At 40.6% G+C, this 72089-nt stretch overlaps 1 long non-coding RNA gene across 1 annotated transcript; it reads left to right on the forward strand.

Moving 5' to 3' along the window:
* Nucleotides 1–18954: 18954 nt before the first annotated feature.
* Nucleotides 18955–34230, forward strand: LOC139075670 (uncharacterized). Its single transcript, XR_011526281.1, has 2 exons — nucleotides 18955–19124; nucleotides 33928–34230. It is a non-coding gene; the product is annotated as an uncharacterized lncRNA (long non-coding RNA).
* Nucleotides 34231–72089: the final 37859 nt, after the last annotated feature.

Here is a 72089-nt window from a genome sequence, read left to right on the forward strand (position 1 = left end):
ACTTGAAAGGGACAGGATATGAAAACGAGAGGGTATAATGGGCTGCTGAGTGGAGAAGGAAGCTCACCATATGCGGGGCCCTGAGGGAAGTGTGGATAAACAGAGGGAGAAGGCGGCCTGTTTCCGGAAGTGAAAGAACGGAGACCTGAGCGAGGGGAAAGGAAGGCAGAGATCCCTTCTGAGGCACTGAGGGAGGCAGGCAACTTTCCACAGATACCCAAACATTCATGAGCCACATGTGGAAAGAAAGATAAGCTGTGAAAGCGCTTTCTAGCAGAATCCACAAAGGTCACAAGTTTGGAGGGCAGCTTGAGGGAGAAACAAGAATAAAGACATTAAGGATTTGGATTCCTAGAAAAAGGCACAGGGGGTTGTGAAAGTCAACTGGAAATACTGGTAACAGGGAGGCCAATATTAACAGTGTTAGACAGCTGCTCTAGTGGAACATTTCCAAATAAGACTAATCTTTAAAAATACTGTGCAGGAAAGATGCGTTACAGAATTTTAGCTGGAAGCAAAAGAGAAAATAATACTTAAACTCAAAGTGAAAGACAATGACCATAGGGCATGAGGAGTCGGAGGCATTTTAAGTTAGCTTGGCGTGTCCACCTTAACAATTAAGACAGGTGAGGAAGACAATTGTTAAAGGTGGAAGTGCTATCTAACTCAAGAAGAGAAAAATGGGTTTTGTGTCTATTTCAAAGAATGCTGGCACATTGCAATGAAATTATACATCACCCCGGAAAAAAAAACAACTCTAAGTGTAATAAAAATAAGTGGATGACAATCTTTCCAAACTCTCCAAAATAATCTAAATGAATGCAATGGGTGCTCATGATTTTAAAATCATGGTATCACTGTGTACCAGAAAGGCAGACCAATTGGGGCACAGGCACAAATATCCAGAGGCTGAAATCTGTCCCAAGGGTGAGTTAACATTGGAAGAAAAAGACCTTTCTCTGTGCTTACTGATATTTAAAATTTTTAAATCTCAAAGTTGCACTGACATTTTATTTTTGAGGCGGTGGAAGTGAATTAAGCCTAACGCTGCTGGGGATGACTTAGCTCCTCCTCGGCTGTGTGACTTTCCAAAGAAAAAGAGAGAGAGAGAAAGAGAGTGAAAGAGCGAGAAAATCTCTCTATTGGGAGCATCCTTTTCTGCTGAAGGCTCTGAATGAGCATGATATGGGCATCACCTACTTTTATAGGTGAGCATCTGAGTGCACGAAGCGTCCCCAGAGACTCCGCTTCCTTCTCATTAAAGGTCTCATGCTAGGGCCGTCCGCAATACATGTTTGCTTCAGGGCTGGTAAGGAGAGCAGCTTCCTGCCTGTGGAGACATTGCTAGGCTGTTACTCCTGGCATATATTGTGCTGTGATTTTAATTAAAGCATTTGAATGCTGGCAGGTCAGTATTGTTAGAAGGGATGTCTGATTAATTGCTTACTTCTTTGTCACCGCTGTAAATGGGATGTTGTGAGGGGACATGTTAGAATCCAAACAATTCCCCCTAGATTGGATGAGTAAATGGACTTGGGAGCAATCAGTCCCTTTCAATGGGAGTGTGAGACAGGAGAAAAGGCAGAATCTCACCGGTCATCCCATGATCAAACTCGAAGATGTTTATAGGTTAAAAATACTTCCCGGTGATGGATGGTGAGCCAGGGCAACTCTCTATGTGCCATGCCACCATCCCCAAGGTAGAGGGAGAATTCAGCAGGTAAAGAACTCTGCTCTCTGCCAGCCAAATTAATAAATGTGCAAATTAAAAAGGATGTCAGGGCACTAAAGAAACATCTGCTAACCAAAGTAAAAAAGTAATGATGATGATGATAAATAGGGAGAGACAAAAGGGATTTCTGCTTCAGGCAAATTTTCATCCAGCTGCACCCTACAGTAGGGAGCAATCAGAGTTACCCACGAGGTGCTGGCACGGGGGAGACGTTCAGAACATTATCTTTGAGCATCCAGGTCACAGACTTTTAGACTATTAACAAATAGTCTATAGACTATTGAGAAATATATTACCAGACACTGGCAACTGTGCTGGTTCACCCTAATTCAGGGTTTCTGAAATTTGGCGTTCTTGACATCTTGGACCAGATAAGTCTTTGTGGTAGGAGCTGTTTCATGCAATGTAGGTGGTTAAGCAGCATCCCTGGTCTCTATCCACTCTCTGCTCTCCTCCTTCTCAGTCAGTAAAAACAAAAATGTCTCCAGACATTGCCAAATGCCCCATGGGGGCAAAACCGCCCCTGGTTGAGAACCACTGCTCTACTTCAACTTGCTGAAACACAGGAACATGCGCTGACTGACACAAAATATTTACAGTAGCACAGCGACAGAGACGGGCTCGGGCTCCTGGCTCCGGGCCCCAGAAGGGTTTACTTGTAACATTTCTGCATGGTAACAATCAGGGTCGAATTACATCTAGTGAGCCATATGTTACATATAATAGTTGGAATTGATAAACCCTCAGGAAATTAAAAATATTCATATGTCATATATAACCGTTGCAATTGATAGGCCCTCTTAGGAAATTCAAAATATTCACCTTTTAGGAATTCGGGCTCCTGTGCACATTTGTACACACACTTTTCTATTTGCAATGCTTCCTCTTTGCTCTCTTCTGCAGGAAACTTGAAGCAGGAGTGATGTCTTCCTTGGCAATGCGATGAACAGTTTTGGTTTTCATGAAGCAATCCATCAACGACTCTTCACGACTTTAAAAGATGAAAAGAATCTTGTTGCCAAACACGTATAGCATCCTAAGATCTTCCCCATGAACTTCCTGTTTCGAAACAACATAGTAATTACTAATTGTAATTATGTCCCAAATCTCTACAACCAGCTGTCTGTGCTTTTTGTTGTTGTTCATGAAGCAGGTGAAGTCAATACTAATTTTTGGAATTTACACAAGTCACCTGGGAAAATTCTGTGCCGATTATTCACCATGACAGTTTGCTTTACCTACATATTGATTTTTAAAAAGTGAATTTTTCCATATTATATTGTTTATAATGGTACAACTTATAATTGATGTCTAATGATGTGACTGTCACTTAATGAAACTAGAAGAGGACCAAGCAAAGGACAGAGATAGATAAATGTTTGGGATATTATTTTTATTACATTTCCATTGCCCAAATAAGGCCATTATTTATATAAATATGGGCTAAGTCTAGAGTCAAATCTTTCTAACACAATAACTTCTAAAATATAATATAAGTACACTAAAGGAATCTCTCTTTTTCATATAGTTTTCTAACCATTTCCAGTCTATGAAAATGTTCATCATAAAGTGGAATATTAATATGTGAAAAACCATGATGAATGGATACAACAATCAAGTTGCCAGTCCTCCAAGTAGACGACACACTCTTGCACTCATACATGCACACACACACACACAGGCTTGTGTGATTTTCAGTAGAAATCACATTTTAAAAGTTTCAGATGAGACCTTAGAACTAATCAAGACCTCTCTCAAATCAAAGGCTTCCTTCTGCAAATACAGTCCTGACTTCCAAAATATTAAACAGTTGGAAAAACATTATATTTCCTCCATGATAAAATATGATATTTAGCATACCCACTCTGATATGCTTAATTTGAAACCTAATGTGATCCGTTTTGTAACATTCTTTCCTCCTTCTTGGCTTTGGGGTGTGTCTCCCAACACTTTCTCATCTAACTGAACCATCTCAAAGCTTGTTTTATAATCTGATAGAAAAAACAGCAGATGAAAAGGCATGTCAAGGTCCATAATATTTACAGGCTAACCCGTCACTTCAGACCAGTGCAGCAGTCTACAGAAATTTGCTCAAGATTTGAATAAGCAGCCAAACTTCAGGGTACTTGTCCAAATGGAATCTTGCAGTCTATTTTAATTCATCCAGCCTTAACAGAAACCAGACAGTTTCTCCATCTTGGATTACAGAGTAGTGAAGAATGCCAATGTATTTATTAGTAAGATTCTGAGGACCCTTTGTATAGGACGGGGATACTAAAATTATACTCAAATTTTTTTCAATGTACTGTGCATAGATATGTTGAACATTCATCCATGCATATAAATGTACATTCAGTTACACGATCACCAAAATTGGGGAGAAATTACAATTCAGAGCAACTGCTGAGGGGTTCAAAGAGTCACGAAACTTAAAAGCATCTTGAAACATCACCTAGAAAATTTCCCCTCCCATTTCAAAAACCCTTCTTTTTGGAGGGATTCTCTGGAGAGGAAGATGTGTTGGCTTCACGCTGTCCCTGTGACATTGGATGGTCTGCTACCGTTGCGATCTCGGAACTTTCCTCTGACAGCCGTCCCTCGTAAAGAGGCACAGAAACACCAGGTCTCGCACGGCCACTGTTGAATATTTACTGTAAAATAACTGTACAGCCAAAAAGCATTTGCCTGATTGGCTCTGGGCCATTACTGGCCAACCAGAGAGCTAGGCTGTGAGAAGAAAGAGCTGAGAAACAGCTGTACAGATGTGGGTCAGTGACCATATAACCTTCCATTGTGCTGACCGGCCAAGAAAAACATTTTCGTCTGTTGTAATTAAATGATGATGTGAGGTTGAAAGGAAGTTCTGCCGTTCAATAAATGGATCCTAGGTCAGATAAATGCCTTAGGAGAGCTGAGGTACATACCAACCTTAAAGTCTAATTTAATTGACTGAATGTTCTCATGAGAAAAAACAAATACAGACCATGTTATATGAACAAGAAGCACATAGTTCACAGCTAAGTAACAAAAGGAGTAGAGAGAGGGCAAAGTTAGCAGAATGAGGACCATTAAAGGTACGGGTGGGAAGACCGGGAAATGAATGGGTGTGGAGCAGGATCAGGGATATTTTAGAGCACAGGAAAAATAACCCTTTAGCGGAGTTGAATGTTCACACTTTTGCCATGAGTGGCCAGTTGGGTGTGTTGGAAGGAGGCTTAGGGCTGGGTGTGAGAACGCTTGTGTTCCAACTGGGCTCTCACACCAACTATGTGACTTTGACCAAGCTCCTTTATCACTCAGCTCCTACCTGAACGCACTGGACGATGTGAGACTAGTGGCCCTTTCCTTCCTTGTACCGTGTGTGTGTGAGGCTTAGAGCGAACACACAATCATTAGAAACACGCACGTTCTCTCTATAAAAATCCAGCTGTAGAATGGAACCTACATCAAAATGCTATCAGTGGAAATCAGGACTGCAGCGGTGAACACTATCTCATTTTTAAACATTCATTGGCAGGGATATATTATAACCCCTATCTCGATGTGCTTTGCTTGGGTAATGTTGATTTATTAGTACAGTAGGATCCCACTAATTAGCACTAATGACAGGGGAACCCATTGTGGATTAGTGAATTTTGCAAATTAGTGAGTACATGAATAAACAATAAAAATCAGGAGTCCTGCACTGTGAAATGTCCTTTTCCACTTATTTTGACAGGAAGGTATTTAATGTTGATTATTTATGATAATTCTTCCTCATACGTTGCTAATGTTAGATTTTGTTAAAAGGGGCATTTGTGAGGATTAATGGGATAATGCTTATAAAGCAGTTGGGTAAAAAGAGTAATGTAAGTGCAAAGCATTAGAATGATAGTACCTAATGAAGTGGTAGAGATAGAGAAAGGAAACTTCCACATTTAGGCGAGAAGTATGGGAAGCAGCTGGAGGTGTTGGGAGGATTATCAGAACCGTGAGCTTGTGCTTGAGAATTCACAATATTTGAATATTAAATGGCTATAAAAAAAAGCAGATCCCAGCCTGTGTTTGTCACCGAGGGATTCAGGTGATTAAATGTGTTAGGTACTGTGAATGATCTGGTTTTTCAGGTGGCATCTTCTAGCAAGAATAAATGTGCTGAATATATTATTCAGGTTCACACATGGAATCCTGTAGGAACCTTATTTAAAATTTTTTCTATGGGGAATTTTTTTCTGCTCTGGATTTGGATATTTGATATTGGGTATTTGATTATGGAAAACATCTAGAGGATTGGGGACAGTATCAAGAGCTGGGCACTACGTGGAGTGGGTCTCGGGAATGACCGGTCATGAATCCTAAGGAATCATGCTTTAGTGACCATGAGATAGGTACTAAGGTGATAGCTGTGAATAAATACCAAAGCTGAAGAAGAGTTATTCTGCTAATTAAAGAGGTAAGGCATGCAGTTAGAAGTAAAATTTCAGGCTAAATCAGCCTTGAAATAAATAGGTTTTCAAAGTACATGGTGCTAGGTTACAAAATTTTGCATCCCTCTAAGTAAATCCCAATAGACAATAAGAACACGACTGCAGTTGAAGTCTTTCCACACAGTCATTTAATGTAGCTCGACCATGGTCAACTCTCTGCTGGTTTCCCAGGCTCTTTCCTTGGCGTCTTTTAAGTTGTAGTAGCTTATCTGCCAATTAATGATGAAAGTACCATTTCTTAAAGCATGTAAAACTAAGCTGGTCCAAGCAGATCTGAGGGACTCTAGGAGCTTTGAGAGTACAACAGATATCCTCTGTCTCAGCTTCCTATTAGTTCATAAGCTCGTACTTTTCACGTTTACCAGCTAGCAGCCTTGATTTTCCAGAGAAGTAAACAGCAAGATGAAAGTCCCCAGAAATAACCACAGCTGGCCATTATGGAAGGGATGAGAATCAAGGCTGAGAGGTGGGGACAGGAGGAGCTGCTCAGTGTTCTCTACCCTGTTTGTTGGTCTTTGAGCCCTGAAAATACAGTGTTTCCCACAAAACAGGGTGGGCAAGTTAGCATATGCAAATAGACTCATCAAAGTTTATTTTTAAATTGCCCAATTGTGTTTGAAAACAGAGGTTAGGTACCTATCAGTTTGATCTAAATCCTGGTGAAAATACTAAATCCTCTTTTGGTTTTGAGTGTCACATTTTGAAGCGCTTGTCCTTACACAGAATTCCCAAAAACAGGCTGTGAAAGACCTTAGGTTTTCTGCATTCCAAGACTTCTGGTTGCTTGGCATGGATACACCTCCGGTCCAGAAAAGGACGGGCTTGGTTCACTCCGTGGTCTACTTTGACTCTTGAGTGAAAATTTCTTTTAATGATGTGTATAACTCTAGTCTAACTCAGTTTTAACGAGGGCTTTAGTTTTCCAAAATTTTTGCTTCTTTGATCTACAAAAAAAAGTCACTAAATGCGTCAAGATACAAAATAGAATTAATACAATAGAGAAGGTTACTTTCATAGATAGAACCTGGAAATTATGCTTGGGATTTCAGTTCCTTTCTGAACAAACACACACACACACACACACATACACACACACACAACAACCATCATACAAATAAACTAAAGATCCTCCAAAAAAATACCATGAAGAAATCTTATATATGGTTAAAATGTCTTTTCATAAATCACAGTGTTCAGTTAGCAAGAGGATATGGACCTAAGCATTACTGGATCCTAAATACTCATTGCTTATGAGGAGAAAATGTAAATATCAGATGTTTTCAATTATTTTTTCAGCTGCTTTGTCCATAAAGTTTTAAACTATTCTTTTTTTTTTAAACTATGTGTAGTGATTTATAGGGAAATGTGACCCTGAGTCCCCAATCCATTTATATTTAATTCAACAAAGCATCAGCAATGAGCATCCGCTGGATGCTCTTACCTGTTTAACATGCTTTTCCCTCTAGAACTCAGAAAATTAGCAAGAATAAATGGAAATGAAACCCAAAGGGTGTTAGTAAGATCTAATGCTTTATGAATGTTAGATAGCATCAGCAAGTGGCAGAATTAATTTTTCATCCTTAATGTATGTGTTTCTCAGGCCAAGCGTGTTTTCCTAGTAGGTCATTGACTCTCAGTGAATCACTTATAAGCAAGCCATCGCCAAAGAGAAATGTTGCCTCAAAATCCGTTGACATCTTCAAATAAAGCATTAAATTTTACTTATGAGTACTAATGCTATAGGCCCAGTAAAAGAAATGCCACTTCTCCATCCCTCAGGCATTTTTGAAGGAGATTACCTCAGGGCCAATGCTTCTGTTTTGCTGGTATGCCATATTATTGCTCCCTGTGACTTCAACTGGAACCACAGTTTCTCACATCCCAGAAGGAGTCAAGGGTGCTAAAACATATCATATTAAGTGGAAAACATAAAACAACAGGAGAATTTGCATATATAGTATACACACATGCACACATAGCACACACACCACAGGCAGCATCAGATATGGGATGCATTTGCACGTGCCACATGGTGGAAGCTGGATGAAGGGCATGCTGGGAATGTGCAGTGCTGGGAATTCCATCTCTCTCACTGTAACAGCCCACCCAGAACCTTCATCCTTAGCATTTCATGCTTGGTTCCCAAGTATGAGAAACTGTGTATTTCTGAACAATGTTTGAGCTTTCAAAATAGTCCGGTTCCTTCGTTTCAGGTTTACTTCTCTGTACACACCCAAAATGCATTATTATTATGCAGAGCTCTTGGCCTTCTGCAAGCTATCACTGTGAGACTAAATGGTCATTTCACTGGGGAGCCGAAAGCACTTAGTAATAATAATTTCTGCTTAGTTCCAACTTGAATCTTTTGGAATAGGGTAACGTGTTAAGGAATCATTGAATAGGAAGCTTGCGTTTTTGCGGGAGACAGAGAGGGAATGAAGCCATGATCAAATTTTTTTAGATCATGCAATTTCATTGATAAGCACAGACAATGGTGTGGATGTGAAGAAGCTGGACCGTTTGCAGGAACTGAGAGTGCTGGCTGATCACCCGCCTCACCATTTCTCTTCACTTGTGGACAAAAGCATAGACTCATCTCAGGCAGCTCCCTGGTTTTAATTATTCTCCAGGTTGCTGTTGGGAGCTTCGGCAGCTTGGATTCCAGGCCGATAGAAGAGAATGATGGCTTCTCTGTGAGCTACGCAATTTGTAATTATTTTAAAGGTTTTCATCAAATGTTTTCAGATAAAAAGGAAGGAAGTGGAAGGAAGACCTTTCAAATCCTTCAGCTTCTTTCCTGGCTACTTTGAGGAAAAACCACAGAGAGGAGTAGACACGTTATCTTACGGACACTTTATCTTCAAGCTCTCTCTCCCTTCTACACAGTAGTGATAACTGAAGACAGGGTCAAATACGAATTCCTAATATTTAAATTATATTTATGAAAACTAAGTTCATTCAGTTGCTCACTCACTCACATACAAACACACCAAAACAGCACAAGAAGGGAAGTTATTCTCCCGTGTAAGGTTTTTACATTTGTTATCAAAAATAGCATATGTGCAGAAATATCTGTAACTTACACACATGACTAGATGGATTTACTTAAAGAATATGTTTTCAGATCTCTGTAAATTGGACCGTAGTTTAAATGCGCTCAAGAGTTTTTAAAATGTTTCTATACTACACTTTTTTAGGTGAAAATCGCACTGTTGAGTGAATAGTCACTACTTTTATCTTTTTTCTATACCTGAATTTTCACACATTTTGATTTTAAAGCAGGGTCCACGCGGAGACCCTAGAGCAGGCTGTTCCAGAAGCCTGGGAGGGGCGCTGAGAGCATCTGGTTGGCTCCCGTGCTTGCAGAGGCATCTGGGTTGATGTTTCTCAACTTTCTTCTTATACATCTGCAAGGACTGCCTTACCTAGATGCTCATTCCCTTCCCTCTATTGGCAGAATATTTAAGGCGTTTTATCTAGGCTTTGCCCTTCTTGTGTTGCTTAGTCCTGACTCTCTGATTAAATCAAATTTTCTTTAAGGATAGAGATTTTATTTGATCCATACTCCCAAGAGACTCCACCAGATTTGGCAGTCAGTAAGTTATTAAATTAGTGTATTATCGTTGCTTCTTAGTCCCCCCAAAATAGCTTTTTGTTTGAATCTACTAGTTTCTAGGTGATTAGAGGGGATGGTTTGATGAAACCTGATTATTTCATCTTTTCCATTTCATTCTCTTTCAAAATATTTTTTTCTGCTTCTGGAAATGTAGTTCTTTCCTTTGTAACCTTCCAGACTCGTAGACAAAATTTATTCCAACAGAAGAAATAGTGTCGGGGGCTTCACCCGCACGGCCCGGGCTTCTCCTTCCTGCTCCGCTTCTAATTTTCACAGGGCAGATTCCAGCGCTTTCTACGTGCCAGAGACACTGATCAAACCTACGGCTGTGCCACAGCCACAGGCAGCTCTCCGGCCTCAAGGGTTTCATGCCAAAGACAACTGGGAAATGCTCTGTTCTCCTCGGAAAGTTTCTCTTGAGACAACTATTTTTTCCCATCAAATATTTTTGTCCAGTGAAAATCTATCTAGAAGAAAAATTCCCCTCTGATTTCTCTGACAAAGTTCTTTTTCCCTGATGGCATCTGACTAGGGTTACGGGTCCCAGGACTCGGTCTCCCTGTGGACACTTTCTCTACTTTTTGCTGGGAAAATGAGCGAAAGGCAAGTTTCCTGGAACTTTCCAGACGTCCTCATGTGTGACAATAACAATGCACACCATGACTGACTGCTTCCCTGTGCCGACCCGCCTCAGGCTGGTGGCCGGCATCTGCCTGCAGTGCGCCCCCGGGCTCGCTGACATCCGGGTCACAGCCACGCCCTCCCCGAGCTGTGTGAAGGCAGCAGGTCCCAGGATCCCCGAAGTGCAGGCCCACGAATCAGAGAGACCAGCAGCTTAGGGGACCTCTTGCTGTCTGTGGTCCCCACTCCGCCGTGGCCGTGAGTGACAGGAGGCTAACAGGAGTAAAGCCCCCTTAGCTTTCAACAAATCCCGGTTCAGAGGATGGAATTAAATACTTTTCTTTGGGAACCTAAACACAACCTTGATCTCCATGTCTTGAGCAAACAGCTATCACGACAGGTAGTCTGGTCTGGGCATCCAAGGGTCAAAACCCATCCTTTGCGGCCTCTTCTTTCTAGTTTTTGCAACTCCCACAGGTTATCAAGAATTTTATCCCACCTCTTCCTGATTATTGGCAGGATGTGTGGAGAGAGAAAAATAGGCTGCGAGGGGTGGGGCCTTACGACCTCTGGTCTGAGAGTAGGTACTACTGTTACCCTTATTTGATCGAGGAGTAAGGGGAGGCGCAGAGCAGAGGCGACCTTGCCCAGGAATCCGCCGCTCCACACGGCAGGGCTGGGCTGGATCCCGCTCTCTCACCACCGGGATAGGTCCCCTCTCCTCACTGAGAAGTGATCCGTTTGGATTCCTCCAGCATGTGTCACCCGTGTCTAGCGCAGGCCCAGGAACCGCCGATGCCACACAAGTCCCCCAGTGCCTGCTGTTCTCAGGGGACTGCTGGGGACACAACACGAGGCAGACAATTCTCGCTTCAAGGAACTTCAGTCAGATGAGGGGAAAAGATGCAAACACCAGGAACACAGGGCAGGATTCCGTCAGTGCCAAGGAGCGAGATGTCCCAGAGCACTCAGACAATGCAGGGGTGTGGGGGCCTTCGGGAAAACCCTGAACAATGGGTGGGATTTTGAGAGGTGGACCTGGGCTATGGCGTTCCTGAGGGAACAGCAAGGGGGACATGGAGGAGCCAGAAAGCCAGCACTATTTTTTTTCTTCAAAGATTGGCACCTGGGCTAGCATCTTTTGCCAATCTTCTTTTCCGTTTTTTCCCCTCTTCTCCCCAAAGCGCCTGGTGCATAGTTGTATATTCTAGTTGTAGGTCCTCCCGGTTGTGCTCTGTGGGACGCCGCCTCAGCATGGCCTGACAGCGGTGCCATGTCCGCGCCCAGGATCCGAACCAATGAAACCCTGGGTGGCCGCAGCGGAGCTGCAAACTTAACAGCTCGCCCTGGGCCGGCCCAGAAAGTTAGCAGTTTTAAACAGAGCAGCCTGGAGTGGCAGCAGAATTGCTTTTAAACAGAGGAGCAGGCAATGAAACTGGAAAGGTGGACTCAAGTCTGGTCCAGAAGGACCTTCGGAGCCCGGCTGAGACTGAAGATCTGAAGTGAAAGGGGAGGGGAGAAGCGCAGGAGGAGATTTCGAGGTGGCAGTGACAGGATTTGGCAATGCTCTGGATGTGGGGAGCAGCAAATGTGGCTCCCGGGGGCGGGGCTTCAGCGCGAGTAAGGGAGCTTTAACAGCAGGAGTGAGACGCGGGGCGACGGGCGTGGCTGTGAACTTCGGGGCTGTGCCTAGTGGGCTAGCGGACCAGGACCAGGCTGCGGCAGAATGTGGGTGGGGCTTCCTGAGATGGGCGGGGCTGAGAGAGGCCCGTTTGGGCATCACCAGTTCAGAAACAGTGGTTCAAAGTATGACTGAGTCTGTGTTGAAGGAGTCCGGAATAAGCCACGGTGGCATAACTAACTTTGAGCTGAAGGCATGTGAGAATAGGCTTTTTTTTCTTTTCCTTCTTCTTTTTTTTCTGAACTGCCTTATCTGCCTAAAAGCAGAGCCTCCAAAAATAACTCAATTGCCATAAATGCCCTCCCTGAAAGTTTCAAAACCAAGAAAAACTGACTCATCACTGACAGGAAAAGTTGGCAGCACACCTAAAGAGACATTGTCACAAAACTGTCGTATCTCCCATCTCTTCTCCTAAGGGCCATTTATCTTTCCTAAAAGTCGTTTGTCTTCCCATAATGCCTTTTCTACCCTCTTTCCCCTATTAAGAGGTCATCTGTTTTTCCATAAATATTCTTCTCCCTTTCCTCTTCCTCTGTTAAGAGGGTATTTAAGCCCAAGTTCTAACTACCTCCCTGAGTCATATTTTTCTGTGAACTCCCACGTATGTGTGTGAATAAAAATATGTCTTTTCTCTTGCTAATCTGTTTTTGTCAGTTTAATTAGCAGGCCCCCAAAGACTGAACATAAGAGGGTAGAGGAAAAGATTTTTCCCCTGATAGCATCATCACCAAAGGAGAAAGAAGGAGGCTGAGGCTAGAACTTTCAAGAACACTCATAGATAGCTCCTCAGAGGAGAAGAAAGGACAAAACTTAAAAGAGACTGAGATGGAGTGGTCAGAGAATGACAAGGGGTCTGAGGAAGGTCCGGTAACAGAAGGTTTCAAGATACAAGGGCTGGGAGCAGTGACAAATCTTGCAGAAAGTGTGGAGAGGCTAACATGTTATTGTGTATTTCCTGTTTGCTACACAGGACCAGGCTTGTAAAACATGGTGACATTTAATCCCGACTGCAAGCTGGTGCCTGAGAGAAGGCGGTAACCTCATCTTACAGGCTTAGTGACTTCACTGAGGTTGCCCTGCTGTGAGAGAAGGAGCTGAGCTCAGGTCCTAGCTGGTTTGGCATCCACACCCCTGCCATTCTGCTTTTGATGTCTCCTGTTGTCTACTTCTCCAAACTAGGACAATTCTGAAAACTGTGCATTTCTCTTTTGAGTGATTTTTTTGTCCTAAACCAGAGATCAGCAAACCCCAGCCTTTGGGGCATGTCTGGCCCACCGCCCGATTCCATGAATACTGTTTTGCGGGCACTCAGCCCTGCCCACTCTTTGTGTGCCATCTACGGCTGCTTTCACCCTCCACGGCAGAGTTGACTGGCTCTGAAGGAGACACACAAAGACTAACAAGGTATTATTGGCCCTTTACAGAAAAGATTTGCTGGCCCCTGCCTTAAATCACGAGGTTGCACGAAAAATATTACAGATTAGGAATTCTGATTAAGTCTAATGTAAAATCCCCATCTTATAATGAAAATATACTTATGGAGAAAATCAGGTATAGTGCCAACGTGATTTCCATCTACCAGAGAATAATGCCAGCTACTCTACACTGTACTTAATTGGCCTGTTATTTTTTTCAGAGATTTGGAAGAAACGGAATATGACAAATGACAATTTGGTGACAGTGATGAAGCACTACACACCAAGAAAAGAGTCAAATCCGGTAAAATCTTTGCATCTCTCAAGAACATGGGACCTGTGAGTGGGAGTTAGAAAAGATGAGGGGCGTCATACTTCAAAGACAACGAACAATCTCCAAGGACCGTGAGTTCAGCACAAAATAGGGCACTGGCCAATTTGTCCCTTGTCCGTTAGCCAGGACCCCGGGGCCTTCAGGAAGGACATATGTCTCTCTATTCTTCTGCTGCGTCTGGCAGTAGCACGGGCTCCTCAGGCGAGGGGACGTCCCCTGGGCTGGCAGCCTCCCTAGTGTTGGTAGCACAGCAGGCTGTCTGAGGTGCCAGTCCTGCTGGGGCACATCTGTCCCTCTCAATATTCACACTGCTAATGTCTCACTCTAGTGACAAATGCAAATTGGGCTGCTTCGTCCAAACATGTCAGCCTCATTAGCAGGTGCATAGCAATTGGCACAAGACACCAGCCTCTCCGTTTCTTCTGTTCTAACCTCCACCAACTTAGGGGTCCCTCTTCCTTCAGGATTGCTGATCGAGAGCTCGGATTGTGGGAGCAGGCAGGAAAAACACTTTTCCCCTAGTTTTATTGAGAAATAATTGTCATACGCCACTGTATAAGTTTAAGGTGTACAGCATGATGATTTGATTTAACTGTGTTGTGAAATGACTACCACAATAGGTTCATCCAGAGACAATAAAAAGAAACGAAATGTGAAAAGAAGAAAGGAAAAGAAATTTCTCCTTGTGATGAGAACTCCTAGGATTTGCTCTCTGAACGGCTTTCCTGTATATCACACAGCAGCATCAGCTATTGTCACCATGTTGTACATTACAGCCCTAGGATTTATTTATTTTATAACTGGACGTTTTTGCCTTTTGACCACCTTGTCCCAATCTAGCCCCTCCACCCTTCACCTCTGGGAACCACAAATCTGACTTCTTTTTCTATGAGTTTGGTTCTTAGTCTTTTGGTTATTTTTTTTTAGATTCCACGTATGAGTGAGATCATAGTACTTGTCTTTCTTTGTCTTAGTTATTTCACTTAGCATAATGCCTTCAAAACCCACTCATGTTGTCACAAATGGTAGAACTTCCTCATTTTTTATGGGTGCATAATAATCCATTGTGTACATATACCACCAGTTCTTTATCCATCCATCCATCAATGGACGCTTAGGTTGTTTCCAGTCGACTATTATAAATGTGTTTCTATGAACATGGGGGTGCAGATAGCTTTCAAGCTAGTGTTTTTTCTTTGAATATATTCCCGGAAATGGGATTACTGGATCATATGATACTTCTATTTTTTTTATTTTTATTGTTATTATTATTTTTTTGGTGAGGAAGATTTGGCCCTGAGCTAACATCTGTGCCAGTCTTCCTCTATTTTATGTGGGACACTGCCACAGCATGGCTTAACGAGCGGTCTGTAGGTCTGCACCCAGGATCCGAACCCATGAACCCCAGGCCGTTGACGCAGAGTGTACGAATTTAACAACTATACCACTAGGCTGGTCCCTTTCTTGTCTTTTTGAGGTTAGCCATTCTAATAGATGTGAGGTGATATCTCATTGTGGTTTTGATTTGCATTTCCCTAATGACTAGTGATGTTGAGCATCTTTTCATGTACCTGTTGGTCTTTCATATATCTTCTTTGGAGAAATGTTTGTTCAGGACCTCTAACCATTTTTTCATTGGGTTATTTGTTTTTTTTGCTATTGAATTGTATGAGTTCTTTATATATGTGGGATATTAACCGCTTATCAGATATATGGTTTGCAAATATTTTTTCCCATTCCATAGATTGTCCTTTCATTTTGTTGATGGTCCCCTTGCTGCACAGAAGCTTTTTAGTTTGATGTAGTCCCACTTGTTTATTTTTGCTTTTGTTTCTTGTGCTTTAGGTGTCATAGGAAAACACTTTTTTTACATAAGAAAGATCTGTGTTTACGAGGAGTTGTTTACCATGAGTTATTCTGTGTAAAATAAATGGCCCTACTGTGGTCAAAAATTGAGCAAAACCAGACTAGAATACACCTTGATCTTGAAGAAAACTTATAGTACCTGCTGTGCCCCAGGGCGGAATGGTATATAAAATTACTACTTTTTCATCTAGGGATGAGAAGTAAGACAAGGTAGATTTTAATTCTGTTTAAATACATACTTATCGATTTAAAAAAATTTTTTTGGTGAAAAAATTTGATGAACAGTATAATTGATCATCAAAACTTTGCTTTTCCTTTCATTTAATTGTATTGACACTCAAGTAGTTTTTTTTCTTAGATGAGAAATTTAAATGCATAGGATGGTTCTGAGTTCCTTGAACATTTGGTAGTGACATTGTGGTCACTACCTGGAGAAAATCAGGTATAGTACCAACGTGATTTCCATCTACCAGAGAATAATGCCAGCTAGTCTACACTGCACTTAATGGGGTTGTTTTTTTCCCCAGAGATTTGGAAGAAATGAAAGATGACCAGTGTGGAAATTCAGTTAAAGCTGGTACTCTTGTCATTAACAAATGCCCCATATTCTTAGGTTTGAATTCCCTTTGTTGCAACTGAAATCCTTTTAAAGTCTTTTTTGATGCCAATAATGAACTATGAAGGTATTTGCTAACTAGAGATTAAACAAAACATTATTTCATAACAATAACAATTTCTACTTTGCATTTATTTGATTCTCAATATACTTTTTGCAATGCCAAATAAGTCATTTTGACAACTAACATCTCACATGATGACTTAAGCATGTTAAGGAGTGGTATCAATTCTCTGTTCTCTTTTCTGGAAATTTTGTTTGGGGCACAAGAGATGCACCTTTTGAATTTGAGGCCAATATTTTAACTTTCAGATAGGAAGTTAATGTATATCTATTTTCTTGAGTAAGAAAAATTTTGACTTTTTCTCCTCTTAACTTTGTTTTTCAGAAAATAAAAATAACTAAAATTTCCAGAACTTCTGCAATGATACATTCTTGCTCTCCAAAGTTTATACAAAATAATCAATGAGAAAAAAATTAATTTACTAATTGAACATATAATTTTCCTATAGTTTGTTTTATTCTTCGTGATGTCAAATGCTTAGATAAAAATTAAGCAATTTGGGGGCTGGCCCCGTGGCCGAGTGGTTAAGTTCGTGCACTCCGCTGCAGGCGGCCCAGTGTTTCGTTGGTTCGAATCCTGGGCGCGGACATGGCACTGCTTATCAGACCACGCTGAGGCAGCGTCTCACATGCCACAACTAGAAGGACCCACAACGAAGAATATACAACTATGTAATGGGGGGCTTTGGGGAGAAAAAGGGGAAAAAAATAAAATCTTTAAAAAAAATTAAGCAATTTGGTCAGTTGTTGGGATGGCCAAACATATAGGCATTTGACACCAGCAAAAGACATCTGGATTTTCACACTTCCTTTTGTTTTTATGCATATACTTGGTGTTGTATAGTTCAGCCTGTGTGTGCTAAGGGTTTCTTTTCAAAGATTTTAAAAAACCTTCCTCACCTTTTAATTGCAGCACAAATCCAGCCTGGTTATTGTTTAAATATTTTCTCTCTCAAAGGCCGCCTTGCCCCTGAAATCAGGTCACCGTGTTGCCTCTCTTTACGGGAATCAAATTGCCCAGTGGGAACATTCACAGAGCCCCCATGCTGTGTGCCTGTCTCAGGAGGACAAAGCTGAACAGAGAGAGAAGACAGCCGACTGAGAATCAGAGAGAGATGGAGTGCGGGGGGCCTTGGCAGTTCAGAGCCGAAGAACCTCGTCAATAATCTGCGGGAGTCCCAGGGGCCACCCCCGACACCTCGGGCTCCAGGACTCCTCTTCCCGTCACTGCTGTGCTCATTGCCATCTCGTAACAAAAGCGCCAGCGCTTCATCTTTTCTCTTCCTCTTAGTTTCTTAGGGTGACAGCTGATGTGCCGGGCATCCCTCCCTGCCTCATGAGGACACCTGCAGGCTGCCTCAGCCCCTGCCCTTCTCTGCCTTAGACCACATCCCTGTCTGTCACCAAGTGTCCCAGCTCCTGTGCACCGCAGTTTACTTTTCTCCCGGCCATTTCTCCCTAAATACCAAGTTTAAGAAAGAGGCTTTCAGTCCTTTGAAGTGCTAAGTGCCCTCATCTGAATCTCCTGGCTCCTTCAGCCACATCTAACACTTGTCAAAACACAAACATGAAGTGCCACCTGGCTGAGAATGTTCCAGATGTGGCAGACAGTTTCCAGGCATCTGCTTCTGGCCACCACTCCCTCCAGCTGGAGGTCAGCCCACTCTGCAGGAATCCTTGCAGGTGAGGGGGTGTCCAACTATGGGGTTGGCAGTGAGGGTGAGACGGTGGCCTGGGGTACCCTCAGGGATGGCCCCTGGACTCTGCTGACCACTTTCTCTCATCAGTGGACAAAGTTCCTCTCATTTCTTGAAGAGGAAGAGGAGAAAGGAAGAAGGAAATGGGCAGGTGTGTTCTGAGAATTAACTCCTTTTCTATCTGTTTACACAGTCACCTTGCTTAAAGATTCTAAAATTTCCATGTGGAAAACTCTGTGTTCACCTAAGAATCCACAGATCGAATTTATCTGAGTGAATGCAGCATTATTACCACCCCAAGAATTCCTTCAATATCCACAGAAAGTTCTGGGCCAGTTTCATAACTTGAGATCAAATACCTACCTTCTTTTAAACCCTTACTTTTATCTAACTCGATTTCTTGATGTCTGTTAGAAAGAGTTGGGCCCATTTATATGGCCCTTCAAAAGAATTAAATATTTAGTGGGTTACCACATAGAATTAAGTCTCTGGAAAGACCATGGGCATTAAATTATTTCAGGTGCTGCATTCAGAACAAAGCGAGTATTTCAAGATCTGAAAGCTGCAAATGAATTTTTGGTACAAAGACTGAAAAAAATCAGCCATTTGGAGATAGTCTGCTAAACCGTGAGATCTGGAAGAATTTAGGTTGTGCAGAGGTTGTAAACTTGAATGACCTCAGGGAGGTGACCAAAGTGGAAAGTGGCTGGGGACGAGACAATAGGCGATGGTGGTGACGCGGTGGACTGAGTGGTGCAGGCCCTGCCTATGGCAGTCGGATTCAGTTTGTGCGAACAGGTCACAATAGCCAAGGGAGGGGCTCTGCAGGCTGTCTACCTGACAGTGCAACCCACCATTTACAGGCCAACGAACAGGGACCAGGGTCATCCTGTGACGTGCCCAGGATCACCCAGATCATCAATGAGAGCCAGCTAGAACCCGGGCCTTCTGAGTCCAGGCCCAGAGCACTTCCCATCACCACTTCAAGTTGCAACAGGTGGAAAATGGCCATTGAAGGTTTGTGTATGCCCCCCCTACCCCTCTTCTCAAACTCTACGTCATCTGAGCCTCTTACTCTCTCATGTGTAAAATGGGAATAACACTTTTTACCCATTAGGTTGGCACAAGGATTAAGTGAAATAACATGTGTTTAAATAAATCCTCACAATAATTGGAATACAGTAGATAGCAAACTTTCCTCCTCTCCCTCCCTCTTGCCTCTCCTCCCTTCTGCCCGTGCTTCCTGTCTCCTCTCTTCCCATTATCTCTTCCTCTCCTGTCCTCTCCTGTTCTCTCCTCTGCTCTCCTAGTTTCTCTTCACTTTGTCTTACCTGATTTTGGAGCTCTAGAGAGAGCAGAATAGCATCTGAACGTCACAGATATTCACAAATTTAGAGGGAAAGGACTAGTGTGAAGTGACCCATAGTGACTAGGGGACATACCGTAGGCAGCAGAGGCACGCATCCTCCTGTCATTGAGCTACTTCCCTTCAGGGCAGCCTCAAACGGGCTTTCTGGCAATGGTAATAGGTTATCCTGAACACATTCGCAACAAGCCTGGCAGGGTCTGTGGAACAGTCTGCCGACTCCGTGCACAGATGATTAAAGCATTTGTGAACTGAAGACTCAGCCTTGGCCTTGCGAGCACCATGCCCCATGCTGTTGCCGTTTTTCTCATTTCTGATGCTAGGTCTTGCTGTTTGACCCTGGAAGGAAAACAAGCGGAAGACTGTCTGTGGCCGGCTGTGGCAGGCGCAGGGATGCCAGCCCCCGCCTTGGGGAGAGCCCAGCAGAACCGGGGCCAGGGCAGCTCTGATGTGGCACAGCTCTTCCCGCTGTCCTACGCAGCTGCCCTGGAGCACCAAGTGGGGGTGTGGGCAGGCACCCCTGGCTCTCCCAGGGGTGGACCGCCTCTGCAGACTGCTGCTGCTGAGCAGCCTGCTGCATCTGGTGCTTGGTTGTCTGATCCCAGACCTCTCTGGTTTGTTCCTTTATGAGAACATGGTCGTGGGAGCAGTGGGGGCTGTGGTTGGCTGACGCTCGTGTCCTGGAGGGGAAAGCGATGTCACACTGCTTTCTTGTCCATTCTCTCTCCTTTCTGAAAAATGCTAATTTCAACCTCAGTATTATATACTTTTGCCGAAAGTCATGATAAAAATTGTAGGGAACTACTCAAAATAATAATAATTAAAAATATGTATTTATGTAGTGCTTTCATCTGGCAGTGCTTTACAAACCTACGTCAACCAATCTAACACTTCTTTGAGGCAGCTCCTGTCATTTCATGGTTTTCCTTTACATCTCAGGAAACTGACTCGCAGAGGGTTAGGTATGGCCTGCGGTCACATGCCTGACTAATGGTGGAATCCCAGTTGGAACCTGTGTCCTTCGGCTGCAGAACCTTAAGCACAACACTACACTGCCTCCCCAGTGACATCAGAGAAATGGGAGTGTGCGCTTGCTGTGCCCACTGTTTATACTCTGCGGGTCATAGCTGTCCTTATTCCAAAGGCCTCATACCTATGACGAGCTGTGGCATCCTGCCTCTCTGCCTGCCCCAGGTGGCTCTCCTTCCCGTTCTTGCCTCAGAGTCCTTCTCAAGGCAGCACGCCAGTTGCCTCTATAAAACGGTTGCAGTTCTCACCGAGTTGAAACGTATTTCCACTGTTCTCAGAAATTACCATTGCCAAGCTCTGACCTGCTTATTTGAGGGAAGTTTGAAATATTCTTCCTGAACTTGCTGATTAGAACAACTACACTTGACCGCATATGTTGGCAATGGTACTTTTACAAGCGTGTGTGTCTGGGTCTCAGCGTGCATGTATTTTCTCCTGGAGTCTCCAAAGGGGCTTTGCCCTTCAGAAAGTGCCTGCTCCCAGGTCCCTTAGGGTGGCGTCCCTCCAGGAGACTTCATCCTTTCAGCATGTGCTTGTGGAAACATGCACCAGACACCCTGCCAGGTTCCCAGTGATGACGTAGTCCCCAGGTCCCTGAGAAAGTCTCCACTGTGAGCAATCAATATACTGGGATGCCAAATGGGAGGGTGCATCTGAGTTGAGTCAGACCTTGTTCTGGGTTTAATCTGGGGCTATTGGCAGGAAAGAATTCATCACTGGAGCTTTCGATTTGGAGGACTCTTAATATATGAAATTCTGAGTCCCACCATCAAGAAAAGTTTTAATTTGGCCTCACAACCACAGCACCAAATCGATCCTTCCTGACTCCTTTGATGCTCTCGCCTCTCTACTCTTTCTTTTTCTTCTTTTTTTTTCCCCTTGCCATCTGTCACCCCCTTTGCCCAGACTTACCTTTGGTTTTTTTCTATCCCTTCCTTCCAACTTCTTCTCTTTTCCACATAGTTAGAAAGAAAACCACGTGCAGATGGGAAACTCTTTATTTTATTGCTTTTCATGGCTATAAGGTATGTGAATAATTTTATGTTTATTTGCATTTACAAAAATGATGAAGATGGGGCAAGTCTAGGAGAATATTTTGGTAGTGGGAGAGAGACAGGTAAACAGAGTCTGTAGAAATTCTATTTACAAAATAGACATTTTTCAAATTTTAATAAGGGAATACATTTTCTATTCTTAGGTTCAAAGGTAAATAAGGACCAGATGTAGTAATATTTGCCAGTTTTTACATTTATTAAAAGCCAGGATAGACAGGGATAATAGCATAACTCAATATTTATGATGCAGCAGCTTCTACATAAATATTAAAATGAGGCAGTTATCATCAGAACTATTTGTTGTTTATATTTGCTTTCAAATTTTAATGAACACAAATGCTACTTATGTGGTAAAGTTCAATGCCTGAAAAAAATAACTCATTTATCCATTAATGAATCCAGCCATAGAACAGTCATGCAAAAAAGTCATTTTTAACTGAATAATAATTTGAGGAGACGTCAAAAAAAACTTCCCCTTCTGGGAAGATGGAAGAGACATACTTTCATCTATTCCTCTTGCTAATTGCAACTAAAACCTGTGGACGTTGTATGTGAAACAAACAAAAACACTGCAAGGTGGAGAGAAGGCAGACTGGCTAGGGACCCCAGGAACTGAGGAATGACATGTCAGTGAGTTTCCTGGATTTCCTTTTGGCCTCATGTGTCCCAAACTGGATACAAGAATAACCTGGAAACACCAATGGGGGCAGTCCAAAAAAGCCCCAAGAAAAGCCAAAGCACGAGGAAAGGGGTGGCCCAGCCTAACCAAACAGAAACGTTGATACAGTAAATGTTCTACTCCTGACACACAACACAGAAAACCTGTGGGCCCCGCCTCCTGTCAGCAAAGGCTGAAGGTGGGTATCTAGACTTCTGTCCTCACAAGGCTGTAGCAAGATGCCCCAATCCCTCCAGCTCTAATTGCATCAGACAAGGCCAAGGGGCGCTGAAACTTTCATCCCACTGGGTGATAATGAATGTCCCCCTTACATACACACACTTGCTTCTCTGTGGTAATGACCCAACCCCACTGCACGCAATCAGTGGAGACTTCTTGGGGAGCCGTGACCCCACCCAGCAGTAGGCATGTACCCATTCCCTGTTCTCTGGGTTGTTGTCAGAGGAGGCCCGCTGGAGCATTAGGACTTTCACCACCACTCAGCAGTAACACGTCTCTTCCTCCAGCCCTCTTAGATGTCAGTGGAGGACATGTGGGAAGCAGTAAACAGGTGCCTCTGTCCTTCCCAAACAGCCTGGTATCAACAGACGCCTAGGGGAACCGGAACTCCCACCCTTCCCAGCAGTAAAAAGGAGCCCCTTCTCTCCTAGATATTAACGGGGCCAAGTGGGGAACTTGGACTTCCACACCCACCTAGCAGAAATGAGGTTTTGCTCCCCTTCGCTCATCAGAGTAGTGTCAGAGGAGGCTATCCAAATAAAAAAATTTGAATAAGAAGAGTCTTATTATGTTACAATATTAAAAAATTTCCAAGTTTCAGTCTAAGATCACTTGTCATAACAAGTACTAAAAAGATTACAAATTGAAAGAGAAAATAAAATCAACTTTTTCTAATGCAGAGATGATACACATGTTAAAATTATTTGTCCAGGCTTTTGAAACAACCATCATAAAAAACGCTTTAATAAGGAATTCCAAACATGCTTGAAATAAATAAAAAACAGAAAGTCTTAGCAAAAACATAGAAGATGTGAAGGAGAATCAAACAGATATTTTAGAATCAAAAACTATAATAACTGAAATAAAAAAACTCAATGGATGGAGTTTAATAACTTCAACAGCAGATGAAGCGGACAGAGGGAAGAGACTATTGACCTTGAAGATAGATACATAAATATTACTCAAGCTGAAAAACAGAAAATAAACTAGAAAAAAAATCTAGAGTCTCAGGGACATGTGCAACTATAATAAAAGATCTAACATTTGTGTTGTTGAAGTCCCAAAAGAGAAATAGTCAACACTATTAGATTTTGATAAGTTAAATAGATAGTAAAATCTAAAGCAACCACTAAAAATACTTCTGCAAAGCAATATGCTCAAAAACACTACAGATAAATCAAAATGTAATTTTAAAAAATGTTTAAGTAATCCACTGGAAGGCAGGAAAAAGAAGAGAGGAATAAAACAGAGAACAAACAAAAAATGGAAGAGCTAAGCTTTACCATATGAATAAATACATTAAATATAAATGATCTAAATACACAAATTAGAGGCAGAAGTTGGCATACTGAGTAAAACATAACGCAACTTAATATAATAATATATAGAGGTTGAATTATAGGGATGGAAAAGATACACCATGAAAACTTTGATCAAAGGAAAGTATGAATGGATAGAATAATAATCAGCTATGTAGATTTCAGAGTAAAGAAATTTACCAAGGAGAGGGACATTACATAATGATTAAAATAATTAAATATCAATCCACCAAGACCATATAGTAATATTACATGTATATGTACCCAAAAACAGAGCTGCACAATGCACTTGCATAATTACAGTTGAAAACTTCAAAGCCTGCTCTCAGTAATGGATAGGACTAGAAAGAAAATCAGCTATGACGTAGAATAACTCAACAGAGCACTCCATACAACAATAGCAGAACACATATAGTTTTCACGTGCCCATGGCACATGTAAAAGGTAAACTGGCAATAAAACACACCTCAAGAATTTGAAAGAACTAAAATCTTAAGGAAGTCTGTTCTTTGCCCTCAAGGAAATCAAACTAAAAGTCAGTAACAGAAGATAACATAAAAATTTCCCAAGGCCTGGAACCTAACGACACATGTCAAATAATGCACAGATCAAAGAAGAACGCTCAAAGGAAGTTTAAATAACCTGTAGAATTAAAGAAAATTAAAATACAACACATCAAAATTTGTGGGAAACAGATAAAGCACTGCTGAGAGGGAAATAGATGGTATTAGTGATTACATTCAAAAGGAGGAAAAGTCTCAATAGACTAAGCTCCGACCTCAAGAATCTAGAAAAAGAAGAGCAGAATAAACCTAAAACAGGCAGAGGAATGGAAATACTAAAGATGAGAGCAGAAATAAATGAAATTGAAGACAGAAAGACAATGGGAAAATTAATGAAACAATGCTGGTTCTTTAAAAAGATCAAGACAGGAGACAAGATAAACATACAACATATGGCCTTGCTGAACTTATTTATTAGTTCTAAAAGTGTTTTTTTACATCCCATCAGATATTATATGTTGGCCATCCTGTATTCTGAAAATAGGAACAATTTTATTTCATTCTTTCTGATTTGTTTGCATTTTATTCCTTTTCTTGCCTTATTGTGCTGGCTAGACTCCTGGTATAATTTTTTTTATTGAAATATATTGACATACAATATTATATTAGTTTCAGGTGTATAAGATAGTGATTTGATATTTATATACATTGTGAAATGCTTACCAGGATAAGTCTAGTTACCTTCTGTTACCATTCAGTTATTACAATATTATTGACTATATTTCATACACTGTATTCCATCCTCATGACCTATTTATTTTATAGCTGGAAATTTGTACCTCTTAATCCCCTTCATGTATTTTATCCATGCCCCCATTGGTAGCCACCAGTTTGTTTCCTATATCTATGAGTCTGTTCCTGCTTTGTTTTGTTTTTTAGATTCTGCATATACGTGAAATCATACAGTATTTGTCTTTCTCTGTCTGACTTATTTCACTTAGCGTAAGTCCATGTTGTTGTTGCAAATAACAAGATCTAGTTCTTTTTTATGGCCAAATAATATTCCAATGTATATATATACCACATCTTCTGTATCCATCTATCTCTCATTGGAAACAGGTTGCTTTCATATCTTGGCTATTATAAATAATGCCACAATAAACAGGGGTGCACATGCGTTTTTGAATTCGTGTTTTCATTATCTTTGGATAAATACCCAGAAGCGGATTGCTAGATCATGTGGTAGTTTTATTTTTAATTTTTTTTGAGGAATCTCCATACTGTTTTACATAGTGGCTGCACCAATTTATGTTCCCACCAAGAGTGCACACAAGGGTTTCTTTTTCTCCACATTCTCACCAACAATTGTTATTTTTTGTCTTTCTGATAATAGCCATTTTGACAGGTGTGAGGTGATATCTCATCATGGGTTTGATCTGCATTTCCTTGATGATTAGTGACGTTGAACATGTTTTCATGTGCCTCTTGGTCATCTGTGTATCTTCTTTAGAAAAATGTCTATTCAGGTCATCTGCCTATGTTTTAATTGGATGGGCTTTTTTGATATTAAGCTTTGTGAGTTCTTTATATATTTTGGATAATTAACCCCTAATTGGATATATCACTTGTGAATATCTTCTCCCATTTGGTAGATTGCCTTTTCATTTTGCTGATGGTTTCTTTAGTTGTGCAAAGGCTTTTTAATTTGATGTAGTCCCGTTTGTTTATTTTTGCTTTTGTCACCCTTGCTTGAGGAGACTGGTCTAAAAAATGTGTTAGAAATAGCTTACTGCCTTTGTTTTCTTCTAGGAGTTTTATTGTTTTAGTTCTTTAACCCATTTTGAATTTATGTTTGTATATGGTGTAAGATAGTGATCCAGTTTCATTTTTTTGTGTGTAGCTGTCCAGTTTTTCCAACACCATTTATTGAAGAGGCTGTCTTTTCCCCATTGTGTATTCTTTGTCATAGACTAATTGACCATATATGCATGTGTTTATTTCTGGGTTCCTTATTCTGTTCCATTGATCTATGTGTCTGTTTTTGTGCCAGTACCATTCTGTTTTGATTACTATGGCTTTGCAGTATAGCTTGAAATCAGGAATTGTGATACCTCCAGTTTTATTCTTCTTTCTCAAGATTCCTCTGGCTATCTTTCCTTTGGAAAGATATATTCCTTTGGAGTCTTTCATAGGCCTCCAAATTTTTTGTTCTAGTTCTGTGAAAAATGCTGTTGGTATTTTGATAGGGGTTTCATTGAATCTGTAGATTAGTTTGTGTATTATGGACATCTTAACAATATTACTTCTTCCAGTCCATGGGCACAGTATATCTTTCTATTTTACTTGTGTCATATTCAATTTCCTTCATCAACGTCTTATATTTTTCAGAGTACAGGTCTTTCATTTCCTTGGCTAAATTTATTCCTAGGTATTCTATTCTTTTTGATGCAATTGTAAATAGGATTGTTTTCTTTCTTTCTTTTTTTTCTTTTTTGAGGAAGATTAGCCCTGAGCTAACTGCTGCAAATCCTCCTCTTTTTTCTGAGGAAGACTGGCCCTGAGGCAACATCCGTGTACATCTTCCTCTACTTTATATGTGGGACACCTACCACAGCATGGCTTGCCAAGTGGTGCCATGTCTGCTCCTGGGATCCGAACCAGCGAACCCTGGGCTGCCAAAGTGGAACGTGTGCACTTAACCGCTGTGCCACCGTGCTAGCCCCAAGATTGTTTTCTTAATATCTCTTTCTGATCACTTGTTATTAGTGTATAGATATGTGACAGATTTCTGTATATTAATTTTGTACCCTGCAACTTTACTAAATTTATTCATTCCAGTAATTTTTTGATGGACTCTTTAGGGTTTTCTCTATATAGTATCATGTCATCTGCAAATGGTGACAGTTCTACTTCTTCCTTTCCAATTTGGATGCCTTTTATTTCTTTTTCTTGCCTAATTGCTCTGGCGAGGACTTCAATTACTGTATTGAATCAAAGTGGTGAGAGTGCTCATCCTTGTTTTGTTCCTGTTCTTAGAGGAAAATCTTTCAGGTTTTCACCATTGAGTATGATGTTAGCCGTGGCTTTGTCATATATGACCTTTATTATGTTGAAGTACATTCCCTCTATTACCACTTTGTTGAGAGGTTTTATCATAAATGTATGTTGAATTTTGTGAGGTGCTTTTTCCGCATCTATTGAGATGATCGTATGATTTTTATCCTTTGTTTTCTTGATGTGGTGTGTCACATTGACTGATTTGTGTATGTTAAACCATCCTTGCATCCTGGAATAAATCCCACTTGGTCATTGTGTATGATCATTTTAATGTATTGTTGAATTCATGTTGCTAATGTTTTGTTTAGGATTTTTGCATCTATGTTCTTCAGGGATATTGGCCTGCAATTTTCTTTTTTTGTAGTGTCTTTGAGTGGTTTTGGTATCAGGGCCATCCTGGCCTTTTAAAACGATTTTGGAAATGTCCCTTCTTCTTCTATTTTGTGGAATAATTTGAGAAGGATAGGTATTAAATCTTCTTTAAATGTTTGGTAGAATTCACCTGTGAAGCCATCTGGTCCTGGACTTCTGTTTGTTGGGAATTTTTGATTACTGAATCAATTTCATTACTAGTAATCAGTCTATTCAGATTTTCTATTTTGACAAGATTCAGTGTTGAAAGATTGTCTGTTTCTTGGAATTGATCCATTTCTTCTAGGTTGTCCAATTTGTTGGTGTATAATTGTTTGCAGTAGTGTCTTATGATCCTTTGTATATCTGCAGTATCAGTTGTAGGTTCTCCTCTTTCACTTCTGATTTTAATTAGAGTCATGCACCACAAAATATTTTTGTCAACAATGGACTGTATTTACAATAATTAATAAGATTTGTACCATATAGCCTCGATGTGTAGTAGGCTATATCATCTAGGTTTGTGTAAACACACTCTATGATGTTCACACAATAACAAAATTGACTAATGACACATTACTCAGACCTTATCCCCATAGTTAAGTGACACATGACTGTATTTGAGCCCTGTCTCTTTTTTTCTTGATGTGTCCGGCTAAAGGTTTTTTGATTTTCTTTATGTTTTCAAAGAAGATGCTCTTAATTTCATTGATATTTTCTATTGAGTTTTTAGTCTCTATTTGATTTATTTCTGCTTTGGTCTTTATTATTTTCTTCCTTCTACTAACTTTGGGCTTTTTTTGTTCTTCTTTTTCTAGTTCCTTTGGTTGTAAAGTTAGTTTGAGATTTTTCTTGTTTTTTGAGGTAGGCCTGTATCACTATGAACTTCCCTCCTAGACCTGCTTTTGCTGTGTCCCAAAGATTTTGGAACATTGTGTTTCCATTTTCATTTGTCTCAAGGTATTTTTTTTTTTTAATTTCTCTTTTGATTTCTTCATTGACCCATTGATTGTTTAATAGAATGTTGTTTAGTTTCCCTGCATTTGCTTTTTCCAGTTTTCTTCTTGTAATTGATTTCTAGTTTCATACCATTGTGGTTGGAAAAGATGCTTGATATGATTTCAATCTTCTTAAATGTATTGAGACTTGTTTTGTGGCCTGACATGTGATCTATCCTAGAGAATGCTCCACATATGCTTGAGAAGAATGTGTATTCTGCTGTATTTGCATAGATGTTCTGTATATATCTATTAAGGCCATCTGGTCTAATGTGTCGGTTAAGGTCAATGTTTTCTTATTGATTTTCTGTCTGGATGATCTATCCATTGGTGTAAGTGGGGGGTTAAAGTCCCCTTCTATTATTGTATTGCTGTCAATTTATCCCTTTATGTCTGTTAATATTTGCTTTATATGTTTAGGTGCTTCTATGTTGGGTGCATAAATATTTACAAATGTTATATACTCTTGTTGGATTGACCCCAGCATCATTATGTAATGCCCTTCTTTGTCTTTCGTTACAGTCTTTATTTTAAAGTCTATTTTGTCTGATAGTATAACTGTCCCAGTTGTCTTTTTATTTTCTGTTGCATGGAATGTCTTTTTCCTTCCCTTCATTTTCAGTTTGTGTGTGTCTTTAGATTTGAAGTCAGTCTCTTGTGGGCACTATATAAATGGGTCTTGTTTTATTTATCCATTTAGCCAACCTATGTCTTTTGATTGGAAAATTTAGTCTATTTACATTTAAAGTAATTATTATAGGTATGTACTTATGGCCATTTTGTTAATTGTTTTATGACTGTTTTGTAGTTCTTCTCTTCTTCTCTTTCCCTCTTTTCTTGTGGTTTGATGGATTTCTTTAGTGTTTGCTTGAATTTCTTACTCATTTTCCTGTGTGTATTTGCTATAAGTTTTTCCTTTGTGGTTACCATGAGGTTCACATATAATATTCTGTGTATATAAAAGTCTCTTTCATTGATAGCAATTTAAATTTGAACACATTCCCAAGTTTTACATTTTTACTCCCCCTCAAACTTTTGTATATATATATATTTGTTTTGCAGGGAAAGATTCTCTCTGAGCTAACATCTGTTGCCAATCTTCCGCTCTCTCTTTTTTTCTCCCCAAAGACCCAGTGCATAATTATATACCTTAGTTGTAAGTCCTTCTAGTTCTTCTATGTGACTTGCCACCACAGCATGGCAACTGACAGACATGTAGTGTGGTTCCACAACTGGAGAATGAACCCAGGCCACCAAAGTGGTGACAGTGCCAAACTTTAACCACTAGACCATCAGGGCTGCCTCTCTGTATTTTTGATCATATATTTTACATCTGCTTATTTTATATATCCCTTATCTAATTACTGTGATTTTACTTAATTTTACTACTTTTGTTTTTTAACCTTTATACCTGCTTTATGAGTGATTAATCTACTACATTTAACTTTTCCAGTGAGATTTTTACTTTCATATGTTTTCTTGTTATTAATTAGTGTCCTTTCTTTTTAGCTTAGAGAAGTCCCTTAATTATTTCTTATAAGTCCTGTTTAGTTATGGTGAACTCCTTTAGCTTTCTCTTATCTGGGAAACTCTTAATCTCTCCTTCAATTATGAATGTAACTTTGTTGGGAGAGAATTCTTGGTTGGAAATTTTTTCCTTTCAGTGCTTTGAATATATCATGCTACTCCCTTCTGACCTGTAAAGTTTCTGCTGAAAAATCTGCTGATAGTCTTATGGAGTTTCTTTTGTATGTAACGAGTTGCTTTTCTCTTGCTGCTTTTAAGATTCTCTCTTTATCCTTAACTTTTATCATTTTAATTATAATGTCTTGGTGTGGATCTCATTGGGTTTATCTTATTTGGAACTTTATGAGCTTTCTGAATCTGAATGTCTTTTTCCTTCCAGATTAGAGATATTTTCAGCCATTATTTCTTCAAATAATTTTTCTGGCCTTTTCTCTCTCTCTTCTCCCTCTGGGGCCCCTATAATGTGAACGTTATCTTGCTTGATGTTGTCCCAGAGGTCTCTTAAGGTGTTCATACTCTTTTTGATTCTTTTTACATTTTGCTGCTCTATCTGGGTGTTTTGCATTGCTTTGTCTTCCAGCTCATTGACTTGTGCTTCCATTTCATCCATTCTGCTGTTTAATTCCTCTAGTGTGTTTTTCAGTTCAGTTAAATTCTATTTGGTACTTTCTTACATTTCCTCTCTCTTTGTTGAAGTTCTCACTGTGTTCATCCATTCTTCCCTCAAGTTCAGTGAGATTTATGACCATTACCTTTAACACTTTACCAGGTAGGTTGCTTATCTCAACTTCATTAAGGTCTTTTTCTGTGGATATGTCATGTTCTTTCATCTGGAATGTGTTTCTTTGTTTCTTAATTTTGCTTATCTCTTTGAATTTATCTCTATGTATTATCTGAAATGGCTACCTCCCCCTATCTTGAAGGAGTGGACTTGGGTAGGAGATGTTCCATGTGGCGCAGAAGCACAATCTCTCCTGGCTGCTGCCAGGTACTCAATGTACACCCCTCGTGTGGACTACATGTCCTTGCTGGCTGTGGTAGGGCCATGCCTGTGGTGCAGGGTAAGTGGGGCTCAGAGAGCTCCCCTGGCCCAGTTGTGGCTCTGGTGTTGTACAGGCAGAACAGGGCTTGGGGTACTTGGCTGGCCCATTTGGGGCTTGGGTGATGTGCAGGGTGGGAACAATGCAGGGTGCTCGTCCAGCCGGGTAATGGCACATGGTGGGAGGAGCATGCCCATTGGTGCTTGCAGGCTAGAGGAAGAGCACCAAAAATAGCACCCATCAGTTCATCACCAGTATGTTAGGATGAGATTAGAAAAATGGCATCTACCAGCACTTCTGTCCCCAGATAAAGTCCCAGCAGGTTCCTTACTCCAGCAGCCACTTTAAGATTAGTAAATGGGTCTCCCTCTCTTATAGTCTTGGTAATTTTTAAACTGTTGCTTTTGTGCTGGATCTCAGGGTGGGTGGGTCTGTGCACAAGCCCTTTAAGAACAGTTTTCTGTTCCTAATAGTTTTATGGTTGTCCTTGTCTTAATCCCTGTTGATTTTGAAAATCAGATGTTTTGGGGGTTTGTCTTTGCAGTGCTGGGCCCGAGGGTTGGGATGCCTGATACGGGGCACAGTCCCTTCACTCCTTGAGGGAGAGTTCCATATTTTGGGGGTACATTCTGATTGTGATCACGGTGCCAGGGGTAGGATCCTGGGTGAGGCCTTGTCTCTACTTCTCCTAGCCTTCTCAATGAGTCTCCTTTATCTGTTGTGGAGGCATTGTTCATCTAGTTCTCAGGTCCTTTTCAGAGGAAAATTATTCCATATATAGCTATAAATTTGCCATGTCTGTGGGAGGGGTGAGTTCAGGGTTTTTCTACACTGCCATCTTGAATTCACCTCTGAATCCTGGTACAAGGTTGAACAGCAGTGATGGCTCAGACATTCTTGCCTTGTTAGCAGTCTCCTGGGGAAAGCATTGAGTCTTTTGCCACTAAGTATTATGTTAGCTTTAGATTTTAAAAACATGTTTATCAAGATGAGGAAGCCCTTTATACCTATTTTTCTGAGAGTTTATAGCACACACGTGTTGGATTTGTCAAATACTTTTTCTGCAACAATAGAAATGATCATGTGGTTTTTCTTATTTAGCCTGTTAATATGGTGGATTACATTGATTGACCTTTGAATGCTGAACAACCCTTGCATTTTGCTGGAATAAACTTCGTCATAGTGTATACTTTAAAAATTCAGTATTCAAAAGAAAAACCCAGAGCCAGCCCTGATGGCCCAGTTGTTAAAGCTCTGTGCTCTCACCACTTCAGTGGCCCAGGTTCATTTCCTGGTTGTGGAACCACACCACCCATCTGTCAGTTGCCAGGCTGTGGCAGCAGCTCACATAGAAGAATTAGAAGGACTTACAACTATGATATGCAACTATGTTCTGGGGCTTTGGGGACAAGAAAAAAAGAGAGGAAGATTGGCAACAGATGTTAGCTCAGAGTGAATTTTTCCCAGCAAAACCCCCCCCAAATCCCCAGACAACCCAATTATGAAATGTGATAAAGTCATGAAGAGTCATTTCACCAAAGAGGATAAACAGATGAAAAATCAGCACATGAAAAGATGTTCGGTATCTTTAGCCATTAGAGAAATGTAAATAAATATCACAATGAGGTATAACTACACACCTGTTAGAACAGCTAAAATAAAAAGAGTGAAAATATCAACTGCTGGTGAGGATGCAGAGAAACTGGGTCTCTCACATTGCTGATATAATGTAAAATGTAAAATAGTACAGCCACTCTGGAAAACTGGATGTTTATTTAAAAGCTAAAATACATTTACTAAATGACCCAGCAATTGCACTTCTGGGCATTTGTTCCAGAGAAATGAGAGTTTATGTCCGTACAAAACAGTGTACATGATTGTTCCTAATAGCTTTATTTGTAACATCCCCAAGCTAGAAACAACCAAAATGTCCCTCAACAAGTGAATGTTTAAATAAACTGCGGTAGTTTATATTATGGAATACTACTCAGCAATAAAAAGGAACAAACTATTGGTATAGACAACAACTTGGGCAGATCTCCAGAGCGTTTTGCTGAGATAAAAAAGCCAAGGTCAAAGGTTCTCTGTATAATTCTATTACATAATGTTCTTGCAATGACAACATTATAGAGATGAAAAACAGATCAGCAGTTTTTAGGATTTCGGGCTAGTGAGGGCAAAGGCTGGATATGACTGCAAAGAGGAAACAGGATGGTGGTGATGGAATAGTTTTGCATCCTGCTTGTGGTCACACGAGTACCACATGCTTATGTGATCAAATGACATAGAATTATACATACGTGTTGTACCAATATCAATTTCCTGGTTCTGACATTATATAATTATGTGAAATGCAGCCATTGGGGGAAAATAGGTGAGGGGTACATGGGGTGTTTTTGTGCTATCTTTCCAATTTTCTGTGACTATAATTATTGCAGAATAAAGGTGAAAGAAGTATATAAAAAAGCAAAATGCAAAACAAAACAACAGAAAAAACTGTTTAAAGCCCTTCAAAATAAAAGACAAGTAGAAATTCTATACATGAAATCGCTCTATTTTTTCATCTGGCATTATGACCGCAAGTTCTAACCGAGACTCAGAATGGCTGAAGAATTGAATGAATGAATGATAGATGGGAGAATTATGCATTTTGTAATTTGCTGCTTTTTTCTTTCAGGTTCTGAGCATTTATCTTTCATATAATGTCTGCTCAAGTTTGATTTCACGGCGGCTATCGCTACCAAACCATTCTATGGAGACCGCTCAGAGAGAGGCGAGGATCCCAGCAGCCTCTGGCTAAGCGCTCTAAGGGAACTTCCAGAAATGAGATGCACAGAAACCGATCAAACACATTTGGCACTACACGTACAGAATAAGGGATCTGAAAACTATCGCTATCTGGTCATTGCTTTATCTAAAGAGACCGAGATGCTGTTGGCTTCCGAAACACACTCACATTAAAAAGTCTTTTTAAGATGCAGCTTTAAGGCAAGGCTTCTTCTTTTATTCCCATTTCTTCATAAAGACTCTAAAGTCTCGAATTTGCTGATCGTTTTTGCACCTATACCAGCTCGGCCATATCTGAGAACAGTAGCTGCAGCCCAACTTTCCCACCTTTTGAGAGGTAGCAAATGATTCCTGAGCAACACCACATCTTCTTAAAATCGTGCCCCCTGGCTTTCCATACAGAACCTTCTCTCACGGTGCCAGCCACATGCCTGTCCGTTCATCCGCACGTGGGTACACTCAGCAAACAGGCAGCTGACTCTGTGTCCAGTACCACCTCTCCACTGTGTAAATGAAAGAAGCAAGTTCTAGAAGGTCGTGCATTCACATTCTAGCACAGGCAGCAAGCTTTTCCAAATGGGACTCAGGATCTAGTCCCAACCTGTGCTTTTAAAAATGCAATAGGTTCTTCTACCTGATCAAATAAAATTAGCGCTCACGGCTGCTGTCATATATAACGTTCAGCATGGAAGGGAGAAGAAGAGGAAGACGAAAAGCAATTAGCATTGCCAGCCTCTGTTGTAATGATTGTTATTGACAAGGTGGAGCTACTAAGACGAGACAACCTCCACGAGAGTTAACCCTACTCAGACTAGCCAGTGCAGACTCTAAAAGATTATTGTCATTATCAAGGACACGTCATACTTAGGAATATATCTGTGCCACTGAAAGAGATATGGCATCCTTAAATTACCGGGTAACGTAGATAAAGAGTTGGCGTTCTGCCAAGGTAAAAGTTGTAAAACTGGATTGATTTTTGCTACAGCTTGCTAAGGGTTCCCCGGAGCCGGGATGCAATGTTCAAATATAATAATTGATAGCCTGAAAAAATATTTCTGATAAGTGTGCAGAGGTAATGCAGAGCCCTGCCGGAGACGAAGCCGGCCTCTGTGCTTCAGTGAACCCTACACCCAGGTGACCCGGACGTCGACCTCCCGTGCGGCTCCCGCCCTCGCTGCCCCACCGCCACCCCCGCGCTGCTGTCGCCTCTGCCGGCCTTGCCTGCAGCCTCCTCCAGCTGTAGGGAAAAATGGTCTTGGCCTTCAAATAGGGGCATTTGTTAAATGCTGTTGTAGAAAAGTAATTATCCAACAATCAGACCTGTATGTGTGTGGGGAAATTGCATCGGTTAATACCACCTTGGTAATCCCAGGGGGCGGAGGGGTTCCCGTTAATCTGACCCCTTTTCAGTCTCGCCTTGGTGAACTGACCACCCCAAGCTGTGAGTGTGTGTGTCTAAATTGCTCCGAATTCAATTGAACACATTAAAATTTAAAAAGGATTTAACTGAAAATTTTCAATAGCTTCTGAGAAGGGGATAATTTATTAGCTTGGAGTAAATTAAAATCTCAAGCAGGGGTAAAGACTTCGAAGATTGCTTTAATACATTTTTATATGCTTTCAAAAGAAATGTTCTTTTAAATGGTCCAAAAATCAGCTAATTTTGTCCTATTTAGCAAATTACCTCCTAAGGCCACAATGTTGAAAAACTTAACTTTTTGTTTTTAAGAGAAAAATAGAGGAGGGGCGAAAAAAATCGCACACCTTCCACAGGAGACAACCAAACCTTAAATTGCTGTGTCTTTTATATGCCACAGTTAGGGCTTTTTTTTTTTGTCTTTCTTATTTTAAAAGTCAGTGAAACATTTGCGTTACCTTCTGCCAGGCCACACGGGGACCTTTTTTCCACGTGGTGATTGTAGGCAGAGGAGAGTGTAAGGTTAACGCGGGGGCATTGGAAGGCGGAGTCCGCGTGCGCGGTGGGGAGAATTTATACCTTTATTTCAGGCCCCCTTCACCTGTAGAGCAACAGGGCCAGGAAGGTGAATTGAACTTGTCGCCCTGTTCAGCCCAGAGGCTGTCCCTGTCCTGCCGGGAGATTGCTTGCTCTGAATTATCTGTGTTACAAAAGACTGCTTCCCAGCTCCAGCTGACATTCTAAGGCTGAGGGAGGAAGATTTGTTTTTTCCTCCTCTCTTTCTTTCCATTGCTTTTTTTTTTTTGGTTTCTGATGATAAACAATATTTTGTGGTTTGTATTTTGGAGAATTTTCTTCATGTGCTGTGTGCAGCTTCTGGCTTGTGGTCCACTGGGGCCTGTTTCTCCTTCTCCTCTGACTGGAAGGATGAGGCATTGAGAGGGACTTCCCTTTTCCAAGGAGTGCCTCTACTGTGGAAGCACCATGGAGCAAGCTGCTGACATTTGGGGGCACTTTAGATATGGGTCGGTTTGGAGGCATAGCTATGATCATTTTAGAGGCGGCAGTCTTTAGAGCCAAACTGAGTCTTGTGAATATATACACATTCTCTCTCTCACTCTATTCTCTCTCTCTCATCTGTATACCTATCTACCTACCCATCTATGTCTATATCTTCATCTGACTAAAGACAAGACAGAGGTGATAAAGTGGAAATAAAGAAAATGAAGAAGAAATAAAAGAAGTGTGAACTAGCTGGCCTGGCCTGTTCTTTCTAATCAAGAATCAATTACTTAAGTGCCAAGCCTCTATTTTGGATACGTGTCAGACAGAGCCCTGGAGGACAAGAAATAAAAACATATACTCTGCACAGCTATTGACTCCCCCATTCTTACTGCCCAGTCTAGCAGTACCTGCTTCAATCCCGGGGGGGGCGGTCCCACCAAGAAGATAAAAAATAGTCCTCAGGATTTGGGGCCAATCTGAGGTCTGAAATTTTTACCCAGTGGAAACACGTAAAATAGCTTTTATGGTTGTTGAGTCAAAGGGCAGTTGATAATTTACATGCTTAGAGGGAAGAAGAAGAAGAAGTGACATGGATTTCAAGCTTAACAAACTCTTCTTAATGTTTTGACAGCTCAGAATATGAGAGGTCTTATTTGTGAAAATTATCCAATTCTCCTTAAATGCCAGGGATTTACTTATAAAGAATGATGATTACTCTCAGAGTTTGTTGATTCTCTTTATGCCTATGTTTTCCAGTTCATTAGTATCTGCTATCTTTTTATTTATTCCTTCTATTTTCTTTGGATTTATTCTTTTATTTTTTTAACTTTTTCTAACTTCTCAAGTCAAACTCATTCTTTTTTTAATTGCAATTACTGGCTTATATGGATATTTTATACTGTCTAATGTTTTCTATTTTCAATGAGTTTCCTTTGCTTATTTTTTCCCTTCTTTGATTTTATTATTTTGAAAGCATTTATTTATGTTATCCTCTTACCTCCTTTCTGGACTGGAAAGCTTCAGGTCCTGGAAATCCTGGTTCTGCAATACCCTTATTTTTTTTTTAACTTTTCATTGAGATTATGATAGTTTGCTTGTGAAATTTTCAGTCGTACATTATTGTTTGTCAGTCATGTGGTAGGTGCACCAATTCACTGTCTGTGCCCACCCCCCACCCTCCATTTCCCTGATAGCCAATAATCTGTTCTCTTTGTCTACATGTTTAACTTCCACATATGAGTGGAGTCATACAGAGATTGTCTTTCTCTATCTGGTTTATTTCACTTAACATAATACCCTCAAGGTCCATCCATGTTGTTGTGAATGGGACGATTTTATCCTTTTTTATAGCTGAGTGGTATTCTATTGTATGCATATATCATATCTTCTTTATCCACTTATCAGTTGATGGGCACTTATGTTTCTTCCACATCTTGGCTATTGTAAATAATGCTGCAATGAACATAGGGGTGCAAGGGAGTTTTGGAATTGCTGATTTCAAGTTCTTTGGATAGATACCCAGTAGTGGGATGGCTGGGTCATATAATACTCTTATTCTTTAACAACATTTTTGTTGTGAAAAAGTCTAAGTTTACTCTCTCCCAGAGAAACAGAACATTTTAGCTCTTATCTCCCTGTCTCCTATCTTCCACGTTATTGTTGAGTAGTACTTTGAATCTTTGTTTTATTTTTTTATTTTTTCCTGCTTTATCTCCCCAAACCTCCCTGTACACAGTTGTATATCTTTGTTGCATGTGCTTCTGGTTGTGGGATGTGGGACGCCGCCTCAACGTGGCCTGACGAGTGGTGCCATGTCTGCGCCCAGGATCCGAACCCTGGGCTGCTGCAGCGGAGTGCGCGAATTTGACCGCTCTGCCACGGAGCCGGCCCCGTGAATCTTTGCTTTTAAACTCTTCCAACTTAGGTATATTTTTAATTTTTATGTCAGTTTCATTTATATTTACTTATATATTTTCTAATTTCTCTAAGCATCAATACTTCCTAGAGTTCACTTTTTTCTTCTGCATTCAGTTTCCTTCAAATGTGTTCTTCACTGTTTCTTGAGTAAGAGTCTGTGAGTGCTATACTCTCTAAAGATCCATCAGAAGATATTTTTATTTTCCTCCCACTTGTAAATAGTAGTTTCGTGGTGTGTAGATTGACAAGTTATTCTACTTTCTTTTGGCCTTTCTTATAGATGATGAGATGCCTGGGGTCAGCAGATTGGGTTTCCTTTGTGAGTAATGTCTCTTTTCTTTCTAATTACTTTTGAGATTTTCTCTTTGTTTCCAAGTTTTCTAATTTTATTCAGATAGGTCTAAGTGTGAATTTGTTTTTATTTGCTTGGGAATTGGGGCATTTCTATAATTTGAGCCCTTACAGTTTTCTTCAATTCTGGAAAATTATCAATTATTTTCTCTTCAAATATAATTGGTGAAATCTTTATTCAATGAATATGGGCATTATCTCTGTTGTTTAACTCCTTTTTAATTTTATCTCTTTATTTTAATTTTTTGGGGGCTGCATTCTGAGTGACTTTCTTAAATTTGTTTTCCAGCTCATTAATTCTTTTGTCAGCTATGTCTACTATGCTATTTAACACAGTCACTGTTTTAAAATACATTAACAGCTACAATTTTAGTTTTGAGAAATTTTTAAAAGTTTGTTATTAAAAATGTTTTTTAAATCTCTTGTTCTTTGATTATGATGTATGTCTTTTAAAATTTTTTATTAATTTTTAACACATTTATTTTCTAGTCTTTTTCTTAATGTTCAGTTATTGGGGGTCCTAATTTTGTACCTATGATAATACTTTTTTTCTTGTGTGCTTTCATGAGGTCTTTGTGTTTTCTTCTATGTGTGTGTGGAGGGGGTCCATATGGCCCTTGGGTTGTGCAATTGTCCCTACAAAGCAGTTTTCATTCAGATTTCTTGTGATTTCATATGAAAATTTATATGTTAAAATAAATAATTTTATATAAATAAATTTATATAAAATTTATATTAGAAATTTATAAATAAATTTATATGTTAAATTTATAAGTCAAAATTTATATGTTAGTTTCTCAGTTTGGGGCTTCCATAGCACATAGATAATAATATAAATTTGGACCTTACATATACTCACGGCATAAGCCTAAGGTTTTAATTTCCTCCCCGAGATGTTTTCTCTCCCATAGCTGAAGGCACATGGGAGGTTGCATTGCTGTTTCTCCAGGTTGGTGAATGGGATTTTTAATTCTTCTTTTCATGGCCTACGTAGCACTCCATGACTCCAGGCTTTAAAAAAATGGCTCGTTTCAGCTCTCCACCTTGCTCACATAAGAGGTTTCTTCACCTGTCCCAGGGTGGGTGTTAAAGTCCCTGTTCTGAGCCCTAAGGTCTGTATCTGGAAATATACTCCAGGGAGCAGTGATGGAGTCTGCTCTAGGTTTGCAGGAGCTCCCAGTTTCTTGTACTTGGAAAGTTCCTTTTACTCTTTTGAATTTGCCCATGTATTAGAAATCATTATATCTTTTGGAACACATTTACATGTTTAGATGAGGAGGGGACTTCTCCACATCAGCTGGGTCTACCATGTTGCTAAAGTCTCACACAGATGCTATGTGATGGTCATTGAAAAATTTTTTTAAGTTAAAAAGAGTTTCTTATCTTCCAAAATGTTGAGAAGAATAGCTGTATCTGATGAAGAACTCTTGTGTGATTTTAAGCAAGGGAATGACATAGCTGTTGCTTTTTATTAATGATTCAGCAGTTATGCACATATCCACATTTGTCAAGCATTTAAAATGTGCCAGGCATCACCCTAAGCACTTTATTGCAATAACTACTTTAATCCTCACCAAACCCTTTGGTGTGGAGACTATCATTAACTCCATGTGGGCACACCGGTTTTGCTGATGAGGAAACCCAATTAGAGGGTAGGTAACTTGTCCAAGGTAACCTGATTAGGAAGTCTTGCCATCAGATTTAAACCTAAACAGTCTGCTGACAGAGTCTGTGCTATAGGTATAGAAATGATGATGATTAATTGTAGTAATAATAATTGTTGTTAACATTTATTAAGTGCAACTATATTCCAAGAAATTGTTGAAAAGCATTTTATAAATTAACTGATTTGCATCATCACAACAATCCTATGAGCCAGTTATTATTCTGTGAAGCAAGAAAACCCCTGAGACACGAGCTGAAAGTCACATAGCTGGTAAATGGTGGATTTGGGTTTTGAACCAGGAAGTCGCATTCTAGAGCTCACCTTGCTGACTCATCTTCGGTGTTGGGGAAGGATGAAAGACTAGTTAGCTGGATGCTCTAGCAGTCCAGTAAGGAAATAACCATGGTTTGAGCTGAAGCGGTGATAATGAGAATGGGGGGGGGGGATAATGAGGGGCAGATAGGACAGCCCTGGAGGAGCTGAAACAACACTATTTGGCTTCACGTGGATCCAGGACAAGAAAAGCCTATGGGTCAGGGAGGACCTGAGGATCACTTCCTGCCCTCCGTCTTGGGTTGGATCGTAGTTCCTTTACCCAAAGTGAATAAGAACAATTTGGACACAAACATATGTTTTGCTCTATAAAAGAAACATGAGCCTGAAAAGTTTTGTTCGATTCATCTATTATTTCAATAACATTTAATCGAGGATTGTCAATTAAATAATTCAGGAACATCTGTGGTTGCTTTTTGTAAAAGGAGCTTTCTGCAAAGTGAGTGCTTACCCTTCTACATGTAAGAAAATATTCATGTTTAGTTTACTTAAAGTGAAAGTCACCTCACTGCTGTTTTATCTAACATATTCTCATTTGATTTTATGTTTTCCAGGAATGTAAAATTCGGTGACAATTTAACAAGTTATTTGCAAAATGCATGATCATGCCTGTCTTGAATAGTAGGTTTGCTGTCCTTTTTACATGAAGGTGAGTCTCCTCTTCCACCACCAGGCACTCACAGAGGGGTTGATTTCCTGGAATCAGGGCAGATTTGCAGCAATCTATCCAGACTCTTTTGCATGGCTCCTCCTCCTGACCATAGATTTACATTTTCAAGACAGGTGGCCTGTGTTGGGAGTAGTCTGGGGACGTGAATGAGACAAAAGCTAAGTGGCCCACATGGGCACTGAACCCCTAACCTTCGCCTCATTAGCACGAAGCTCCGACCATCTGAGCTTACCCACCACAGACTAATGATGTGTGCGTGGAGACACAGCCACATCAATCACATTTTCCGAAGCAAAAACTCACTACCCTGAGAGTAACCGGAAGAACCATCCACATAGATCTCATCACTGGAGGAAGGCAAGCTGCCCTAATGGATAGCTGAAGGCTTCTTTTCTACAAGCCATTTATTCATCATCCTTATGTCCTAAAAAGACTTAAAGAGTCTAGGAATTCACATTAGTTAGTTCACACTTTTAAGAATGTACCTCTTCTTCCAGGTTGCTCTAGCCAGCATCCATGGAACTTGTGATTCTGATACCTCACATAATAAAGCTTTGAAAGTCCCTCAGCTAGGAATTCTTAGTCTGTTCTCATAGATAGATGGTTAGTGGTTATGCCTCAGTTCTCAGAGGATCTTTAAGCTCCCGAAATTTTATGTAAAAAAAAGAATGCGTGTATGTATGTGCACAAGTGCATATTTTTTTCTTTAGAGAATATTCATAGTTTTTATTTTATTTATTTATTTTTTTAAAGAGTGGCACCTGAGCTAACAACTGTTGCCAATCTTCTTCTTCTTCTTTTTTTTTTCTGCTTTATCTCCTCAAACCCTCCCGCACATAGTTGTATATCTTAGTTGCAGGTCCTTCCAGTTGTGGGATGTGGGATGCCACCTCAATGTGGCCTGATGAGCGGTGCCATGTCCGTGCCCAGGATCTGAACCCTGGGCCGCTGCAGCGGAGCACAAGAACTTAACCACTCGGCCACGGAGCTGGCCTGTATTCGTAGTTTTTAAGAGACTCTTAGAGGTATCTGTGACTCAAAGCCTATGATCTGAGGCCTTCAATCAAGAAAGAAACTAAAGGGAAAAAATATTTACCATAAAACCTACGCTAGGTAAGAGGCCACTTGTCCTATTATTTTTAACAATGGACAGAAGAGGAGGTTCATGCCATAGGACACCTATAAGACTATCTGATTGCCTGAGGTTGCAGGTGTACATCTGTTGCAGAAGCAACTACGTTACCTGTAGAATGTATGAGCTATCGTACCTCCTACCAGCCCGCAGTGGGGAAATTTGATGAGAGTTTGTACCTTGGCAATAAAACTCCAGAACCCCGTATGAAAGATCATGAGGAGTTAGCGGGAATTGCTTGCTGGCTGTGTTCTGGTTTATTGAAAGCTGTTGCTAATGTTAGCCAAAGAAGTTTACCTGGAAAGGGAGGACAAGGGGAACTAATCCATAGACTGCCACTTTCCTCTGATACATATTCTGGAGGATTCCCAGAGGGACTGAAGGGTTAGAATAAGTAAATGACTTGGCATCAGAATAGAGAGAAAGGCTATGCTGGAGGAGAATAAGAATAAGAATGGAAATGAGAACAGTTCTGCTTCGAGCAAGTTTGCACCTGGAGGGGTCTGTGCCCAAGATATCCATCATTTCATGTATCCTGACAGCAGCCCCGAGACACAGTCCTATGCTATTATTGCTCTTCTTACAAGTGGCAGCAAGTGACTTTAAGAGGGGTTTAAGTAAATGACCTAGGGTCATGCAGTCATAGGTCCTGGTGTCAGGATTTGAACCTAGCCTGGCCTACTCCATAGCCTGTACCCTAAGCTAAGGGTCAGCAAATTGTGGCCTACAGACCAGCTGCAGCCTCCTGCCTATTTTTTTTAATAAAATTTTATTGGAACCTAGCCACTCTCATTTGTTTATGTGTGGTCTATGTCTGTGTTTGTGCTCCAAAGGCAGAGGTGAGTGGTTGTGACAGAGGCTATGTGATCCACACAGGAGTGAGGCCCAGAGGAAAATGAAGATGCAGGGCCTCACGTTCATAAATTATTAAGAATTCAAAAAGGGTGGCATTTGGGCTGGCCCCATAGTGTAGTGGTTGAGTTGGGCACATTCTGTTTCGGTTTGGCGAGTTCAGATCCTGGGTGCAGGTGTACACCACTTGTCAGCCATGCTGCGGCCACCCACATATGAAAACTAGAGGAAGATTGGCACAGATGTTAGCTCAGGATTAATCTTCTTTAGCAAAAACAAAACAAAAGAAAACAAAACAGTGACAGCAGTGCATTAAACCAAGCACAGGGCCCTTCTAAATGTGGGCCTTGCACAACTGCCCGTGATCCAGCTCTGGGCCTACGAAGTCTACACTGTTACTACATAGCACGTTACGGAAAACTTTTGCTGAGCTCCAACTTGTTCCCATTTCCAGCCCATGATACATCTTCACTAGTCCACAAACAAGAGTGATGGGTGAGGTTTCCCACAAAACTAGATGGTCTGGATGTACTCAACATAAACACTGCCCTTTAGCTGGAAAGTCCATCCTTTAGAAGTTTTTGGTGAAATGATAGGAAGTGTAGATGGTAGATATTTGTTTGTCCTATGTCCTTAATTGGCAAAACAAAAAGTTTCTTATTTACATCAAGAATCTAATTAAAAAAGAATTCCTACTGTAGCAGTCACTAGAGGTATATAATGCTAAATGGATAGATTGGAACGAACATGGTGTTGAGTAAAACGTAGAGCAAGATCTAAAGCACAATATCATACACAGATAAATAAAAATATTATATTTTAAAGATTTATGCATATCAAGGATATATACCATATGTGAGGTGGGGGAGGGGAGGATAAGATTGAGAATGAGGTTAAAGGGAAAATCATAAAGCAAGAGAAGAGCCTTGTACCAATGGATGTTCATCACATGCTTTAGCTAAGAATCCAATTAACTGAACTTTCATCATCTGAGGTCAAAAAACAAATCAGCCTCCTACTAACTCTTGAAATTCCAACTGGAAAAGTACAGCAACCTGTGATGGGCAGCCTCCCACCTTACTGTTTCTCACATCATCACAAAACCAGCATTCTATGGTTTGCAAAGCAATTTCTCATTTACTACCTCTTTGGATCCTTGCAACACCCTAGTGTTATTGATATTATTATTCTCATTTTATAGGCAAGAAACCTGAAACTCGAAAAGATTAAGGTAATTAACCAATCAACAAAAACATGGTGGAATCTAGATTCAGAGCCAGGTCTTCTGGCTTTTGCTATGTTCTTTTCAGTCTCCCTGAAAAGATCATCTTCCCAAGGGATGAGGTTCATTATATGTTAGGGGTGACAGCAAAATTAAGAAATGTTTGCTTTCATGAAAAATCTATTCGAGGCATCTTTGAATGCACTCTTTCCTCAAGATGACTACTTCTGTCTCCTTCCTTACTGTTGTTTCTGTTATCCTCCTGTCAGAGTTATAGGACCAAAACGGACCCTCAGAGACAATTCTAATTTTGCTTTAGTGTACAACAAAAGTCAAAAAACTAAAGAAAAGAAATGATTCATGCTTTAAACAATCTAATTCTGATTCTCTGAGTCCTTAGGGTACATGTCATGTCTACAGCCTTGAAGATGGGCTGTTTTTGCTCATGGCTTCCTTGAATCTCTCCTGGTGCTTTGGCATCCTTTTCCTGTCCTCAGAAAAATAGCTGCTCATATCCCAAAGCACACTTGAAGACTCTTATTAAGTTCTCTTTTAGCTGCCCTTCTTTGGGCTAATTAACCAAGATACTTTTGCATTTTCTCACAGAGAGTATTCCCAAGACTTCAATCCTTTTTGGTTTTCTTTCCTTTTGAATATCACACTCTCCTGTTCCCCACTTTCTCTTAGACGTTGCGTGGTATCTCTAGATACCAACTGTGATAATTCCCATCAATGAGTCTCAAAGTGTAGTCCCCAGACAAGCAGCATCAGCATCACCAGGGAATTTGTTAGAAATGCAAATTATCAGGCCCCACATCAAACCTACCAAATCAGAAACTCTGGTGATGGGGCCCTATAGTCTAGTTTAACAAGACCTCCAGGGAATTCTGAAGCATGTTAAAGTTTGAGAATTATCTTTCAGCACTCCCTTTCCCCTCCGCTTGTGGGAAGAAACACTTTTTAGCCCCATTCATGTTGGCCACATGATTTGCATTGGCCGATGGAATGTTAGTCATTATGATACAAGCCTTAACTGTGCTTCTGTGGCTTGAGTTGGTTCTTGTGCTCCAGTGATTGTCCAGAAGAACATGCCCAGGGTCCAAGAGAGTGTGGAGTTACATGGAACAGAACAGCTCAGTTTGTTTCAAAAAGAAGTGGAAGCAGAAATAAACTCTTTAGATGTCTGTCTCCCTTACAATCTTAGCTATGTGATGGACAGTATATGACACATTAGGAAACAAATACTTGTCCAGTGAATGAACAGTCCATCACACATGCTGCTGAAAACAAGAAAACAAATAAATAGTACATAAATGAAGAGAGATGATTGAATGAAGTACAGTATACATGTTAAGCTTTTTCTTTTTTACATGACTTTATTTTCCTTTTAGGCTAACTTTGTTTAGACAATCTTTTGGATTCTTTAGAGACAAAATAAAACCTCAGTCACAGTAGATTAAATAAATAAAGCAAATTAAGTAAATAATTTTCTTATGTTGTATGATGTCTGGAGAGAGATACATGCTGTCATTGGTTCAGTGGGTTGATGATGTCAGGATCAGCATGTCTGTGGAGAAGGGGCCGGCACAAACTCAGCTGGTCCCACTCTAGGTATTTCAGATAGAGGGTTCTTAATAAACAAAATAGCTATATAAGTGTTGGAAGAGCAGAGAACCAAAATGGGGGAAGTGAGACTCTCCGGATGTTAGCAACAGAGTGAAGGACCAGAAGGACAAAAAGGGATCACTCTGAGGCATATTCTGCATAGATTCCCTGGATTATTTCATTCCGCCTAATGTCCTCAAGTTCATCCATGTTGTAAGATGTGTCAGAATTCCCTTCCTTTTTAAAGCTGAATAGTATTCTATCGTATGTATAGACCACGTTTTGTTAATCTATTCATTCATCGGTGGCCACTTGGGTTTGCTTCCATTTTTTGGCTATTGTGAATAATGCTGCTATGAACATGGATGTGCAAGGAATTGAGCAATCCTTACTCATAGCAGTCTTCTTTGAGAAGTGGATAAAGAAGAGAAGCTTATGGAGAAAATAGTTTAGTGCAGGCATGCTAAACTTAAATTAATTAATTGCATCTAGTAGCTTATGGAGCCACAAACAGAGATACCAAAATGCATGCCTTCGGAGAGATTAAGCATGAAAACAGAAGTCTGAAAATGATGAACAAAGGAAATTTATAAATTCTTTAAGTGATTTTGATTAGGGTGGAAGTGGGGAGGGTTATGACTGCTGAGGTGAGGGGGGGTGTATTATATTTTCTAGACTCATCTTTAAGACAAATTACAGAAATCTAAGTTTAACAGAATCTTTCTAGTAGGTAAGAATATAGAAAAGTTAGATGGATAAAGCACATGGAGTGAAGAAAAAATTGAGACATTTATTTACTTTCACAGCCAGTGCTCGGGCACTTTCTTTGGTGGATTGTATTTTCCAAAGATGGCTGTAACATTATCTCCAGTCCCCAGTGATCTTCTAGAACCTGCCCCACTCCCAACAGGAAGTAGACTCTAATTCCCTTCTCCTAGAATCTGGATAAACTTGGGACTCACTTATAGTTAACGGAATGCAGTAGAAATGATGCTGTGTGATTCCCAAGTTTAGGTCAGAAAAGTCTTCATAGCTTCTGCCTTGCTGTTGGAATGCTTGGTCTTGAAGCCTTCAGTTGCCGTGTAAGTAGTCCTCCTGGCCTGAGATGGCCATGCTGTAAGGAAGCCCAACTAGCCAGATGAAGAGAGACAAACTGAGAGGCCCTGAGACTATGTAAGAGAAAAAGATGCCCATATAGTCCCTAGCTGTTATATCTCCTGCAACTGCACGGGAGCCCCTTAGGCAGAACCACTGAGACTATGGGTCGGGAATTAGCCTTTCTCTAATTCAACTGACCCACAGACCCTGTGAGACATAGTAAGATAATTGTTGTTGCTTTAAACAGCTACATTTTGGAGTGATCTGCTGCACAGCCTTGGGTAACGAGAGCGCTCCTTTTGGGCCAGGCACTATTTTGTGTGCTGAGGCACAGTGGTTTGAAAGTAGAACTGCCCTTGTGTTCATGAAGAATACAGACCAGGTAGAAACAGAGAAAAGGAGGGTGATTAGGATGAACACTTGCCACAGAGATAGGATGGAGTGACCAAGAATAATGGTGGAGAAAAATACCAAAGAACAGCTGTGGCTAGAACGTTCTTGGCATTTTGGGGTGAATATCCTTGCTGCTGGATAGGATAGGAATTGAGGAAGGGAAAGCACCAAGAAGGAGGAAAGTCAGAGGGGAAGACAGAGACTTTAGTGCCTCACTGGAACAAGTGTAACCTGAGTGACGCAAAGGTGTTTTAAACCAGTTCCTAGAGATGAGCGAAATGCTGTTACAATAATCCCCCTTTTGGGGGCACTCAGGGGTCACGCTTCCTTTCAGGTGCTTATTGTTAAGCCGTGGGCAGAACCGTGCCAGCTCTGAGTGTTCTGTGGCCAGAACAAAGGGCAAAATAAGTGTATACTCCCCCCTACCCCACACACATAATTTATAGCATTTTAATCTTCCTACTTTCTCCGCTTATGAATTTCTTATAGAATTATTTAATGATGTGAGTTCAATGGGCAATTTTAAAACCTACCTAATTTACCATTTCTTTCCTCAAGTGATGCAGTGAGGCACTGCATGCCACTTTGCAGAGGTAGCAGCCTGAATGTGGTTGAAAGAAAAATCTTCCAATGCCAGACAATTAATACTTAAGCAGGTTCCAACACTCTATTCCTGGATCCCAGGAACGGTGACAGGATGCTGGGGAGTTTCGCAGATCGTAGAAAGAGTGGATCATGTTAAGGAAGCAGAATCAAACATGCCTTATGTCCAGTCTTGGAATGCCCCCCGTCTCCAGATGTCTTATACTGTGAAGGGAATGAGTTTTACAGGGCAAATGCAATAAAAGCAAAGAAGCAGAGGATGTAATCTTAAATTGAGTCAGTAGTCTGGAAAAGAAGACATAAAGAATATGCCCAGTAGCATTGGAGCAACTTGTTACTGTAATAGGCTCAGGAATCACATGTACAGATCTCTGACATTAGTGAATATATATTAGCGAATTAGGATGACTACGAGTATTCAAGATTCTTCTGAATGGTCCAACCACGCTGACTGACAACGTGAGACAAAGGGTAGAGTGGGTGGGAACGACAGACTGCACAAGCAGGTGTTAGGAGTCTTAGTCTAGCAGATATACCTGATTTCCTCCTGCCAGCTTTTGTCCCAAGACATTTCCATATCAGAGCACTGGCAAAGCTGGTAGATAGCAAGGTGGGTCTCACCCACAGGTGATATATTCCGCTCCTCCCAGGCTGGTTAGAGCATCTCAACACATCTTATTGCCGTTCAACTTCCGAGCACTTGTTCTTTGCATGGGGCAAACTGGTGGGTCCCAGTTTCAAATCCAGATTTGTGATAACTGAAGAGCATTACCTCACCTGGGAGAGATTTTGGACGACCTCTGCACAGCCATATATGAAATGGAGATTTAGTCTCAGCTTAGTTCTTAAAAGAGAAATGTCCACACCACTCAGCTGATGCTCACTGTTGAAGAAGGAGAAGGCAGACACACAGCAGGGCTTCCCTTCCTCACCTTGATATACAGGGAGATGGTGAGAATGTGTCGGTCATATGGACGGAAAACTGCAGACATCGAACTCATCAACTGAGCCCTTTCACAAGCATAAAATTCAAACTGGAGAGAGAAGAGAGAGACTCAAATTAGTAACCAAACATGCCTCTGTTTCCTAATGCTCATTCAGACAGAGGTTCAATGGCTGGAAATTATTGAAATGAGGCAGATGTCAAGGGGATGCTGCAAATGCAGCTACTTCCCGGCAGCAGTCATTGTGTGCCTAGAGCTTCGGGATCCTTGTTAAATCTCCACGCTGTGAACAGTCCTAAAGTATCTGCTTGTGCAACTTTCTTCTTTGTCGCTAAGTTGAACAAATGCACAGACGCAGTTTAAAGCTCTGGGATTTACTCAAGGCTGAATTTCCACGGTTAGACTTAGGAAAGCCCCTGTGCCCCCACCCCTACCATGCATGACATTTCAGGGTGCTGTCCACGTTCTCCCTCCTGTCACTGTCTTCGCTCTACTCCTCCCATTTAAACTGGTCGGTCCCCATTTACCTTGCATGAGAAGAGAAACAATCTTGAAATATTAAGATTCCTTTTTCAAAAATACAGACGTAAAGCATCTAAGAGTTGACGAAATATTCAGGTTTATGCCAGGGGTTTTGTTGTTGTTTTTGAAAATGTGGCCCAAGCCAAGGCCAAGAACCAAGGAGCTTCTGAAGGAGACAGGAGTTTTAAACACAGGCCTTTTTTCAAATCTGATTACAATGCCTTACAATGTTTCTCTGATTCTGAGGACTGCGGTACATGCTGGTAAAGAAGCTCGGCAAGATTCCTATTTCAGGAGGGGTGAGGGGACCGTCCAGAGATGACAGACTGAGATAATGAAACCAGGTTTTCTTCAACGGAAAAATGTTTGTATATTTATGCAGAATATATGACCAAGTGCAAGTTAAAGTTTACAAGGGAACTCTTTGTGTCCTAAAATGCTACTGATAAAATCTGGGCATGTTCCTATTGCAATCCCTCACCCCCAGCAAGGGCTTGAGTGGCCACCTGAGAGATGGGTCCTGTGGGTCACTCACCTGCCTCCCCATGGTCCAGTGTCACCAGGTGGGGCTGCTTGGCAGAAAGATCTTCCTTTCAAAGAAGGCCAGCGCCTTACAAACACCACCCACACTATTTCTTTTGAGGCAGTGCACACTTGTTTTATGTTAACTATTGAACCTAAGTTAAATATTGAAAATATGAAAGAGAAAAAAATTTGTGCAATTCAGCCTCTGACCTCACCTCACTTCAGAGGAAATTTCTAAAAGACAGCAGAACAGTTTTCTTGAAACTTACTTGAAGCTTCATTCCACAGAGAATATCACTTAGAATATGCGGTGTTTTTTTCCCTTCTCTTCTCCAGCACCACCACAAGGAGAAAAAGGAAAATCATCTGTCATATGGTATGTTATATACACTTCAAGAGTTCAGGTATTTTTAAATGTAAAACTTTTAAGTGCAATTTTAAAAAAGGTAGTTGAAAGATATAAATATGCTTTTGGCTTCACAAAAGAAACACTTCATAATTTACAGTGTCCATTCTTAAGGAAAGGACAACTTCACTACTCATGAATTATTGGTTTCTTCTTCATGGTTAAATATTTACTGTCTATCTGTCTGGTTCATATTGTTTCCATCGATTTTTAGCAGTCTTAGAAATAACAAATACATTTGAAACTCAATGCACGAAATTTTATTATAAATTGTGACAAACTGGCAAAACTCAGAATTCATGTGGTAAACAACTTCTGCAAACCAACGTGGGAACCTGGGTTAGTGAGTTCATGGTGATGGCTGTGAATACCCCATGGATAATCTGCAATCACTTCACTTAAAAATAGCTAGAGCCATTTAACTTCCTTAGAAAAAGATTTTTAGAAATTTTTAATCCTATAATCTGTTAAGATTTAGGTATGTGACTCTTTCTTTAATCTCCACTAAGCTAAATTACCTATATGTTCAAAATTGTATTCAAATGTAAGCAATCCCTAAACAATAGTTAGAAAGGCAACACACTGTTTCTAGAAGCTTGCTTAGGCATTATATTAAAAAATCTGGGATTGTGAACTTTATAGGTAACATACATACCATTTATCGTGATTGCAAATTTATGAACTTTGTTAATTCTTCTCTGATTTTTTAATAGAAATTCACATATATAAAAAATATGTATAAAGATGCTCAGAAAAGCTTGGTTTGGGAACAGATTGGAATTTGGATTTTAGTCATCAAAGATGTGATAAACAACACTGGGCATTAATATAGAAAACAGATTGAGCTTTTTAATGGGACATCAAATAAGACTTTATTAGCATCTATTAGGTTCAACCCAAAGCTCAGGAAATAGCATTAATGAGCATCATATATCAGCGTGTCTGTTATTAGATAACAGTATCCCTTAAAACTAGCAAGGCATATAGTACTTTATACTTTTTTACTTTTATCTTTAGAATTAGCTGACACTCTATCCTGTTACACTGGCCTTACTATTAGTAATAGTGAACCAATTTATAAACCCATTAGTGACACTTTTTCCAGAAGATAAAAACAGTCAAAATTATCTGGCAGCAATTAATCTTAATGGCTGTATGCAGTAAACAGCAATGGGCTAATTCCAGCCCTGTCAGCCCCATCCAACAATCCCGCATTAGGCAGCTTTTCAGCGATCCATTAAGCATATTCAGAACAACAACAAATTCAATGCTGAAGGCATATGCACTAAACATTACAACAGTGATCTTCTGAAGCCATCATTATCTCTTAAATAGTACTTCCCCCATGTATTATCATTATGCTGTACATTAGAAATACTTTGATTAAACTCCCTTAATTCATAACAGACAGCTGCAGACCATTTATGCAGTTAATCTCAACACAACAGCTATTGAGGAAATATAACAAATGAAGGCTGTAAACTGGAAGTCATTACTATGAAAGATACTGGTTTTCTAGCCCTCTTAGAGCAGAGAGCATCATAAGGATGGGCTTTGGGCTTACAATAATGGGGATGAAACCGTTAATGACCTTCCACTTTCCCTGTCACATCTGTCCTCAGGGTGGTTGTGGGATGGTCGTGTGACCAGATTAGACAGGGCTGCGTTTCCTGTGCATTGACCAATCCAAGAGTTTGGCCAAGGAGAACCAAAGCTGTGGTTAACTTCTGTTTCCCAGCTTTGATATTAAGAAATCAAAGTTTTGGTTTTGTGAATAATCTCATTGGTTTCACTGAATCATTACTGTAAAGTGCTGAGAAACTATTCTGGTTGTATGCCATTATTAGTAACAGCTTCTGATTTCCTCTCCAACAAGTAGTGTCTTTTAAAATTTAATTCACAGTACTTGAGTTTACGTAGTTAAAAAAAATTATCCCTATAAAATTTCCTCTGTAAACTTTCTTTCCCATGTGTGTGGTATTTTCATTTAACAATTCAGAAAAATCTGAATGCAAAAAGTACCCCCCTCCCAAATTTAAGTAGCCACACCCTAAGTTCATGTTTTGCTGAGTAAAATATGCACTGGCTTCATTTGATGAACAAGAAAGCTGTGTAAAATTTCCTCATAATACACCTTCACAAAATCTTTCCTTCTCACAGGTAGAGGAACCATAAACATGTGCATGAATGGGCTCTATGTCCTGGCATTTTTTCCCCTCATGTAGGGTTTATTTCAAAGTTCGAAACCACAGACACCGTGTCTACCTTTTGATGAAATGGCCAACTAATTAAAACATAAATTTAGAGTCCCCTTGCCAACTCTGACAGTACTTTCAGCTTTCAGGGTTAGCATCAATGAATTAAATATTGATTCTAAGTGTAAAGCGCCCTCCTTGTGATGCGATAAAGTCTAGCTTTCAGAGGGCAAGACCAGTCCCTGGGGCAGTCCACACTGAATGTCTAAAGGGATTTCCGTGGTTGTGGCTGAACTGAGCCATCCCTCCAAGACGTCCCTGAGCGCCAGAATATTGATGTTTGCTGCCCAGTTGGTAGACAGGCACTTAACTGAGTGGAGGTCACTCATCACTTTGGCCCCTCAGCTCACCTCCGGTGCTATAGAGACCCCTCTCTCACTCACCCTTCTGGAACGCCATGCTTTTTTAAAGATGGCAGCTCAGGGGAACTCTTCTTATTTTTTTCTTTTCCCTTAAATTTGTTTGAAAGGTATGAATATGGTGACTGTTTGCTCCGTCCCTTGTTTCTCAGATTTGCATTTATAACAAAGCTGTGGCAAATCATTCCTGGGCTCCTGGACATCCTGAGGCCGATTTCAGGCCCAAGTGCAGTTTGAAACAACCAGGATTTCCACTCATTTTAAAAGGTCTTCCCATCCTGAGCCTTAGCTCCGTGCCATGTGAGTTACAAAGCTCCACTACCCATTTCTGAGGCACAAATAAGTTTGAGAAATAATGTCCTTCCTTAGAAATTCACAATACATGTCAGCATAGTGAAGCCTTTAAGAAGTTCTAGAGAAAAGAAGCCTGTTTCACTGTGATTAACTCAGCATGCTCAAACTTACCCAATGGATTTGTTTTTTTTTTAATAGAACAACTGTTGATATCTCATGGGACACTAATCTTTTACAGAATATAGTTAGGGGCATGTTTTTCTAAATTCCTGCTTATAATCTTTATGCCTCAAGATTAATCTGTGGTAGAAAAGAACAAGTTTGCAATTTGATTAATTATGTGTTCTTCTAATTTTTGTTTGTAAGATTTAGTTTAGCTTAAAGATACTCCACTGTTGACAAGTGGCCATTGGCAAATGAAATTGTGTTTGGAGTTCACAAGCTTGCTTGACTTTGATAGATCTTGCCATTCATTCCAAGAATCTAAGTTCAGTAAACAATGTTCATATAGAAATTTTTCTGATTGAGACATAAGGTTTTCTTCAACTAATGATTAGATTTTTGCAACTGATGTGAAACATATGGATAATCCACAAATGTGCTAATTTCCCCTGCTGTGGTACATTATCTTTAGCTACGACACAATTATATCTTACATCTAGAGTTCCTTCCAGATATATTTACATCTATCTCTATCTGCCTCTATTCAGGAAACTTCAAATTATGAGCAAGTAACTTCTACATGCTCATTTGAGGTATGTTTCTTGGGATCTCAGCATACATTTTCCCAAAGGAATGTATTGCAAACAGTGATTACATTCTAGATCTAACCTATAAAGTCTGTTTATAGCTGGCTGAAAAGCTACATACACTAATGAGCCAAACATCAGTATGGTTGCCAGGCTGATAAATTAAACCAAGTAGAAAAATGATAAGGTAATAAAATTAAGAAATCCTTTTACAGGTTTGATCTAGTATGCTAATGCTTAAGGAAATGCAGGTTTAATTTTAAAAGATGAGTTTGTAGACAGAGATTTGTGTGTGTGTGTGTGTGTGTGTGTATACGCTGCTTCTGATGGAAACTTCTAATTGCAACATTTCTAATTACTCTTCCAAACTTATGTCCTCTCCTACCCCAGCCCTCCATTATACAGACATATCACAGCAGGTCTCTTTCCAGGAAGAGTGGTAAGACTTCTATGTGGAATATCAATGAAACAAAAAAAGAGAGAAGGAAAAAAAGATAGTTTCTTACGAAATCTAGGCAAGAATCGGCAGCAATAGGGAAAGGGGAAAGAAGCTTTTAGGGTGCATGTGTATGAGTGAGTATGTGAGAGAGAGAAGAAATAGTGTTCCTTTGGTGGAATTAGTGAGATGTGAGTGGTGAAATACAGAAAAGCTTGGGGGAACAGCATAGGTGCTGTAATTTGCCCGAAGGTAGACATTTTGAGAAGGGAGTCAAGATGGGAGAAGAGTGCTGCTTCCATATGCCTGGTGTCCAGTTTGTCTTGGGTTGTGCCTCAAACACTAGCATAAGCCACAAAGTCCAAACGTTTTCCTTATTCCAGTTGTAGGGCTTAGTTCATGTGACTAAGTTTCAACTTTCTTTCCTCGCTTTGCTGTCTGTCTCTCCACTGAGCCTGGTACTCAGGCACCCCAATTCTTGTCAGTCCTTTTCCCCAGAAGGCTGGCTCCTGTCTTCTAGGTCCCGCCCACTGTCTGGAGGCCTGATGCGTGAGCCTCTCTGGTTCCCCCTCTTCTCATGGCTCCGGGCATGCTTCCCTCTGTTCTGGGTCCTCCAGGAGCTTCTGACCACCTGGGCTGAGGTACGTCCTTCACTGCTGTCTGTGCTTCTAATCTCCCCCAGTCCGTGCTTTACGTTGTACTCAGAGTAGTCTTAATAAATGCCAATCTGGGCTTGTCAGAACCCTCCTGAGTCACACACCTGACAAAGTGTCTATTTTTTTTTTTTTGCACTATCCATCCCCTGCCTACCTCCCCTACTTCACCCTGCTGGCTCTTCTGATCCCGTGGCCATTCCTCAAACGCACCATGTTTACTCCCAACTCTATGTCTTTGCACATCCTAGTGCCCTCCCCCTAACTTCTTTTCCTATTAACTGCCTCCTACTCATCAACACTGTGTTCATTTATCATGTCTTTTGAAAATCTCAGTCTCTGGCTAAGGAAGATGCACCTACTCACTGAATTATAATTCACGGAGCTGTAATTACTTTCTTTTCTCACTTTAACCTGCCTGAGGTTAAGGATGATGTCTTTCATTTTGTATCACGAGCATGTAGCATATTTTTTGGAACATAGTAGGTACTTAAAAAATATTCATTGAATGTGTGGGCCAAAGAATATACAGAAGTGCCAAATCCATTGATCACTCCTTTTTCTAGCATACTGTAGAACTGCACAATTCTTAAATGGTTAACAGGTAGTTATTAGTTAATGGTCATTAGCTATATTACACGGAGAAAAAAATATTTGTAGCATCCTTATAAAAAGATTACCAGGTGCTGGTCTGTGTGTGGTAGGATTACAAGTAGTTTTATTCTTTCGTGTGCATGAGTGCATTGCATAATTTTTAAAATAAAGCATGGGTTATTTTCCTTATAATGAAAAAAGAGAGATAATTTTAAAAAGTGAAGTGTCTTAACATGATTCATGACTTTGCAAAGACAGAGGGCACCCCAGCCCACAGCTGCCCCTTTGTGGCTCCTGCTCTGTTCTGCTGTCGCTGAGCTTCTGTTTCCCTCTTCTTCCTGTTTTTTCCTAAGATGTCGGTGGTGGGCCTGGTTTGGCCAGGACTTGGTGAGATTTGGTTCATGCTGGAATGTGGGAGGAATGCTTCCAGTATCAGTGTGATTGTCCACTTTAGGACATCTCTGCTACGGTAGCCCCCCTGCTCATCATTGACCAGCTGATCCTCATTGTCACCACGCCCCACAGTTGCAGTAGAAGGGATGCTGAGCAGGGCGAAAGGTCTCACTCCTCCCGGCTTTCCTGGGGAAGTGTGTACCCTAGAAGGGCCGAATCAGGGTCAGTCATTTATTTGCTTCAAAACACACTGCACCAATTTCTCATAAGGAGGTAGAGTGGCTGGTTTACCAAACTAAAACAAAGGAACCCAGCCAACCTCCCCTCGCGACCTCCCGCCTACAGCCAATGTGTCCTGAGCATGCCTCTGGATCCTTAAGACAGCACCCCTTCCCGCTGCGGGGCTGAGCGTGTGGCCTGCTTCATAAATGTTCATGGGCTGGTCCTCCTGAGTTCCACTGAATGGGCCTTTCATTCCCATGAAGGTTAGCAAATGCTCTTAAATAGCAATGCGATATTTAATGCTTTTTTTCTAACTCTCATCTACAAACATATTGAGGAAAATTGGTGCACTAGTCTAATGCTGTTAAAGATGATCAAGAAAAAAGCGTAATGACACTTGAAATAGGTTAGCCTTTCCCGTTCATGACAGTGTCAGGTGACTGAAGTCTTTGTTTTATTGATGAGGTTTATTGCTATGCTAAATTAATAAAGTTCAAGAAACATTTAGTGGGTGCCTGATCCATTCACAGGACCGTGCTAGGGGCTTTGGGAGCTAAAACAGGAATGAAACCTGGTCATGGGCCTCAAGGAGTTTACAATATAGTGTCTATAAATGAACTGCGATATAAATTCTCTTCTCTTTGGTTATAACTCAGTAGAGTAAACATTTTTATTTCCATTTATTGGATGATTTTCTTTTAGCAGAGATTTATTCTTATCCTCTCCTTCAAAATTTCAGTAACTTACAAAGTACATTATCCATAACTTTTTGGCAAGCTTCTATTTGTTCATTGATTCATTCATTCATGTGTCCTCACTCAACAAATATTTACTTAAAGCTCCTATGTGCCAGAACGGTTCAAGAAGCTTAGAGATACAGTGGTGAACAAAACTTCAAAACACACACACACACACACACGTTCCTTACCAGGAATTACTGAGGGCTACAAAGAGAAAGCAAGCAGAAGAGAGGATGGAGGGGGCCAGGAGCCCTCCTGAGATGGTGTGTCAGGAAGTCTCTCTGAGAAGTTGGGACTTGAATGGACCTTCACAAAAGTCTGGCGGCCGAACGTTGAGGGCAGATGTCCCAGCAAGTGCAAAAGCCGGCTGCTGAACAAGGTGGAGTGTCTGTAGAACTTTAAAGAGAGCAAAGTGGCTGAGGAGAGAGGTGGTGGGTAGCAGCTGAGGGCTCCCGAAGACAGGGAGTTGTAGGCCAGGGCAAGGCCTGTGGGCTTCATTCCAAGTGGAGGGGTTTGGGCATAGAAGAGACCTAATTCAACCTTTGTTTAAAAAAGATCACTCTCACTACTCTGTGGAAAAGAGCTTGTAGAGTAAATTAAAGAAAACGAATGAATATCAACTCCCTTATTTCAGTCCTTGGTCCAAATGAATTTGCACAAACATACTGCTCTTTGCTAGGTTCGACTACACTGTCAATAATTTGTCATCATAAGCACTACTATCAAAGAGTGATTTATACGTAGAAGGTTTGGCTCAAACTAAGAGAAACCGATGTAACAACCGGAGCTTCCCAACAAGGATCTCCTGCCCCTGGACGTATCCAAATAGAAACAGAGGACGTGCTGCCTGGGGCATTGCAGGAGTAATTCCTACACTGAGAGGATGATAACTTGGGTGCCTCTAAGATCCTGTCCTACTTGAAGAGTTGCTAAGTCTCTGGATTCATTTGCTTGCCATTCAGTAATATAGATAGCCCAGGATTCTAGGTTTAAGATAAGATGTGGAGAGTGTAGTGCACATTGTGCTGTGCTCGCACATCCCTCGGTTCCACCAGCTGGGATGGTGATAGCAGACACCTCTCAGCTGTCAGTCTTTCCTGAAATCGTCCTTGGCTGGACAGGGCTGCTTTGCCCAAGCTCACGCCTCTTCTGGGGCATCCCATATAGTGATGAGTTGATGTAGGGTTTTCAAGACCTGACCTCCTTGCTCTACCTTGGGACAGCGCTGAAGGGCCCTTCTAGCTGTGAAACTCCCCAACGTCTGCTGGCACTTTGTTGACACTGCCTGCCAGCCCAGCTTCTCCGGCGCCTAGCCCTGCTTCATTTCCTTCCCTCCTACCCTGTTGATCCCTATGATCTCCCCACTAACCCTCCTGCACCGTAAACACCATCTCTGTGTCTGCTTCCTGGGAACCCAATTAGAGAGCACCATTGTGTAAGAAAGCAAAGTGGCTTTGAGGTAGTTTATGATTGCCGTTTGCATTTCAAGGAGGCGCATCTTCACATAAGCCGTAGAGGAGCTTCAGGCCAGCGAAGCCCTCAGGCTGAGCCCTCTGGGTTCAGAAAGAGGGCTGCTCTGAAATCACCGTGCATACTCCAGGGAGGGACAGGTAGTGCACAGTGTTGGGGACACAGTGGTAGCTCAGTAAATATGTATTACAAATTACAAGTATATATCACAAACCTTTACTCCCGTCACATGCAAACAGACGCTGTGCTCCAGGTGGAAAGGTTCTGTACGTCGCCCTGAAAGGTTCTGTACGTCGTTGCCCTGCCGGGCAGAGGGCACGTTGAAGCAGGTGCCCTGGCCAGCTCCTGAGGGCGAGGGGCCATCGTCACTGCGTCTAGGTCTGAGGGACTACGTGGGAAAGAGGTAAAGGGTGTGGTTCCTTCTTGGTGGCAAAGGAGGGAGAACGTCGTCACACACTCTGGAAACTGCAAGGGAAAACTGGGCCCTCTCCCAGAGCCGCCTGAGGACATAGAGAAATTCAGAAATCACTGAAAGATGGAAAAGTTCACTTTCTCAAGTGTTTTGAGTGAGTACTATGATTTATAACTTCACCCAAAATAATTTCATATCTTCCTTTGATATTTTATTTTACTCATATCTCTTCCTGAACTGCTTCAAGAATAAAATGTTTTTGCAAATATATTTCATATAAATTGGCTTGTTGGCTTCAAAAAGTTAGATAATAGATTTGGCTACAAGATAGAAACAATTAAATATGATATGTATAAGCACAGATGTCACTGGAACTAAGTCTGTATATTTTTGAATTTCTGTCTGAGGAAGGAAGCAAATTTTGTGGACAGTAAGTTGAATTCTGTACATGCATCATGAGAAAATAAAAGCACCCAAATATGTTGTAGTAAAAGGAATAAATATTTAGCCTATTCGCAATAGGGTTTTAATCAATGGTTATAACCTCCATGCTGCCCATGGTCTGGGAAGGCTCACTCTGACCGACCATCGTTGCTTTCGCAGGAGGCAGTGTGGTTCCGTGGTCCAGGCTGGGAAACCCATCACAGGTGCAGACGCCGCCCTCCACTCTCCAGACGAATGCCTAAAGCAAGTCACCTAGTGTTGATGGCTCAGTTTCCTTATCTGTGAAATGGGGAGGAAAATAATAATACCTAACTTAAGGGTCATTTTGAGAAGTTAATATACATCAAACACTTGGAACAGTGGCTGGCACATAAGAAGCTCTGAGTGATTGGCTATTATAATTCAGGTGGAGTTCCCCTTTAAAAAAAAGTGTGTCCAAGATATTTTGAGGCAGTCTGTGTTTGTGTATCGCACTTGGTTCTTCGCACCTGAGAATGTCACTGAAATAATCATGGCAGATAAACCTTGGAAGCCTACCTGAGACTCAGACATGGTGACAAGGGAAGGCACTTACCCCCAGCACCAATGGAAGTGCCCATAGCTTTTCTCTCATTTCTGACTATAGAATTCATTTATTATAGCTTTGGAGAAATAATTTACTTTATGCATTTTATTTCTCTTGTCTGTAAAATGGGCACAAAATACTTAACTATTTCAGTTCAGTGTGGAATTCTTGCTGAATAATTAGACTCCTTAGTGTCCTGTTTGAGCTGCTTATATAGCTGCTTACATCGCAGCTGGTACTTGGTTTGAAAAGGATGCTGGAGATGAGAGGGGGCCTCTGTTCCCTTTGTGTTGTTGCACTGCTTTCTCTCGAGCTGCCCGCAGCGCTTGGTTGAGGGCTCATGATCCCATCTGGACTTCAGCGTTGACTGGTCTCTCTCACCCACTGGATCACGACCATGCTGTAAACAAGTCCTGCTTTGGAATCTGACAGACCTGGGTTAGATTAAGGCTCTGAGAAAGTGGGAGAGTTATGCAGCCTCCTGGGGGTCCGATACTCTATCTCACAGATAGCTGTGAACAGGGAGGAAGCATCAAATAAGGCAGCACCTGATGGTCTCGGCACAGGACCCAGACACTGCGGCCTCCTCGCCCTCCTTCTCATGCGCAGGGGCTGTGTTCTCATACCTGCAAAGCTACAGGCTTGGCACATCACAGGGGCTTCGTTCCTGACTACAGTGTTTGAATTTGTGGTAATTATTTCCAAGGTCCATTCTAGGAACAATAACACAGTATCTTTCAACATGAGATCATGGTTTTCCTGCAGCACTAAATCTCCATTTCAGTAATCTGTTCTTATCCAGATGTCTGCTTTCCTTGAATGAAACAAATGAACAAACCAAAAGATAAGCCGTAAGAGATTTATTCGTTTCAATTACCACAGTACCTTCAGAGGAGTTTTCTGATTCTAGGTATCTTATTTCCATCTTCTCTGAAATGGGTACAACGACAATCAAATAGGATTTAATGAAAAGTATTTTCTCCACGTTTGGACTGTTTATTGCATTTTGTACATTTCATTTGAACATATCAATCAAATTTATTAATTTTAACATCAAGAAATAATGATCTCGTAAAGATTCAATGTGCATGTCTACAAAGAGATACTATTATGAGCTATATGGGAAATAGTCATTATAATGGAATCCAAGAGCAGTCAAGAAAATTTATAGCCATGAGCTAATTATCCTTTTCATGTTTTTTTCTCTCTCTCTCTCAAGTTTACATCACTGTGAAAATTCTTCCTCATGTGAATCCCAGTTCAGTTTGGATCTATTTATCATGATGGCCCTTCCTCAGTGTCTCTACAAACAGTGGAGCGGACGCAGACGCTCAGAGAGCTATACATTCTAAGGCAACAAAATCTAACACACTGTAATATTATTTCCTGCTTCTATGCAAGAGAGATACCTAAACGTAAAACCACACTTTAGTCAGTTTCTGTAAAAAAAGCTCCTTTTAATAATGAAATTTTTCCACTGCATTCACATCCCCCTCACACTTTTTGGGACCATTGTGCTGGTTTTCATGTAAACGGGACCTTCACATTATACAAAGAAGGAAACCTCTGGAAGGTTGTGTTCTGGAACTGCAGTCTTCTCTCTCATTTCTTTCTTCCTTTTCTCAAGCTACAAAGCTACAACAATGTTTATATTCATATGAAGTATTTCAGCAATTCATAGCCAATTTATCAATGACCACGCAGCTGCAGGCACTGCACTCTAAAAAAATATACCTGCTCCCTTGGTGTTTACATAGGCTCTGAGAGCCCCAGGAGCCGTGGCAAGGGCTGGAAGCCCTGGGAGTCATTAGAAAGGTACACCAGAGCCCCTGCCAGTGATGGAGGGGGGATGTTTGCATTATAGCCCAACACATCATTAAGGACACAATTGTTATTTAATGTGGCACAATCATCTTTCTACTCTTCATGAAATCCACTTAAGTAATTACCTTCTTAGCTCATTGGCTCAGTGAGCTGCCTGGTTAGAAAGGGTTATATCTAAGGAAATATTAAAAACGAGCTCATACAATTGCCCCCTTTAAGCTGACTTTTACTTATTAACATATTCAAAATGAAGATCTTTTTTCCTACCCTGAAAGAGTGAGGGAACTCCAAGGTAAATAAACGCTCCGAAGCATTAGCGGGATTTCAAGAGAGTGAGAGCACATTAGCCAAAGTGTCTTCTCCTGTCAGCCATTCTTAACAGCCAGCTGATACCTGCATAATGCCTGCCTCCCTGTATTTCCACTTTGACATCTGTTTTAGCCAATCAATTTTTCATTAAAGCCAAAATGCTGTTTTAAAATTTGCCTTGGCTTTCTTCTTTTAAGACAAGAACAAATTTATGAGGAAAAGATTCCTTTACAAAACTCGATACCGGCTTACCAAGCTGTGTGGATCTTAATAAGTGGCATCGTTTTGAAGACTCGCTTTGAATAGTCTAGATATTAAGACAGAAGATTTAAAGAACTCACAGAACTTATTTTCAGAGCACATTTACATGTCTTTCAAGCAGATTTTTCTATTATGACGTGTCCAAGATGAGCTTGCAGAGATTTAGCATCATTTAGGGAGAGCAGCGACAAAGTACAGAATTGAAATTACTTGAAAACACACATCTGCATTTTAAACTTAAAGCTCGCTTTCAAAATGCACTGTACAATCCGTGTTTACTATAAATACAGCGAGGTAAGTCTGAAATACCTTTATCTTATTTGGTAGCTCTGTATTTGAGCCTCTTTGTTTGAACAGAAGTGTCAGCTGTATTTTACTTTATTATATAAAAAAGTTTCAGAATTTAATTAAGGGTCAAGTACCAGCAGTAGATAAATGCAACAGCTAAAGCGTATTTCTGATCACTCTGAAGTCTGCAATCACGAAAATTATTATCATTGAGTAAAACTGGTCTCAATGATGGTGACTGGGAGATGGATTCTGTGTTACTCAGCCATCATTTACATAATAATGGGTTCCAGTTTTCATCAGCACCTTTTGTTTGTACAGTGCTTACTGCTACAGTAAATTGTCAAAATGTCATTCCTCTCCAATCAGCCAGAAAATATCAACAGTAAACAAGGCACAGGAAGAAATTCTCTGATTAGAAGTGTGGCAGAGGAAGAGGAGAGCTGAAGTCTCTGTGATCGCTGGAAACATGTTATTCTGGTGTCCCCAAGAAGACAGTCATAAGGCTTATGAAAATTACTTCTTTCTTCCGCCCCCTCCAGCAGCCCCTTTAATGAAGAAATACCACTCTGCTACTGAGGTCGCTCTGACACCTCAGCACTATCACTGGGGATTAATAGATTTACATATCTATTTGTCGTTGCCACTCCGTTCCCTCTGTAGGGGTCAGCTTCTCCTTTTGCTGGCAGAGTATTTTGGATTAAATGGGGCTGGCTTCTCCCAGTGTTCCTGGCCCTGCTCAGTTCTCTGACTGTTGGCTAGTGGAGTTCCAGAGAAGAAAGGAGCTGTGGAGAAAGAATTTGGCCCAGGACCACACGGTCATCACATGGGGAGGTTGCAGAGAGGCTCCCACCATCAGCTGACTAACCAATGCCCTCCTTGTTTCAGACTAAAGAGCTGTGAGAGGCTGAGAGATGGCTCCCTGGGGAGATGCGCAGGGACTTGGGAGCTGGGCAAGAGCCCCAGGTGGCAGATGCAGCTTCCACTCCCATCCAGACCGCACGCCTCGCCTTTCTACCTGGCCTGGCATCATTTGCACTTGGGAACCAGGGACATAGAAGGATGATATGCCAAAGCCAGCGTCAGCATTTAGGGCACTGAGCCCCTGGTGCCCAGCTCCAAATATTCTCTTTCTCCCTGGTCTGCACGCCCCCTTCACTCTCCCACAGTATTTTAAAGTGTGTAAGATACGTAAAATCAATGCATCTTTCTGTTCCTCGAAATCCGCCCAGGACCAGAAAAGGATGAGGATGAATTAATACAGTATATGCCCTATAACCATTATAGTTACAAAGTATATTAAAATTAAAGACTTCACATTGTGTTTGAAATAAAAATGAATATAGTGGCATTCTGCCAAGAGTCCCAGAAACCACTCTCGTGTGGAATTGAAACATTTGGCTCATATAATACTTAATTTATTTTTATGAAATGACAAGTTATATAAATGTATGTTTAAAACAGAGGGGCACAACATTTTTTTTTGGTAAATTTCTTTGTATTCTGGCCTGTAGAGCTACACATAGTTAGGACTTATTCCTAAATAGAACAAAGACAATAAACTTTTCCACAGTGTTTTTTTTTTTTTTTTTTTTAAAGCTATACGTCCGGCAAATATTTCTAGATGTGACCGTGTGGTGAGGTTGCCCAGGGAAAGGCTTGTGGACTTCCTTTGGAAATGAATAGGAGTTTTTAAATCTATTGAAATGAAGTGTTGACATCAGGAAATATTTTGTAGGGCTTTCAGCTTTCTTACCATGCACTTTATTTTGCTTGGCTACTTTTAATTTTTTTCCCTACTTCTTTTCTTTGAAAATCCGACATTGTCCAAACCCTTTCGATTAAGAAGCTTGGCTGAATGCAAGTGCGGTGGGGCTGTGGCGGTGCATCGATAAACAGGGGGGCCCGCGGCGCTGGGCAGCGGCGGAGAAATAGGGCTGATCAGCGGTAATTACCCTGACACCTCATGCAGCACAGGGAATTAACTCCTAGGACTTTGGGCCGAATGAAGGAGAAGTTGATGTTTCACGTTGTGAATGCATCAGTGCCTGAACCCATTACCAGTTTCAATGGAGATGGGAATTTACTATACTTTTTTTCTTCTTTTTGGTTGGGAATGTAGAGTGGCATGCAGAAAATGAGAAAGTAATTCAGGACGCTGAAGCAACAGCAATTTGTGTTTTTATTAAGGCCTTTATCTTCCTATTCTATATCATATCTTTTAGACATAAATAAAAGAGGATGTCTATAGCAACCATTGTCTTGAAAAGAGGGAGCCTGTTGTCTTAAAGAAGAGGTAGTGTGTCACCAAGGTAGGTGAAGGTATTCCGTGACAGACCTGGAGGAGCAGAAGTGTGGAAAGCAGAGCAGGAGGGGTAACACAGCTCAAAAGGCAACTAGTTAGCAGCTGGCACTATGACCTTTAACTGCATCCATGGTAACTGGGCTAAAGATGGAGTTCCATTTTATTATTCTCACACCCACAATGTTAAGCCTGTGAATCCCATTGCAATTTAATGGCTGAAATCAGAAGGCAGATCTGTGTTCATTGGACCAGTGCCGATACCCTCTTAGCTAATGAGTGCAATAAACATTTTCATGCCAGGAAACCAGTGCAAGTGGAAATATTATGCCATACAGAAATATATACCCAAACACAAAGAGATGGTCAGTCTTTGATGTGTATTTGCATATTCTAACATTCAAAGCCAATCATCTTTTAAGAAAAGAATTTAAAAAATGCTGTTAGACTATTAAAAGCTGTGGCATACCACAAAGCTTATTGTGAATGGGAAATCTGAAGTTATGAATTCTAGAGTTAATGACTATTACTGTCTCTTCTATTATTTTCCTTAATGAATCTTATTATTTGTAAATGTATGCTTCCTTTTATGTGGCTCTAATACACTTGGTGCCTTTTCCCTGACTATACACTGTACTTCCAGCTGAATCAGAAACACTGCAAAAGCAACCCCCACTTTTTTGGTAAGAAGGAAGAGCTTTTTATTGTAACTTTGACTTCACAGCCATTTAGTCCATGGTTCCTTGAGAATTAATGACAACAGTGTCCTATTGTTTTCATAGACTATGCAACCTGCAAGGATACATAGATCACACTTGTTTGTTTTGAAACCCCAGAAAAAAATGGTGACGGCAGCTGACAGTAGCGGGTGAACCTTTGAACACACATTACCTTTCTGAACAAACACTGGTGACGCTTTTAATGCAAACACACAGATTTAGGTTTAGACAGAGATGGCGTCTGAATCTGAACTCCTCAATCGAAGAAATAGCCTGTTGTCAGTAGTTTAAGCATAGTTAACATACTATATGAATTCTTAACCCTATGTAATTTTTCTGTTCCCAGTCTCTCAATAATCCTTTTCACAAAACTTACTTTTAAAACATTAAACTTTAGCTGTGTAAATGTGCTGCTTGTATTGAAAGGCTGCCAAGAATTATCCTTGAAACCTGTCTTATTTGTTTTAAGAAGGCACAATCGATGTACTGCGAGTACATGAGTACTCGCAGAAAATGTAACCTGTGGAATATTTTCTGTCCTTTCCTTCAGATTTTTCCTCAGCAGTTCTAAAATACTTTATTTTGGTTGAATGGCTTTCTGAGAAAAGATGAGAGCTTAATAACTTTCCTTATCAGGAACAATAAATGTTTCTCTTATGGAACAATGCCAGGTATCCTTTGTAAGAAAAGCTTGAACTATTTTGCTAACAGAAACTACTTGTTCTGGAAACTATAAAGGTCAGAGAGAAAATAATTTTGGTGCTTCTTATCTTTTAAAACAATGTCACTCAGCATTATCAGAGAATTTTAGGAGAGTTGGAAAAAAAAAGGGAGACAAAGGAAGTGAGAACTCAGAACCCTGAATAATCACACCTGTTTACCTGGCTTATGAAAGTGCAGGATGTGTCTCTATCAGTTTAATAAAAGATGTTCTATCAATTTAGACAATTATACCAAAGATTAAGAATGTCATGAAGCTGATGAAATCTCCTAGGTAACATTAAAAAATAATATGCCTTTAGATCACATCATATATTAAATGACAACTGCCAATTTTTTAAAAGAAGTACTCAAAATTCTTTCCTGAATGACAATTTGAAGTTAAAACACTTTGTTCTTAACAGTTAACTTCATTGACATGACACTTCTACTTCTTGACTAAGGAAACTTGGAGAATAAGAGCTTTTTGTTTATCTAAGGAAAAGTAGACTGCAAGATACAGTATTTTATGGCCTCCTGGCATTTTGCTGAATTAAAGAACAAGAAATGCTTTGCTAGCACCTTACTTGGTTTAAAACATATAAATATGACTTACATTTAAATATTTACCGTCCTCTTGACTTGACTTTTTTATTGGCTCCTGGACAATTGCTTTTCTTATCAATATCCTAGTGAAAGCTATTTCAAGTTTTAATTGAAAGGGTGACAGTAGTCACCATGGGGAACTTCAGAAGATGAGCCTGCCATGACCTTGGCCAGACTCGGCTCTGTGGAGGACTAATTGCAGGACCACAGGCCGGTGGTTGAATGCCCCTCTCTTGCATGGTCCCTGTTTGCGCAGTGTGCATAATACTATCTTCCCCTTCTTGGGGACTGTTATACAGATACCTGGCAGCCATCAGAATCTGGGAGGCCCTCAACTTAGGAGCTACGGAAACACCTAGAATCATTTAATCACAATCTATTTGCTGTAATCTTAGTGCCTCGGTGGAAGACCACCAATCCTCTTAGCCTCTACCACATGCAGGCACACCCCAATAAAGGTCCACCCCTCTTCATTTGGTTCAAACAGCAAAGGGAGAGGGCCTGAGCGCCACTGATCGCCAGGTAGACTATAGGCCTGGAACTCACGCATTGGTGAGAAGTGGACCAGGATATAAGCAGAGGTATCAACTGCAGTTCAGGATGCTATCCTCTCCAGGAAACTCTTCTGCCACTGCCAACCCAAGCTTTGCATTCTGCTTCCCTTGGCAAAATCTGCCTTCTGCTCCTCCTCCCACCACCTCTATCCTCACCTTCTGGCTCTCAGCCAAGTTTCATAATTTAACTCTCTGCCCTGCCAGGCAAAACACCAAGTGTTTCTGGCTTATTTGTGACAAGATGTAAGAAGCCCATCGTCATTCTGCACTTGTCAACTTCTGGGCCTTGGTACATAATCCCTTCAGCTATATGGTAGATATGAAACTACTGTCACAAACTATTAGCAGCAGCATCTACAGGAACAATACTCATTTAGCAAGCTTTTAGTCTGGGCCTGTCATAAGCACTATCTCATTTAATTTTTATAGCAATTCTACGGAGAAACCAATTCTGGAAGGTAAAGTAAATGATCAGCGGTTATGGAGATAAAAAGTCATTTAGCTGAGCTGTAATTCTCAGAAATACCAACTGTGATGGTAGAAATATGAGTTTTGGTTGCATTTTGTCATACAGATGCTAAGGTCCTAACCAGTGCTGCTATTGGTGGAATTGGAGGATGAGGGATTCTTTTCTAACTGATTTTCTTATGAAGATCCTAGAATCCTCATCGACTTGATTGCTTAGAGAGGGAGTGCAGGTCACTGGACACCCTCTAAGACGCACTGTCTGTGCCTCGTGGGCTTGTACTCTGATCCTTTGATGCTCACTGCAAAGCAATGACAGTGGGTTTTGATGCTGGAGTTCTCATGCCGTTCACCAGTCCGTGACATGCCTGTGAATGACGTCATGCAGCGTTCACGTGCCATTTTACCTCAGCGGCCTGGCTTGTGATAGCGATTCAAAGGTATACCCATTGGATCAATTGACAAATTTTAGTGGCCTCTTTTAGCCAAAATCATCTTACAAGATGTCTTTAGCAGAAGGGGAACACGGAAGAGAAATGATCACAAATTTTTCAGTTGCAGTGGGACATTATTTACATGTACATATCATCATTACTCTCTCCTCAGTGAGAGAAGTAGAAACACGTAAAATAATATGCTATAATATCTTTTGAGTTCTTAAGAAGAAAGACTTAAGAAGAAAGAAGAAAGACTTAAGAAGGGGATACTTGACTTCGCAAAAAACATCTAACATAATTCAAAAGCCATTGCAAGGTCCACACTAATGTGAGACTTTGGCAACCCCATCTACAGCTTCAGTCTGGGTGCAAGAGCAGGGGGCCAAATGATGGCCCAAACAAACTGGACAGGAAACTTGGCATTTCCCCAGAGCAGGAAAACTCTATAGAGAAGATTAGTGAGAGGAACAGTTCTGATTCCAGAAGAGTCTTCTCCACTTATTCACGGTATTCTGACTATAAGGGAGAAAAAGTCCTACCACAGAGTATTTGTGGAAAGAAGGCAGGTAAACAGCAGAAAGCAATTTTCTAAACATATCAGTTCTCAGACTATGGATGATAACAGGAGAAATGAGAGCAACATGTTTTGAATTGGCACAGTGGCAATCTAACTCTAGAGAGATGGAAAAGCAAAAAATCTAATAGGGAGAAACAAAAAGAGAGTTGAAAGATGAAATCAATTATGGGGATAAGTCAAATAACATTGAAGGAATGGAGAAAACACACAAACTGGAGGACCTTGATCTTTGGGTAATAAATAAGGCAATTTGCATGCACAGGTCGCTCAAAACAGAATTGGATGGGAAGAAAACCAAGCAATAATTCAAAATGAAAAACCATCCCATCCTCAAATAAAAACACAGCTTTTCTTGTCAACTGGTATAGTCAACAAACCAGTTCTAGTCAATGTAGAGAAGTACTTTTGGTAGAGGGTTCAACTTGAGATTCAAAAGGAATCATACATGAAGAGTAAAGATGGTTTTCTGAAGGCCAAGATCATGACTTTATATGTTGTATAAAGTACTTCGTACATTTTGGTACTGTTAGTACCACCACTATCAGGTCCATAGTGAAAAATCAAGAGGGTAAGTGGTCAAGGAGAGAAAAGTATTCATACACTAGTCTTTTAAAAATAAGTATCAGATATTGCTGTTGAGAATGAGTTAAGCATAATTAAATTATAAGTTGTGTCCTGTCTTCCTAACATATTTGGAAATATTTTATTGTAAATCAGGACTTCCCGAAACAGATGTTTAATGCTGATCCAGGCTTCTATCGCTTTCTGCTATAGCATGGACATAACTGCACTCCTTGGGTAGCCCTGGTAATTCCAATAGAAACCAGAAGAGACACACACAGAGAGGGGAAATGTGTCAGATTAAATGCACTCTAAGACTAGAAGCATGGCAGACAGTTTGTGCCAACACCTTAATCAGGACATGCTTTCAATTGGTCACTCTTTCTGGATGGAAATTGTTTGTGCTCAGAGACGATCTAACATCCTTACTCTCTTTTCCGTCTGAATCCAAGAATAGTCTCAAGCCTTAATTATCTAGTATGGGGAAAGAAGGAGGCAGTTTGGATTTTCTGGGTAACTGAAACGTAAACAATTAGGGCCCCAAACTTTGATTTCTATCCGTTTTTACTGATAATTTCCTCAAATACACTGTAATGGAGTTTCACATCTGAATGCTTAGCTTGCTTAAATTCAAGTACATAAATTTCTGAGGGAAATTATCAGAGAGAGAGAGCGAGAGCAAGAGAAAACAGGAGAGAGAGTTGAAACAGTTCATAGCGATGTCCCCTATCTTCCTTCCACTCGATGAGCACTGCCATGGGGTGACAGTGTCATGAGAGGCCTGGGATGTTGGTTCTTTAAATGGCCGCAGTCCTGTGTCTCAGAGCAGGCACACCCCTCCTCTCTGAGTGGGATTCTGGGAGTCTAGATGCAGGAAACGCTATCACCCAGTGTGGCATCTAAATACAAGATGACTGCACCCTCCGTTGCTCAGCCTCGGAAACAATGATCTATTCCAGTCTGGGAGGAGAAACGATCTTTAGTGAATTTATTGAGTGAATACCATGCTTTATTTTATGGCAGATATACAGGAATTCTTGTTCAAGGGTGCTTCAGACCATCTTGTTTTTTACTTTAGCCTGAATTTTCACCTCTAAGTAAGATGTGACTCTTCCTTATATACAAATTTACAGTAATAAATCAAGTGTACTACAGGTCAGTTTTAACTTGACTTGGGGCCATAATTATTACACAATCTACGTGATGAAATGTTTACTTTATTAATAAGTTCATTTGATAATTTTTCTTTCTTGTCATTTGCTTCTTGTTCCTAAAAATATAGTTCAGAAACAGCAGCCGTATAAATGCTGTGAAATGTTTTGGGGAAAAATGGTATATTGAAGAATAATGAAATATTGTCTTTATATTATAAAGTCTCTGAATTCTTTCTTTCTTTGACTTATTAAACCGTATTAATATAATCTCTATTATCTCATCAAAAATGACTTCTCCCTGCTGTTGATTTCAATCTCTTGTTTGTTTCATTTGCGCTATACCTGTGCTGCCCAGTGTAGCAGGCATCAGCCATATGTAGCTACTTAAATTTAAATTATTTAAAATTAAGTATAATAAAAAATTCAGTTTTTTAGTAACATTGGACACATATAGCTATCTCTGCCTAGTGGCTACCATATAAGTCATGGAAAAAGCATTTCCATCATTCGAGAACGTTCTTTTGGAGAGAGCTGCACTAAATTTTTAATTTGAAAATTGGAGAAATTTCACATTTTAATTAAATTATGAAGTTATCCTTTTTTCCCTTCAGAGTAAAAATAGATCTGCTACTATCAATTGCTACCTAGGCATCGTGTTTCTGAGACTATGGGCAGAAATACGAAGCAGGATTATTGGTTTTCAATAGTGCTAACTCAGGGTTTTGCTTTTGTTTTTACTTTTATTTTTGTTGATCTCAAGATTTACTGGTATTTGAGATATTTAGAGATGGTAGAAGTTGAAGTTGTGGATTATTTGAATTATACAAACATACCCATGGTTTGCAGAAATAAAGCCTTTAAAGTGCATAGTGCAATTTATAGTTTTGGAATGTGAAATAGTTTGATAAGATTAACCCTCCTGTGGATAACGGTGTAAAATCAGAACAAAAAGGAAACACCCTCAAAAAACCCTAAACAACTTGCAGTTACTGTTGAGAGACTTAGAGGACAAGGATCTGACTTTGAAAGGAGGATTACAACAGGTGAGA

Source organism: Equus przewalskii, chromosome 14, assembly GCF_037783145.1.
Source record: "Equus przewalskii isolate Varuska chromosome 14, EquPr2, whole genome shotgun sequence".
NCBI lineage: Eukaryota > Metazoa > Chordata > Mammalia > Perissodactyla > Equidae > Equus > Equus przewalskii.